This window comes from Arachis hypogaea, chromosome 10, assembly GCF_003086295.3.
Source record: "Arachis hypogaea cultivar Tifrunner chromosome 10, arahy.Tifrunner.gnm2.J5K5, whole genome shotgun sequence".
NCBI lineage: Eukaryota > Viridiplantae > Streptophyta > Magnoliopsida > Fabales > Fabaceae > Arachis > Arachis hypogaea.
Window position 1 is genome coordinate 19,691,255 of NC_092045.1, and position 72,089 is coordinate 19,763,343.

The 72,089-nt window shown below is 38.1% G+C and overlaps 1 protein-coding gene, 2 non-coding genes and 1 pseudogene across 3 annotated transcripts; 1 reads left to right on the forward strand and 3 right to left on the reverse strand.

The window, feature by feature from the left end:
• Nucleotides 1-3,836: 3,836 nt before the first annotated feature.
• LOC112718745 (small nucleolar RNA R71) lies at nt 3,837-3,944 on the reverse strand. The gene has a single exon (XR_003161071.1). It is a non-coding gene; the product is annotated as a small nucleolar RNA R71 (small nucleolar RNA).
• A 23,060-nt stretch (nt 3,945-27,004) lies between these two features.
• Nucleotides 27,005-29,934, forward strand: LOC112715336 (pentatricopeptide repeat-containing protein At3g25210, mitochondrial-like; annotated as a pseudogene).
• A 7,554-nt stretch (nt 29,935-37,488) lies between these two features.
• Nucleotides 37,489-37,596, reverse strand: LOC112718482 (small nucleolar RNA R71). The gene has a single exon (XR_003160821.1). It is a non-coding gene; the product is annotated as a small nucleolar RNA R71 (small nucleolar RNA).
• Nucleotides 37,597-49,545: 11,949 nt separating this feature from the next.
• On the reverse strand, nt 49,546-51,409 carry LOC114924530 (uncharacterized). The gene is made up of 2 exons (XM_029289376.1): nt 51,222-51,409; nt 49,546-50,515 (listed from the first exon to the last, which is right to left on the reverse strand). The coding sequence occupies exons 1-2, from the start codon at nt 51,407-51,409 to the stop codon at nt 49,546-49,548; spliced, it is 1,158 nt and encodes a 385-aa protein (XP_029145209.1).
• Nucleotides 51,410-72,089: the final 20,680 nt, after the last annotated feature.

Below are 72,089 nucleotides of genomic sequence, written 5' to 3' on the forward strand. Positions count from 1 at the left end.
ACAAAGGAAGTCTAAGAAGACATCCACAGTGGCATGTGTGGAAATCACCTGGGAGCTTGGGCCCTAGCCAAGAAGGTAATCCAAGTCGGCTTCTTTTGGCCAACTTTGCAAAAGGAGGCTGATGAGCAGATAATTTATACGCTTTTTGGCATTGTTTTTAGATAATTTTTAGTAGGATCTAGCTACTTTTAGGGATATTTTTATTAGTTTTTATGCAAAATTCACATTTCTGAACTTTACTATGAGTTTGTGCATTTTTCTGTGATTTCAGGTATTTTCTGGCTGAAATTGAGGGACCTGAGCAAAAATCTGATTCAGGCTGACAAAGAACTGCTAATGCTGTTGGATTTTGACCTCCCTGCACTCGAAATAGATTTTTTAGAGATGCAGAACTCCAAATGGCGAGCTCTCAACGGCTTTGTAAAGTCGACACTCAGGGCTTTCCAGCAATATATAATGGTTCATACTTTGTTCGAGCTTAGACGATGCAAACTGGCGTTCAACGCCAGTTCCATGTTGCATTCTAGAGTAAAACGCCAGAAACACGTCACAAACCAGAGTTAAACGCCAAAAATACGTTACAACTTGGCATTTAACTCCAAGAGAAGCCTCTGCACGTGTAAAGCTCAAGCTCAGCCCAAGCACACAGCAAAGTGGGCCCCGGAAGTGGATTTCTGCAGTTAGACTTATTTCTGTAAACCCTAGTAGCTAGTTTAGTATAAATAGTACTTTTTACTATTGTACTAGGTCAGTTTTTGACCAGATCATTTTCCTTATTGATCGAATTCATATCATATTTTGGGGGCTGGCCATTCGGCCATGCCTGGACCACTATCACTTATGTATTTTCAACGGTGGAATTTCTACACACCATAGATTAAGGGTGTGGAGCTCTGCTGTACCTCGAGTTTTAATGCAATTACTACTATTTTCTATTCAATTCAGCTTATTCTTATTCTAAGATATTCGTTGCACTTCAACATGATGAATGTGATGATTCGTGATACTCATCATCATTCTCACCTATGAACGCGTGACTGACAACCACTTCCGTTCTACCTTAGAACGAGCGAGTATCTCTTGGATTCCTTAATCAAAATCTTCGTGGTATAAGGTAGAATTATTGGCGGCCATTCTTGAGAATCCGGAAAGTCTAAACCTTGTCTGTGGTATTCCGAGTAGGATTAAGGGATTGAATGACTGTGACGAGCTTCAAACTCGCGATTGTTGGGCGTAGTGATAGACGCAAAAGAATCAATGGATTCTATTCTGACATGATCGAGAACCGACAGATGATTAGCCGTTCTGTGACAAGAGCATTTGGACTATTTTCACTAAGAGGATGGGAAGTAGCCATTGACAACAGTGATGCCCTACATACAGCTTGCCATGGAAAGGAGTAAGAAGGATTGGATGAAAGTAGCAGGAAAGCAGAGATTCAGAAGAAACACAGCATCTCCATACACTTATCTGAAATTCCTACCAATGATTTACATAAGTATCTCTATCTTATTCTATGTTTTATTTATTATTAATTTCATAACCTTTATAATCATTTGAATCTGCCTAACTGAGATTTACAAGATGACCATAGCTTGCTTCATACCAACAATCTCCGTAGGATCGACCCTTACTCACGTAAGGTTTATTACTTGGACGACCCAGTGCACTTGCTGATTAGTTGTGCGAAGTTGTGACAAAGTGTGATTCACGTTTGAGAGCGCTACCAAGTTTTTGGCGCCATTGTTGATGATCACAATTTCGTGCACCAAGTTTTTGGCGCCGTTGCCGAGGATTGTTCGAGTTTGTACAACTGACGGTTCATCTTGTTGCTTAGATTAAGTAATTTGTCTTTTCAAAAATCTTTCAACATTTTTTTTTCATTTATTTTCGTTTTTCCAAAAAGAAATTGTTGAAAAATCCAAAAAAAATTTTGTAAAATTATAAAAATAAAAAATATTTTTGTGTTTCTTGTTTGAGTATAGTGTAAATTTTTAAGTTTGGTGTTAATTGCATGTTTTAAAAACTTTTGCATTTTTCGAAAATTCATGCATATGTTCTTCATGATCTTCAAGTTATTCTTGACAAATCTTCTTGTTTGATCTTTAAATTTTCTTGATTTGTGTCTTTTGTTGTTTTTCATATGCATTTTTGCATCCATAGTGTTTAAGCATTGAAAATTCCTAAGTTTGGTGTCTTACATGTTTTTCTTTTCTTGAAAATTTTCAAAAATTAATCTTGATGTTCATCTTGATCTTCAAAGTGTTCTTGGTGTTCATCTTGACATTCATAGTGTTCTTGCATGCATCATGTGTTTTGATTCATAATTTTCATGTTATGAGTCATTTTTGTGTTTTTCTCTCTCATCATTAAACATTAAAAAAAATCTTTCCTTATTTTGCTCATAATTTTCGAAAATTTGAGTTGACTTAGTCAAAAAATTTTAAAACTTAGCTATTTCTTATAAGTCAAGTCAAATTTTCAATTTTAAAAATCTTATCTTTACAAAATCTTTTTCAAAAATCAAATCTTTTTCATTTTCTTTTATTTCCGAAAATTTTTAAAAATTTATGTTCAAAATCTTTTTCTTATCTTTATCTCAAAATTTCGAAAACTTTACTAACAATTAATGTGATTGATTAAAAAATTTGAAGTTTGTTACTTTCTTGTTAAGAAAGGTTAAATCTTTAAATTTTAGAGTCATATCTTTTAGTTTCTTATTAGTCAAGTAATCAATTTTAATTTTAAAAAATCAAATCTTTTCCAAAATATCTTTTTCAATCATATATTTTCAAAAGAACTTTTTCAAATCATATCCTTTTCAAAATTGATTTCAAAAATCTTTTCTAACTTCTTATCTTTTCAAAATTGATTTTCAAATCTTTTTCAACTAACTAATTGACTTTTTGTTTGTTTCTTATCTTTTTCAAAACCACCTAACTACTTTCCTCACTCTAATTTTCGAAAATTACCTCCCTCTTTTTCAAAATTCTTTTTTTTAACTAATTGTTTCAAATTTTTATTTTTATTTTATTCCTTTTCTTAATTTTCGAATTTTAACTTTAATATTTTTCTTTTATTTTAGTTAATTTTCGAAAATTCTTATCTCTCATCTCTTTTTATTTATTTATTCATTTACTAACACTCTTCTCTTCATCTTAAAATTCGAACCCTCTCTTCCTCCCTGAGTTCGAATTTTCCTCTTTTCCTTCTTCCATTCTTTTCTTCTTCTACTAATATAAAAGAATCTCTCTACTGTGGTAAAGAGGATCCCTATTATTATTTTTTGTTCCCTTCTTTTTCATATGAGCAGGAGCAAGGACAAAAATATTTTTGTTGAAGCAGATCCTGAACCTGAAAGGACTCTGAAGAGGAAACTAAGAGAAGCTAAATTACAACAATCCAGAGACAACCTTACAGAAATTTTCGAAAAAGAAGAGGAGATGGCAGCCGAAAATAATAATGCAAGGAGGATGCTTGGTGATTATACTACACCTACTTCCAAATTTGATGGAAGAAGCATCTCAATCCTTGCCATTGGAGCAAACAATTTTGAGCTGAAACCTCAACTAATTGCTCTAATGCAATAGAACTGCAAGTTTCATGGACTTCCATCAGAAGATCTCTATCAGTTTTTAACTGAGTTCTTGCAGATCTGTGAGACTGTTAAGACTAATGGAGTAGATCCTGAAGTCTACATGCTCATGCTTTTCTCTTTTGCTGTAAGAGACAGAGCTAGAACATGGTTGGACTCACAACCTAAAGATAGCCTGGACTCTTGGGATAAGCTGGTCATGGCCTTCTTGGCTAAGTTCTTTCCTCCTCAAAAGCTGAGCAAACTTAGAGTGGATGTTTAAACCTTCAAACAAAAAGATGGTGAATTCCTCTATGAAGTTTGGAAAAGATACAAGTAGATGACCAAAAGGTGTCCTTCTGACATGCTTTCAGAGTGGACCATTTTGGATATATTCTATTATGGTCTATCTGAGTTCTCTAAGATGTCACTAGACCATTCTGCAGGTGGATCCATTCACCTAAAGAAAACACATGCAGAAGCTCAAGAACTCATTGACATGGTTGCAAATAACCAATTCATGTACACCTCTAAGAGGAATCTTGTGAGTAATGAGACGCCTCAAAAGAGGGGAGTTCTTGAAATTGATGCTCTGAATGCCATATTGGCTCAGAACAAAATGTTGACTTAGCAAGTCAACATGATTTCTCAGAGTCTGAATGGATGGCAAAATGCATCCAATAGTACTAAAGAGGCATCTTCTGAAGAAGAAGCTTATGATCTTGAGAATCCTGCAATGGCAGAGGTGAATTACATGGGTGAACCCTATGGGAACACCTATAATTCCTCATGGAGAAATCATCCAAATTTCTCATGGAAGGATCAACAAAAGCCTCAACAAAACTTTAATAATGGTGGAAGAAACAGGCTTAGCAATAGCAAGCCTTTTCCATCATCTTCTCAGCAACAGACAGAGAATTCTGAGCAGAGTCCCTCTAGCTTAGCAAATATAGTTTCTTATCTGTCTAATAAGGCCACTTTAAGTTTCATGAGTGAAACAAGGTCCTCCATCAGAAATTTGGAGGCACAAGTGGCCAGCTGAGTAAGAAAATCACTGAAACTCCTCCTAGCACTCTCCCAAGCAATACAGAAGAGAATCCAAAAAGAGAGTGCAAGGCCATTGATATTGTCAATATGGCCGAATGCACAAAGGAGGAAAATGACATGAATCCTAGTGAGGAAGATGGTGGACGAAATTGTGATCACTACAACTTCGCACAACTAACCAGCAAGTGTACTGGGTCGCCCAAGTAATAAACCTTACGCGAGTAAGGGTCGATCCCACAGAGATTGTTGGTATGAAGCAAGCTATGGTCACCTTGTAAATCTTAGTCAGGCAAACTCAAATGGATATGGGTGATATACGAATAAAACATAAAGATAAAGATAGAGATACTTATGTAATTCATTGGTGGGAATTTCAGATAAGCGTATGAAGATGCTTGGTCCCTTCCGTCTCTCTGCTTTCCTACTGTCTTCATCTAATCCTTCTTACTCCTTTCCATGGCAAGCTTATGCAAGGGTTTCACCGTTGTCAGTGGCTACCTCCCATCCTCTCAGTGGAAATGTTCAACGCACCCTGTCACGGCACGGCTATCCATCTGTCGGTTCTCAATTAGGCCGGAATAGAATCCAGTGATTCTTTTGCGTCTGTCACTAACGCCCCGCCCTCAGGAGTTTGAAGCTCGTCACAGTCATTCAATCATTGAATCCTACTCAGAATACCACAGACAAGGTTAGACCTTCCGGATTCTCTTGAATGCCGCCATCAGTTCTAGCCTATACCACGAAGACTCTGATCTCACGGAATGGCTGGCTCGGTTGTCAGGTGAGCGCTCGGTTGTCAGGTGATCAACCATGCATCGTGTATCAGGAATCCAAGAGATATCCACCCAATCTAAGGTAGAACGGAGGTGGTTGTCAGGCACACGTTCATAGGTGAGAATGATGATGAGTGTCACGGATCATCACATTCATCAAGTTGAAGAACAAGTGATATCTTAGAACAAGAACAACCGAAATTGAATAGAAGAACAATAGTAATTGCATTAATACTCGAGGTACAGCAGAGCTCCACACCTTAATCTATGGTGTGTAGAATTCCACCGTTGAAAATACATAAGAACAAGGTCTAGGCATGGCCGAATGGCCAGCCTCCCAATGATCTAAGATAGCATCAGAACAAAGATAACTACCCCGATATATCAATACAATAGTAAAAGGTCCTACTTATAGAGAACTAGTAGCCTAGGGTTTACAGAGATGAGTAAATGACATAAAAATCCACTTCCGGGCCCACTTGGTGTGTGCTTGGGCTGAGCATTGAAGCATTTTCGTGTAGAGACTCTTCTTGGAGTTAAACGCCAGCTTTTATGCCAGTTTGGGCGTTTAACTCCCATCCTTGTGCCAGTTCCGGCGTTTAACACTGGGAATTCTGAGGGTGACTTTGAACACCGGTTTGGGCCATCAAATCTTGGGCAAAGTATGGACTATCATATATTGCTGGAAAGCCCAGGATGTCTACTTTCCAACGCCGTTGAGAGCGCGCCAATTGGGCTTCTGTAGCTCCAGAAAATCCACTTCGAGTGTAGGGAGTTCAGAATCCAACAGCATCTGCAGTCCTTTTTAGTCTCTGAATCAGATTTTTGCTCAGGTCCCTCAATTTCAGCCAGAAAATACCTGAAATCACAGAAAAACACACAAACTCATAGTAAAGTCCAGAAAAGTGAATTTTAACTAAAAACTAATGAAAATATACTAAAAACTAACTAGATCATACTAAAAACATACTAAAAACAATGCCAAAAAGCGTACAAATTATCCGCTCATCACAACACCAAACTTAAATTGTTGCTTGTCCTCAAGCAACTGAAAATCAAATAAGGTAAAAAGAAGAGAATATGCAGTGAATTCCAAAAACATCTATGAAGATCAGTATTAATTAGATGAGCGGGGCTTTTAGCTTTTTGCCTCTGAACAGTTTTGGCATCTCACTCTATCCTTTGAAATTCAGAATGATTGGCTTTTTTAGGAACTCAGAATCCAGATAGTGTCATTGATTCTCCTAGTTAAGTATGATGATTCTTGAACACAGCTGCTTATTGAGTCTTGGCCGTGGCCCAAAGCACTCTGTCTTCCAGTATTACCACCGGATACATACATGCCACAGACACATAATTAGGTGAACCTTTTCAGATTGTGACTCAGCTTTGCTAGAGTCCCCAATTAGAGGTGTCCAGGGTTCTTAAGCACACTCTTTTTGCCTTGGATCACAACTTTATTTCTTTCTTCTTCTTCTTTTTTTTCTTTCTTTTTTTTCGTTTTCTTTTTCTCCCCTTTTTTTCCGTCCTTCTCTTTTTTTCTTCTTTTTTGTTGTATTCACTGCTTTTTCTTGCTTCAAGAATCATTTTTATGATTTTTCAGATCCTCAGTAACATGTCTCCTTTTTCATCATTCTTTCAAGAGCCAACATTCATGAACCACAAATTCAAAAGACATATGCACTGTTTAAGCATACATTCAGAAAACAAAAGCATTGCCACCACATCAAAATAATTAAACTGTTATAAAATTCAAAATTCATGCAATTCTTCTCTTTTTCAATTAAGAACATTTTTCATTCAAGAAAGGTGATGGATTCATAGGACATTCATAACTTTAAGGCATAGACACTAAAACACTAATGATCACAAGATACAAACATAGATAAACATAAGCATAATTTTCGAAAAACAGAAAAATAAGGAACAAGGAAATTAAAGAACGGGTCCACCCTAGTGATGGCGGCTTGTTCTTCCTCTTGAAGATCCTATGGAGTGCTTGAGCTCCTCAATGTCTCTTCCTTGTCTTTGTTGCTCCTCTCTCATGATTCTTTGATCTTCTCTAATTTCATGGAGGAGAATGGAATGTTCTTGGTGCTCCACCCTTAGTTGTCCCATGTTGGAACTCAATTCTCCTAGGGAGGTGTTTAGTTGCTCCCAATAGTTTTGTGGAGGAAAGTGCATCCCTTGAGGCATCTCAGGGATTTGATGATGAGAGGGGTCTCTTGTTTGCTCCATCCTCTTCTTAGTGATGAGCTTGTCCTCATCAATGGGGATGTCTCCCTCAATGTCAACTCCAACCGAATAACAGAGGTGACAAATGAGATGAGGAAAGGCTAACCTTGCCAAGGTAGAGGACTTGTCCGCCACCTTATAGAGTTCTTGGGATATCACCTCATGAACTTCTATTTCTTCTCCAATCATGATGCTATGGATAATGATAGCTCGGTCTATAGTAACTTCGGAACGGTTGCTAGTGGGAATGATTGAGCGTTGGATAAACTCCAACCATCCCCTAGCCACAGGCTTGAGGTCATGCCTTCTCAGTTGAACCGGCTTTCCTCTTGAATCTCTCTTCCATTGGGCGCCCTCTTCACAAATGTCTGTGAGGACTTGGTCCAACCTTTGATCAAAGTTGACCCTTCTAGTGTAAGGGTGTTCATCTCCTTGCATCATGGGCAAGTTGAATGCCAACCTTACATTTTCCGGACTAAAATCCAAGTATTTCCCCCGAACCATAGTAAGCCAATTCTTTGGATCCGGGTTCACACTTTGATCATGGTTCTTGGTGATCCATGCATTGGCATAGAACTCTTGAACCATTAAGATTCCGACTTGTTGAATGGGGTTGGTCAGAACTTCCCAACCTCTTCTTCGGATCTCATGTCGGATCTCCGGATATTCACCCTTTTTGAGTTTGAAAGGGACCTCGGGGATCACCTTCTTCAAGGCCACAACTTCATAGAAGTGGTCTTGATGCACCCTTGAGATGAATCTCTCCATCTCCCATGACTCGGAGGTGGAAGCTTTTGCCTTCCCTTTCCTCTTTCTAGAGGTTTCTCCGGCCTTGGATGCCATAAATGGTTATGGAAAAACAAAAAGCAATGCTTTTACCACACCAAACTTAAAAGGTTTGCTCGTCCTCGAGCAAAAGAAGAAAGAAGAGAGTAGAAGAAGAAGAAATGAAGGAGATGGAGGGGGTTTTGTGGTTCGGCCAAAAGGGGAAGAAGTAGTGTTTATGTTGTGTGAAAATGAAGGAGTGAAGATGGGTTTATATAGGAGTGGGGGAAGGGTGATGGTTCGGTCATGTATGGGAGGGTTTGGGTGGGAAAGTGGTTTGAATTTGAATGGTGAGGTAGGTGGGGTTTTATGAAGGATGGATGTGAGTGGTGAAGAGAAAGATGGGAGTTGATAGGTGAAGGGTTTTTGCGGAAGAGGTGTTGAGGTGATTGGTGAATGGGTGAAGAAGAGAGAGTGTGGTGGGGTAGGTGGGGATCCTGTGGGGTCCACAGATCCTGAGGTGTCAAGAAAAAGTCATCCCTGCACCAAATGGCATACAAAAATGCGTTTTTAGCCAATTCTGGCGTTAAACGCCGGGCTGGTGCCCATTTCTGGCGTTTAACGCCAAGTGCTTGCCCTTTTCTGGCATTTAACGCCAGTCTGGTGCCCCTTTCTGGCGTTAAACGCCCAGAATGGTGCCAGACTGGGCGTTAAACGCCCATCTGCTAGCCTTACTGGCATTTAAACGCCAGTAGGTTCTTCCTCCAGGGTGTGCTATTTTTCTTCCTGTTTTTCATTCTATTTTTGCTTTTTCAATTGATTTTGTGACTTCTCATGATCATCAACCTACAGAAAACATAAAATAACAAAAGAGAATAGATAAAATATAACATTGGGTTGCCTCCCAACAAGCGCTTCTTTAATGTCAGTAGCTTGATAGAGGGCTCTCATGGAGCCTCACAGATGCTCAGGGCAATGTTGGAACCTCCCAACACCAAACTTAGAGTTTGAATGTGGGGGTTCAACACCAAACTTAGAGTTTGGTTGTGGCCTCCCAACACCAAACTTAGAGTTTGACTGTGGGGGCTCTGTTTGGCTCTGTTTTGAGAGAAGTTCTTCATGCTTCCTCTCCATGGTGACAGAGGGATATCCTTGAGCCTCAAACACAAAGGATTCCTCATTCACTTGAATGATCAATTCTCCTCTATCAACATCAATCACAGCCTTTGCTGTGGCTAGGAAGGGTCTGCCAAGGATGATGGATTCATCCATGCACTTCCCAGTCTCTAGGACTATGAAATCAGTAGGGATGTAATGGTCTTCAACTTTTACCAGAACATCCTCTACAAGTCCATAGGCTTGTTTTCTTGAATTGTCTGCCATCTCTAGTGAGATTTTTGTAGCTTGCACCTCAAAGATCCCTAGCTTCTCCATTACAGAGAGAGGCATGAGGTTTACACTTGACCCTAAGTCACACAAGGCCTTCTTGAAGGTCATGGTGCCTATGGTACAAGGTATTGAAAACTTCCCAGGATCTTGTCTCTTTTGAGGTAATTTCTGCCTAGACAAGTCATCCAGTTCTTTGGTGAGCAAAGGGGTTTCATCCTCCCAAGTCTCATTTCCAAATAACTTGTCATTTAGCTTCATGATTGCTCCAAGGTATTTAGCAACTTGCTCTTCAGTGACATATTCATCCTCTTCAGAGGAAGAATACTCATCAGAGCTCATGAATGGCAGAAGTAAGTTCAATGGAATCTCTATGGTCTCATTTTGAGCCTCAGATTCCCATGGTTCCTTATTGGGGAACTCATTGGAGGCCAGTGGACGTCCATTGAGGTCTTCCTCAGTGGCGTTCACTGCCTCTCCTTCCTCTCCAAATTCGGCCATGTTGATGGCTTTGCACTCTCCTTTTGGATTTTCTTCTGTATTGCTTGGAAGAGTACTAGGAGGGAGTTCAGTAATTTTCTTACTCAGCTGACCTACTTGTGCCTCCAAGTTTCTAATGGAGGACCTTGTTTCAGTCATGAAACTTTGAGTGGTTTTGATTAGATCAGAGACCATGGTTGCCAAGTCAGAGGTGTTCTGCTTAGAACTCTCTGTCTGTTGCTGAGAAGATGATGGAAAAGGCTTGCCATTGCTAAACCTGTTTCTTCCACCATTATTATTGTTGAAACCTTGTTGAGGTCTCTGTTGATCCTTCCATGAGAGATTTGGATGATTTCTCCATGAAGGATTATAGGTGTTTCCATAGGGTTCTCCCATGTAATTCACCTCTTCCATTGAAGGATTCTCAGGATCATAAGCTTTTTCTTCAGATGAAGCTTCCTTAGTACTACCTGGTGCATTTTGCATTCCAGACAGACTTTTAGAAATCATATTGACTTGTTGAGTCAATATTTTGTTCTGAGCCAATATGGCATTCAGAGTGTCAATCTCAAGAACTCCTTTCTTCTGACTAGTCCCATTGTTCACAGGATTCCTTTCAGAAGTGTACATGAATTGGTTATTTGCAACCATTTCAATTAGTTCTTGAGCTTCTGTAGGCGTCTTCTTCAGATGAAGAGATCCTCCAGCAGAGCTATCCAAAGACATCTTGGATAGTTCAGAGAGACCATCATAGAAAATTCCTATGATGCTCCATTCAGAAAGCATGTCAGAGTGACACTTCCTGATTAATTGTTTGTATCTTTCCCAAGCTTCATAGAGGGATTCTCCTTCCTTCTGTCTGAAGGTTTGGACTGCCACTCTAAGCTTACTCAATTTTTGAGGTGGAAAGAACTTTTGCCAAGAAGGCATTGACTAGCTTTTCCCAAGAGTTCAGGCTTTCTTTAGGTTGTGAGTCCAACCATGTCCTAGCTCTGTCTCTTACAGCAAAAGGGAATAGCATAAGTCTGTAGACCTCAGGGTCAACCCCATTAGTCTTGACAGTGTCACAGATTTGCAAGAATTCAGCTAAAAACTGATGAGGATCTTCCAATGGAAGTCCATGGAACTTGCAATTCTGTTGCATTAGAGAAACTAATTAAGGCTTAAGCTCAAAGTTGTTTGCTCCAATGGCAGGGATAGAGATGCTTCTCCCATAGAAGTCGGGAGTAGGTGTAGTAAAGTCACCCAGCACCTTCCTTGCATTGTTGGCATTGTTGTTGTTTTTGGCTGCCATGTGTTCTTCTTCTTTGAAGATTTCTGTTAGGTCCTCTACAGAGAGTTGTGCCTTGACTTCTCTTAGCTTTCGCTTCAAGGTCCTTTCAGGTTCAGGATCAGCCTCAAGAATGCTTTTGTCCTTGCTCCTGCTCATAAGAAAGAGAAGAGAACAAGAAAATGTGAAATCCTCTATGTCACAGTATAGAGATTCCTTGAGGTGTCAGAGGAAAAGAAAAATAGAAGGCAGAGATAGAAAATTTGAACTTATCAAGAGAGATGGAGTTCGAATTGTGCATTAAAGAATAGTGTTAGTCCATAAATAGAAGGATGTGAGAAGAGGGGGAAGAAATTTTCGAAAATTAAGTAAAAGATTTTGAAAACATTTTGAAAAACTTTAATTGATTTTCGAAAACCATGAGTGGAAAAGAAATCAAGTGATTTTGAAAAAGATTTACAAATTAAAAAGATATGATTGAAAACTATTTTGAAAAAGATGTGATTAAGAAGATATGATTGTTTTTTTTTTAAAAAAAATGTGATTGAGAAGATATGATTTGAAAAATATTTTAAAAAAGATTTGATTTTAAAAATTAATGACTTGGCTATCAAGAAAAGATATGATTCAAACATTAAACCTTTCTCAACAGAAAAGGTAACATACTTGATATGTTGAATCAAATCATTAATTGATAGCAAGTATTTTTGAAAATAGAAAGAAATTGATTTTGAAAACATATGATTGAAAAGATATGATTTGAAAAAGATTTGAATTTGAAAAATTTTGAAAACTTGAAAAAATTTGCATTGAAAACAAAATCTTCCCTCTTGTGCCATCCTGGCGTTAAACGCCCAGAATGGTGCACATTCTGGCGTTTAACGCCCAAAACTCTACCCTTTTGGGCGTTAAACACCTAGCCAGGCACCCTGGCTGGCGGTTAAACGCCAGTCTGTCTTCTTCACTGGGCATTTTGAACGCCCAGCTTTTTTTCTGTGTAATTCCTCTGCTGAATGTTCTGAATCTTCAATTCTCTGTATTATTGACTTGAGAAGACACAAATTAAAAATATTTTTGGATTTTTAATAGTGAGGAATAATCAAAATGCAACTAAAATCAAATAAACAATGCATGCAAGACACCAAACTTAGAAGTTTGTATACTACTGACACTAACAAAATGAGAATGCATATGGGACACATAAACACTCAAGTCAAGAGAATTTAAAAATCAGAGCAATGAAATCATCAAGAACAACTTGAAGATTAATGAAGACACATGCATGAATGCAAGAAGAACAGAAACATGCAATTGACACCAAACTTAAAATGAGACTCTAGACTCAAACAAGAAATTTTTGGTTTTTTTATGATTTTGTAAATTTTTTGTGTTTTTCGAAAATTAAGTGGAAAAAGAAAATAAAGGTATCAAAATTCTTAATGAGAATTCCAGGAATCATGCAATGTTTAGTCTAAGACTCCGGTCCAGGAATTAGACATGGCTTCACAGCCAGCCAAGCTTTCAAAGAAAGCTTCGGTCCAAAACACTAGACATGGCCAATGGCCAGCCAAGCCTTAGCAGATCACTGCTCCAATAGCAAGATTGATAGAAATCAACAAGCTCTTGTGATGATAAGTTAAAACCTCGGTCCAATGAAATTAGACATGGCTTCACAGCCAGCCAGACTTCAACAAATCATCATGAAACTCTAGAATTCATCTTCAAGAATTCTGAAAAAAAAAATACCTAATCTAAGCAACAAGATGAACCGTCAGTTGTCCATACTCGAACAATCCCCGGCAACGGTGCCAAAAACATGGTGGACGAAATTGTGATCACTACAACTTCGCACAACTAACCAGCAAGTGTACTGGGTCGCCCAAGTAATAAACCTTACGTGAGTAAGGGTCGATCCCACAGAGATTGTTGGTATGAAGCAAGCTATGGTCACCTTGTAAATCTTAGTCAGGCAAACTCAAATGGATATGGGTGATATACGAATAAAACATAAAGATAAAGATAGAAATACTTATGTAATTCATTGGTGGAAATTTCAGATAAGCGTATGAAGATGCTTGGTCCCTTCCGTCTCTCTGCTTTCCTACTGTCTTCATCCAATCCTTCTTACTCCTTTCCATGGCAAGCTTATGCAAGGGTTTCACCGTTGTCAGTGGCTACCTCCCATCCTCTCAGTGGAAATGTTCAACGCACCCTGTCACGGCACGGCTATCCATCTGTCGGTTCTCAATCAGGCCGGAATAGAATCCAGTGATTCTTTTGCGTCTGTCACTAACGCTCCGCCCTCAGGAGTTTGAAGCTCGTCACAGTCATTCAATCATTGAATCCTACTCAGAATACCACAGACAAGGTTAGACCTTCCGGATTCTCTTGAATGCCGCCATCAGTTCTAGCCTATACCACGAAGACTCTGATCTCACGGAATGGCTGGCTCAGTTGTCAGGCGAGCGCTCGGTTGTCAGGCGATCAACCATGCATCGTGTATCAGGAATCCAAGAGATATCCACCCAATCTAAGGTAGAACGGAGGTGGTTGTCAGGCACACGTTCATAGGTGAGAATGATGATGAGTGTCACGGATCATCACATTCATCAAGTTGAAGAACAAGTGATATCTTAGAACAAGAACAACCGGAATTGAATAGAAGAACAATAGTAATTGCATTAATACTCGAGGTACAGCAGAGCTCCACACCTTAATCTATGGTGTGTAGAAACTCCACCGTTGAAAATACATAAGAACAAGGTCTAGGCATGGCCGAATGGCCAGCCTCCCAATGATCTAAGATAGCATCAGAACAAAGATAACTACCCCGATATATCAATACAATAGTAAAAGGTCCTACTTATAGAGAACTAGTAGCCTAGGGTTTACAGAGATGAGTAAATGACATAAAAATCCACTTCCGGGCCCACTTGGTGTGTGCTTGGGCTGAGCATTGAAGCATTTTCGTGTAGAGACTCTTCTTGGAGTTAAACGCCAGCTTTTATGCCAGTTTGGGCGTTTAACTCCCATCCTTGTGCCAGTTCCGGCGTTTAACGCTGGGAATTCTGAGGGTGACTTTGAACGCCGGTTTGGGCCATCAAATCTTGGGCAAAGTATGAACTATCATATATTTCTGGAAAGCCCAGGATGTCTACTTTCCAACGCCGTTGAGAGCGCGCCAATTGGGCTTCTGTAACTCCAGAAAATCCACTTCGAGTGCAGGGAGGTCAGAATCCAACAGCATCTGCAGTCCTTTTTAGTCTCTGAATCAGATTTTTGCTCAGGTCCCTCAATTTCAGCCAGAAAATGCCTGAAATCACAGAAAAACACACAAACTCATAGTAAAGTCCAGAAAAGTGAATTTTAACTAAAAACTAATGAAAATATACTAAAAACTAACTAGATCATACTAAAAACATACTAAAAACAATGCCAAAAAGCGTACAAATTATCCGCTCATCAGAAGACCTCCTGGGAAGTCCTCTGAACAAAAAGGAGTTCCAAACTGAGGAACCTAAGGAATCTGAGGCTCACCTAGAGACTATAGAGATTCCATTGAACCTCCTTTTACCATTCATGAGCTCTGAGAACTATTCTTCCTCTAAAAAGGATGAAGATGTAATTGAAGAGCAAGTTGCTCAATATCTAGGAGCCATCATAAAGCTAAATGCCAAGTTGTTTTGTAATGAGACTTGGGAAGATGCACCTCCCTTGCTCAGTAGTGAACTAGATACATGGGTTCAGCAAACTTTACCTCAAAAGAAACAAGATCCTGGTAAATTCTTAATGCCCTGTACCATAGGCACCATGACCTTTGAGAAGGCTCTGTGTGTCCTGGGGTCAAGCATAAATCTTATACCACTCTTTGTAATGGAGAAACTAGGGATCTTTGAGGTACATGCTGCCATATTCTCATTTGAGATGGCAGACAAGTCAATAAGACAAGCTTATGGAATGGTAGAGGACGTGTTAGTGAAGGTTAAAGGTCTTTACATCCCTGTTGATTTCATAATCTTAGACACTAGGAAGGAGGAGGATAAATGCATCATCCTTGGAAGACCCTTCCTAGCCACAGCAAAAGTTGTGATTGATGTTGACAGAGGAGAGCTAGTCCTTCAATTGAATAGGGACTACCTTGTGTTTAAAGCTCAAGGATCCTCCTCTGCAACTATGGAGAGGAAGCATGAAAATCTTCTCTCAATACAGAGTCAAACAAAGCCCCCACAATCAAACTCTAAGTTTGGTGTTGGGAGGCCACAACCAAACTCTAAGTTTGGTGTTGAACCCCCACATTCAAACTCTAAGTTTGGTGTTGGGAGGCCTTCAACATACTCTGAACATCTGTGAGGCTCTATGAGAACTCACTGTCAAGCTATTGACATTAAAGAAGCACTTATTGGGAGGCAACCCAATTTTTATTTATCTATATTTCTATTGTTCTTTTATGTTTTATTAGGTTCATGATCATGTGGAGTCACAAAACAATTGCTAAAATTAAAAACAGAATAAAAAATAGCAGAAGAAACAGCACACCCTGGAGGAAGAGCCTATTGGCGTTTAAACGCCAGTAAGGAGCATCTGGCTGGTGTTTAACGCCAGAACAGAGCATGAATCTGGCGTTGAACGCCAGAAACAAGCAGCAATCTTGCATTTAAAAGCCAGGATTGCACCTTGAGGAAAGTTGGCGTTTAACGCTGGCAACAAGCATCAGGCTGGCGTTAAACGCCAGAAACATGCTATATTTGGGCGTTTAACGCCAGAAACAAGCTTCAACATGGTGTTAAACGCCAGGATTGCATGCAGAGGGCGTTTTACACGCCTAATTGGTGCAGGGATGATAAATCCTTGACACCTCAGGATCTGTGGACCCCACAGGATCCCCACCTACCTTCAAATTCAAAATCTCTTTCCCACCCAAACCTACCTTATTCTTTCTTCAATCACCTTAATCTCTCTCCCTCTCCTCCATATATTCTTCTTCTTCTTCCATTCTTTCATCTTTTGCTCGAGGGCGAGAAACATTCTAAGTTTGGTGTGGTAAAAGCATAACTTTTTGTTTTTCCATAACCTTTTATGGCACCTAAGGCCGGAGAAACCTCTAGAAAGAGGAAAGGGAAGACAAAAGCTTCCACCTCCGAGTCATGGGAGATGGAGAGATTCATCTCAAGGGTCCATAGCTCAGTAGTAGAGCATTTGACTGCACATCAAGAGAGCCCACTCATGGACCTCAACAAGAACATGAGGAATTCCCTCATCAAGAAATTTCTGAGATACCTCAAGGGATACATTTTCCTCCACACAATTATTGGGAGCAACTAAGGATAGAAGCACCAAAATGCCTAGGGATTAAGCAACAAAGGCAAGGAAGAGACATAGATGAGCTCAAGGACACCATTGGTCCTTCAAGAAAAAGGCGCCACCCTCACTAAGGTGGACTCATTCCTTAACTTCCTTGTTCTTATCTCTCTATTTTTTGGTTTTTGAGCTTCATGTTTGTCTATGTTTGTGCCTTTACTACATGATCATTAGTATTTAGTAACTATGTCTCAAGGCTATGAATAATTCCATGAATCATTCACCTTTCTTAAATGAAAAAATGTTTTTAATACAAAATAACAAGAAGTACAAGAATTTCGAATTCATCCTTGAAATTAGTTTAATTATATTGATGTGGTGACAATACTTTTTGTTTTCTGAATGAATGCTTGAACAGTGCATATTTTTTATCTTGTTGTTTATGAATGTTAAAATTGTTGGCTCTTGAAAGAATGATGAAAAAGAGAAATGTTATTGATGATCTGAAAAATCATAAAATTGATTCTTGAAGCAAGAAAAAGCAGAAGAACAAAGCTTGCGAAAAAAAAGAGAGAGAAAGAAAAAGAAAAAAAGCAAGCAGAAAAAGCCAATAGCTCTTTAAACCAACAGGCAAGAGCAAAAAGCCAATAGCCCTTAAAACCAAAAGGCAAGGGTAAAAAGGATCCAAGGCTTTGAGCATCAATGGATAGGAGGGCCCAAGGAAATAAAATCCAGGCCTAAGCGGCTAAATCAAGTTGTCCCTAACCATGTGCTTGTGGCATGCAGGTCCAAGTGAAAATGCTTGAGACTGAGTGGTTAAAGTCGTGATCCAAAGCAAAAGAGTGTGCTTAAGAGCTCTGGACACCTCTAACTAGGGACTTTAGCAAAGCTGAGTCACAATCTGAAAAGGTTCACCCAGTCATGTGTCTGTGGCATTTATGTATCCGGTGGTAATACTGGAAAACAAAGTGCTTAGGGCCACGACCAAGACTCATAAAAGTAGCTGTGTTCAAGAATAAACATATTTAACTAGGAGAATTAATAACACTATCTAAATTCTGAGTTCCTGTAGATGCCAATCATTCTAAACTTCAAAGGATAAAGTGAGATGCCAAAACTGTTCAGAAGCAAAAAGCTACAAGTCCTGCTCATCTAGTTAGAACTAATATTCATTGATGTTTTGAGATTTATAGTATATTCTCTTCTTTTTATCCTATTTGATTTTCAGTTGCTTGAGGACAAGCAACAATTTAAGTTTGGTGTTGTGATGAGCGGATAATTTATACGCTTTTTGGCATTGTTTTTAGATAGTTTTTAGTAGGATCTAGCTACTTTTAGGGATGTTTTTATTAGTTTTTATGCAAAATTCATATTTCTGGACTTTACTATGAGTTTGTGTGTTTTTCTGTGATTTCAGGTATTTTCTGGCTGAAATTGAGGGACCTGAGCAAAAATCTGATTCAGGCTGACAAAGGACTGCTAATGCTGTTGGATTCTGACCTCCCTGTACTCGAAATGGATTTTCTGAAGCTACAAAACTTTAAATGGCGCGCTCTCAATGGATTTGGAAAGTACACATCCAGGGCTTTCCAGAAATATATAATGCTCCATACTTTGTTCGAGCTTAGATGACGCAAACTGGTGTTCAATGCCTGTTCCATGTTGCATTCTAGAGTAAAACGCTAGAAACACGTCACAAACCAGAGTTAAACGCCAAAAACACGTTACAACTTGGCGTTTAACTCCAAGAGAAGCCTCTGCATGTGTAAAGCTCAAACTCAGCCCAAGCATACCCAAAAGTGGGCCCCAAAAGTGGATTTCTACAGTTAGACTTATTTCTGTAAACCCTAGTAGCTAGTTTAGTATAAATAGAACTTTTTACTATTGTACTAGGTTAGTTTTTGACCGGGTCCTTTTCCTTATTGTTGAAATTCATATCATATTTTGGGGGCTGGCCATTCGGCCATGCCTGGACCACCATCACTTATGTATTTTCAATGGTGGAGTTTCTACACACCATATATTTAGGGTGTGGAGCTCTGCTGTACCTCGAGTTTTAATGCAATTACTACTATTTTCTATTCAATTTAGCTTATTCTTATTCTAAGATATTTGTTGCACTTCAACATGATGAATGTGATGATCCGTGACACTCATCATCATTCTCACCTATGAACGCGTGACTGACAACCACTTCTGTTCTACCTTAGAACGAGCGAGTATCTCTTGGATTCCTTAATCAGAATCTTCGTGGTATAAGCTAGAATTATTGGCTGCCATTCTTGAGAATCTGGAAAGTCTAAACCTTGTCTGTGGTATTCCGAGTAGGATTCAGAGATTGAATGACTGTGACGAGCTTCAAACTCGCGATTGTTGGGCGTAGTGACAGATGCAAAAGAATCAATGGATTCTATTCTGACATGATCGAGAACCGACAGATGATTAGCCGTGCTGTGACAAGAGCATTTGGACCATTTTCACTAAGAGGATGGGAAGTAGCCATTGACAACGGTGATGCCCTACATACAGCTTGCCATGGAAAGGAGTAAGAAGGATTGGATGAAAGCAGTAGGAAAGCAGAGATTCAGAAAGAACACAACATCCCCATACACTTATCTGAAATTCCTACCAATGATTTACATAAGTATCTCTATCTTATTCTATGTTTAATTTATTATTAATTTCGAAACCTTTATAATCATTTGAATCTGCCTAATTGAGATTTACAAGATGACCATAGCTTGCTTCATATCAACAATCTCCATGGGATCGACCCTTACTCACGTAAGGTTTATTACTTGGACGACCCAGTGCACTTGTTGGTTAGTTGTGCGAAGTTGTGACAAAGTGTGATTCACGTTTGAGAGCGCTACCAAGTTTTTGGCGCCATTGTTGATGATCACAATTTCGTGCACCAAGTTTTTGGCGCCGTTGCCGGGGATTGTCTGAGTTTGGACAATTGACGGTTCATCTTGTTGCTCAGATTAGGTAATTTTCTTTTCAAAAATCTTTAAATTTTTTTCATTTATTTTCGTTTTTCCTAAAAGAAATTGTTGAAAAATCCAAAAAAAATTTCATAAAATCATAAAAATCAAAAATATTTTTGTGTTTCTTGTTTGAGTATAGTGTCAATTTTTAAGTTTGGTGTCAATTGCATGTTTTAAAAACTTTTGCATTTTCCGAAAATTCATGCATATGTTCTTCATGATCTTCATGTTGTTCTTGACAAATCTTCTTGTTTGATCTTTAAATTTTCTTGTTTTGTGTCTTTTGTTGTTTTTCATATGCATTTTTGCATTCATAGTGTCTAAGCATTTAAAATTCCTAAGTTTGGTGTCTTGCATGTTTTTCTTTTCTTGAAAATTTTCAAAAATAAATCTTAATGTTCATCTTGATCTTCAAAGTGTTTTTGGTGTTCATCTTGACATTCATAGTGTTCTTGCATGCATCATGTGTTTTGATTCATAATTTTCATGTTATGAGTCATTTTTGTGTTTTTCTCTCTCATCATTAAAAATTCAAATAAAGATATCTTTTCCTTATTTTGCTCATAATTTTCGAAAATTTGAGTTGACTTGGTCAAAAATTTTTAAAACTTAGCTATTTCTTATAAGTCAAGTCAAATTTTCACTTTTAAAAATCTTATCTTTTCAAAATCTTTTTCAAAAATCAAATCTTTTTCATTTTCTATTATTTTCGAAAATTTTTAAAAATTTATTTTCAAAATCTTTTTCTTATCTTTATTTCAAAATTTTGAAAACTTTACTAACAATTAATGTATTCAAAAATTTGAAGTTTGTTACTTTCTTGTTAAGAAAGGTTAAATCTTTGAATTCTAGAGTCATATCTTTTAGTTTCTTGTTAGTCAAGTAATCAATTTTAATTTTAAAAAATCAAATATTTTCCAAAATATCTTTTTCAATAATATCTTTTCAAAAGATCTTTTTTAAATCATATCTTTTTCAAAATTGATTTCAAAAATCTTTTCTAACTTCTTATCTTTTCAAAATTGATTTTTAAATCTTTTTCAACTAACTAATTGACTTTTTGTTTGTTTCTTATCTTTTTCAAAACCACTTAACTACTTTTCTCACTCTAATTTTCGAAAATTACCTCCCTCTTTTTCAAAATTCTTTTTTTAACTAATTGTTTCAAATTTTAATTTTAATTTTATTCCTTTTCTTAATTTTCGAATTTTAACTTTAATATTTTTCTTTTATTTTAGTTAATTTTCGAAAATTCTTATCTTTCATCTCTTTCTATTTATTTATTCATTTACTAACACTCTTCTCTTCATCTTAAAATTCGAACCCTCTCTTCCTCTCTGAGTTCGAATTTTCCTCTTTTCCTTCTTCCATTTTTTTCTTCTTCTACTAACATAAAGGAATCTCTCTACTATGGTAAAGAGGATTCCTATTATTATTTTCTGTTCCCTTCTTTTTCATATGAGCAGGAGCAAGGACAAGAATATTCTTGTTGAAGCAGATCCTGAACCTGAAAGGACTCTGAAGAAGAAACTAAGAGAAGCTAAATTACAGCAATCCAGAGTCAACCTTACAGAAATTTTCGAAAAGGAAGAGGAGATGGCGGCCAAAAATAATAATGCAAGGAGGATGCTTGGTGATTATACTACACCTACTTCCAAATTTGATGGAAGAAGCATCTCAATCCCTGCCATTGGAGCAAATAATTTTGAGCTGAAACCTCAACTAGTTGCTCTAATGCAACAGAACTGCAAGTTTCATGAACTTTCATCAGAAGATTCCTATCAGTTTTTAACTGAGTTCTTGCAGATCTATGAGACTGTTAAGACTAATGGAGTAGATCCTGAAGTCTACAGGCTCATGCTTTTCCCTTTTGCTGTAAGAGACAGAGCTAGAACATGGTTGGACTCACAACCTAAAGATAGCCTGGACTCTTGGGATAAGCTGGTCACGACCTTCTTGGCTAAGTTCTTTCCTCCTCAAAAGCTGAGCAAGCTTAAAGTGGATGTTCAAACCTTCAAACAAAAAGATGGTGAATTCCTCTATGAAACTTGGAAAAGATACAAGCAGATGACCAAAAGGTGTCCTTCTGACATGCTTTCAGAGTGGACCATTTTAAATATATTCTATTATGGTCTATCTGAGTTCTCTAAGATGTCACTGGACCATTCTGCAGGTGGATCTATTCACCTAAAGATGACATCGGGACATAGAAGTCAGGAGAAGGAAAGTTAGCTGCAAACTGAAAAGGACCATACAGGGTAACCGAAGTCCTAGGAAAAGGTTATTATAAGGTGTCTGACCTCCAAGGGCGGGAGCTCTCGAGGTCCTGGCATGCCTGTAACCTGAGAAGGTATTATAGTTAGAAAGCCTTGAACCAATGTGCACTCTTTTTTCCCAATAATGAAAGTTTTTTAATGAGGTACCAGGACAAGGCTCGGGGGCACTCAAGCCTTTAGTAACCGTCTCTGTAAAGGAACGGTACACTTTAATAAAACTTATTTATATTTATTTCTCTCTACAAGTTTCCTATCTCAAACGCATTAATTTATGCTCGACAAGCCGCAAAAATTCATTTCCCGACCTAAGAGTGGTTGGCAAGACGAAGCGATGAGGTCCAAATTAATGTAAGAAGTTACACAAACGACTCGTAGAAAGCGACCTCCACCAGGTCGGACAAAAAACAGTTGTAAAAGTAAATTGATGAAGGTCCGATTCCACAAAGTTGGACCCAAGGATAAAAGGAAACTAAGACGTGTACACAACCCTCCTCCAAGCAAAAACCACACCCGAGAAATTACCGACTACGTAAAGTCGGACCCAAGGAAGGGACTCCAGCAAATCTTGAAAAACATCACAAGCGCACTACCTCGAAAGTCGTTAGAATGACTAAAGGTAAAAAATGTTAAAAAAGATTTGCAAAATAAGTACCAAGCACCACGTAGAAGCTGTCAGAAAAAGCACTCGAAAAACAGTTGCAAACTAGTCCCAAACATTACTCAGAAAGTTATTAAAAAACAACCAAAATAAGGTCAAGTATTCAAGAAAGACTACAAGGCTATTACAAAGTAAAGTGTCAATAAAAGACCCACAGGTCGGGTCATCACAAGAACAAATTTAACCAACAATCATAGGGGGTCAAGGTTCTCTCCAGAAACAAGATAGGCACGAACGCTCCTCTCCAAGGAAGAAGGCACCAGGGAAACCAAGAAAGAGAAATCCTTGAAAACAAAGCACAGTCGAACGGAAGCAAAAAGAAAATGGAAGAAAGATGCGTCGCAGAAAGGGAAAGAAGAAAAGAAAGAGGAAGAGGTGCCAAGACTTTTTATAAACACCGAAAAGAATGAAACGGCGAAGGAGTAAAGGCCTAATTAATAATCCTTAAAAGCGCTCGCAAGAATCAAGGAAACTATTAGGCCAAACTAAGATTCGAATTTAAAGTAGAGCAACGTTTCAAATTTCAAAGAACCAATGAAAAGTCACCTGCCCGAGCTACCTCAAGAAAAACATCCGACCAAAATGAAGTCGCTAATGCTTGAGCACGACCTATAAAAGGATTGAAGCTTAAGCAGGGGCACTGTTCATACCTTGGCCCAAGTTTTAAGCCAGGACCCAGGGTGGTAAAAGGACTGACTTTAGGAAAGACCCTCCAGTCGGTAGCCGACCTCTTCTAAGAGGTTGAACGCCAAATAAAGAGTATACAGGCTCAAAGCATCCAACGTGGCAAGGTCACAGCTTCTAAGCCGCGACCAAAAGGATAAAATGCCGAAAGATATAAGATAAGATAAGATTATCGCCCTCAGGATAATCGCCACACTCTACTATAAATACACTGGAGCCCTCAGGTATAAGTCACCTTCTACTTTACTAAAAATCTACTTAAATCTCTTGCTAACTTAACCATCGGAGTCTCTTGCAGGTACCACCCCAACCTCCTCATGAGGAACTCGGAATAGGCGGCACCTCGGCACTAACAAGTCGGACGCTACCACTTGAAGGGATCCATACCTCACGTTCAGATCTGACCCAACGTTTCAGGTAACCCTAAAATTAAAAACCAAAATGAATATATACATATATAGTTCTCTTATAAATTCCATAAATATTTATCATAACACCTGATGTTAATTAATGGCTAAGAAAATGAGGGGTTGAATCTTGGCCTCCCTTTTTTGTTGCTTTGTGACTTTGCTTTCTTAAGATAGATATAGGAGAGATTTTGAGTTTTGTCTCCTGATTTGAGATGAGCCAGAGCACAATAACTTGTTGGAATGAATATAGTGAGATGCGGTTAAGTTAAGCAATTAGGAGACATTTTGATTTTGTCTCCTAATACATAGAACCAGAAACAGAGAAGATGGTAGAGAGTGACACATAGATATATCCTGATTTGGTTTTTTAGTGCAATGTAACTTACATCCAGTCTCCATCATAACAATGATGGAATTTCACTATCTTTTTAACAGTTTACATACACCTGTTCTCCCTAGGATCTTCCCCAATCGTATCTGGGAAAAGTCCAGATTCTAACCCAAATTGAACTTTACTAGGACTCACCCTAGCTTCCAATAGTAAAGTGCTAACCCAACTTATAAGGGAATCCTCTCAAGATCATGACACAAAACATAAAAACTTACAAAGAATTTTTGAGATAACTATGGCTTTTTCTCCAAGTCTAGCTCACTGTCTTTTTTCACTCATTGGCTCTTTTTTTTTACAAACCTCACCATGTTTGCCTTTTTTTTTCAATAAAACTCAGATAGACTACACTGAGAAAAAGAAATACAAAATAGAAACCATGAAGGAGAAGAACAAGAACAGCTCAGGGAGCTATGGAAACTGAAATAGGTGTTCTTTCTCTCTTGCTCAATCCTTGGCTGTTCAACCTTATTATAGAGGAGTGAAGCTTCCAAGATTTGAACCAAATTCAACACTTGGGTTGTCTTCTTTTCGAACATCAGAATTGGCAGCGGTGTGGTCAGAGGTGAGAGAGAGCAGAAGCAGTGATATGCAACCTTATCTTTCTCTCTCAACCTTTTTCTTCAAGAATCTTGAATTTGAGGCGTTGAGTTTTGCTTTGACCCCAAGTTTGTTTCTTGACCGTGGATTCCCAACAGAGCACCATTGACTTCACATTTTTCATAATTTCCAAAATGGTTCTTGTACAGAGTTGATTTCTTCATGGTTTCTTGGTGATTCACAAATGGAGAAATTATCTTTTGGGATACTCTTATTCGGATAGGATTTACCCCTTTGTTGTATCCCTTCTTCCTTTTCTTCTTGCTTGAAATCGGAAACAACTTTTTTGTTCTTCTTCTTGTTCTAGTTTCTGATCTTTCCACTTTCTTCTTTCTTAGTTCAGGATTTGATGTGAGAAGAGTGGAAGAGAGAGAAGAGAGAGTTTGTATTCGGTGGAAGTAAAAGAAGATTTAATTGGAATTCAATTTGCTTGCTCGCTTTGTGATTAGGATGAAGAGAGATAGGTTTCAGTGTGGTCACTGAATTGGGCTTGGATTGGGCCAACTTCTCTTTGTTTCTTTCACTTTGTTCAGCCGTCCAACCTTCTTGGATCAAGGTTGGAGTGAGTGTAGTGGTACAGCTCAATTGGTATAGGGTCAGAGTGTGTGTATGTATGTGGGCTTTGATCATTTATTTTTTGGGCCTGTTTTATTTTCTACACACTAAATCAAACCAATCACACAAACAATTGATAGTTAACCCAATAATGTTTAGTCATCATCTTTATCACAGTTTAGTTTACTAAATTCAACAACACTAAATAAAATAATAAAACATAAACTAAAATCAAAATAATTATTCAAATTAACAATTGCACAAAAATACAGCAACTCACAATTAATTATAACAATTTCAAAAAATAATTTTAATTTTTTCGATTTCACTAAAAATCTTATAAAAAGTTCGACAGAGTCTCTTATAAAATTTGGATTTCTCCACTCTTCAAGGGTTCCATCCAAACCAAATATCCATCAACCCTTCTCAACCAGTTAGTTTTTCAATCATTATTAAGGTTACATACAAATAGCTCAATTAATATTAATACAGTCAAGCATTTTTCAAACAATTTCAGCAGCAATAATCAGCAAACAACTCAATAATCCAATATTTTTCATCAATCTCAGAGTCTAATATAACCTATTCTAACCACCTAAGTCCACTAAAATAGAAAATTAAACTAACTAAACTCTACTAACTAATTAATTAACTTGATATAACAGAACTTGGAATAAATAGAGTTCAAACAAAAAACTTCGAATGCAGAACGAGAAAAAACGGAAAAGAGAGGTGGAGGTGCAGTGGCGGTAGAAGTAGAAGCAGGGGCGTTGCAGCAGCGGCGACAGCGTTAGAGGCAACGACAGCAGTGGAAGAGGTTGACGGAGAAGAGAGATGAGAAGGTTAGATAGCGGAGAGAGAGTGACATGGTGAGAGATTAGAGAGAGAGAGAGAGAGACGAAGGTGAGAAGTTAGAAAGAGAGTGAATTCGAAATGAGGGAGTTTGCAGCTCCAATTTAGGACACGGTTACTATCACTATCAGATTTAGTGGTGGATATTTTCGACAGTAACACAGCCGGATCACTGAAATACAGCGTTACATTAAAGCATGCCTAATGTCGGATTCTTCCGATAGTAATTCCGACACTCTAGTTGGCGTCTATTTGTTGTGATTTTTCGCCAAAAATTACCGGCAATTCTACTGTCAGAAGCGACTATCTGCCCGTAATTATTTAACATGACGAATAATCGAATTCGTCGCTAAATCCGACTATAATCATCATTGCTAAATCTGATAGTTCTCAATGTTTTTCTTGTAAGAAATATAAGTAATACTAAGTGAAATTTTTTTATTAGTTATTTTTAAAAATTAATAATTAATTATTGTTACTACGAAGATGTATATTTTTTATTAGTCACCAATAAAAATATATTTTTTATTAATATAAATTTAATACTTTTTAATGGATTATTTTATATTTTTATTTATGTAAGATTGGATTAACCAATGTTACCTGTGATTTATGGGTTGAATCAAGTGACTCAGTAATTTTAATTTAACCTTTCGGTTCTAATATCTGTGCATCTTCGTCGTCTTCTTCCATTATCACCGTGAAACACCACTGCCGAACCACCCCCTCCTTTTTCTTTTTCTTCTTTTTCTTTTTCTTTTTCTTTTTCTTTTTCTTTTTCTTTCTCTTCTTCCATCGCACCACCCTTCCCTGAACACACCCCAGCCTCCAACCACCATCACGCCACCGTGAATCACCACCGAAACTAGACCACCACCTTCCTCCTCTCATCGGCTATCATCATCATCACGAAAGCGCCGTCCAGACCCGACACCGGCGACCTCACCACAGCCACCCTTCTTCTTTTTCTTCCCCTAACCGAACCACCACTCCCGGTGCCATCAAAGCTGCCGGCACTACCTCTAGCAACGGCTGTCTCCACCACCGCCGCGGCCTCCACTAGCAGCGGCTGTCACTGCCACTGCAACTCCACCTCACCCCTGCTTCCCCTGTTTCTGCATTTTCCTTTCCCTGTTCTTAAAACAGGTTTCAGTTCAACCTCCCTTTTACATCTCTTCTCTGTTTTAGTTAATTTAAGATTAGTTATATGTTCATTGCTAGCTGGTAATTGAATTGGTTATGATTATTTGCTGCTGTTAGTTGAATTTAGATTAGAACTAGGATTTTCTGATTAGAACTAGTGTTAGTTTATACATAGTTAAACATGCTGTTATGCTTCTTGAGTTTGAATTTTAATTGGGTTGGATTGTTTGATTGATATGCTGCTGAACCACTTTAATATATTGCTGATTTTGTGTCACTGATGCTGAATTTTTTTGAATTGATGTTGAAAGAATGCTTGTGGTGTTATTTTGTGTTGTTTGCGCCTTTGCATGCCAAGTGTTCGATAAAAGGCCTCTATGACTATTTTGGATTTTAAATTGCATGTTATAGCTACCATGTGATTTAGAATGTTTGATTCTTTGGCATGATTCATTGTTGAGATGAATATTTGTGATAAAAGGAGTGTATAAAGTGCTAAAAATTTTTCATTGCTTGAGTTTTGAGTATATATATTGTGTGAATGCCATGATTGGTTTATCTTTGAATTGAATTTCAATCACTACATATCACTTTAAACCTCTTCTTTTGCACAATCCATCGCAATTAAATTAATTCTTGGTATGCCTAAGTGTTCATTGAGCTTCTTATTGCTTGTTGCCTCTTTGTAACTTGCAAATTATTTTGAAGTATCTTAGGCACACTAATTAAGATGAATGTTGCCTTTCACAATGTTACATGTTACTTATTTCATCCTCTCTTAGTGTCTTGTATTTTTTGCGAGATCTATCTTCTGATTCACTTCTTGCCTGCTGAAGTTTATATTATTTGAAGCGTCCCTGTCGTTGCCATCATCTCCAATTGTGCCCGAGGGTTCTTCTCATTGTCATGCTCCTCCTCGGCTTCCGGTGGCACCGTCTCCTTATTCTGGGTTGCTGCAAGCTCCACGTCGGACCTTTCCTGCTGCATCCTCAGCAGCGGCGCTGCTGAAACCGTTGCACTCTCCATTTGCGCCGCTGCGAGCTATGGAGTCCTCGTGGTCTTGGCCACTGTCTTCCCCATTTGCCATCAGCCTTCTCCCCTCCCTGTGCAATTTGTGATGCGCCTTCGTTCCACCAAAACACTAACTGCTCTCCCTTTTGGATGCTTCTCTGCCAGCAATTACGCGAAGATCCATAGGTAAATTCCAGCTCCATGATTTTTCCAAGTTGTTTAGAAATGCTTGTTTGGCTATTTGATGAGTATCCAAGTGAAACCGCAATTGGGTATCCATCCTGCTAGTTCTTCAACACTATTCCACGTTTGCAACCAAAAGCAAACGATGCTGAGTATCATCAAATCACGCCCCCTTAACCCCATGTCTCGCTTCATCTCTCTCCTCACAACCGCCACCACTACACCACCGTCGTTCTCCACCTCACCATCCAAAACCCCACTCCAGAACCAATTCGAGACATGGATAAACCATCTCAAACCGGGCTTCACCCCTTTCGACGTCCACTGGGCCCTTCAGGCCCAATTAGACCCAGACCTCTCCCTCGACGTCTTCCGCTGGACCGCCCAACAGCGCAACTACACCCACACTCACCTCACCTACCTCACCGTCATCAAACAACTCATCGCCAGCCGCCGCTACCGCCAAGCTGAAACTCTAATCCACGAGGTCATCGCCGGTGCCTGCGAGCCCTCCGTCGAGCTCTACAATGCTGTCATCCGGTTCTGCTGCGGCCGCAAGTTCCTCTTCAGCCTCGCCTTTGACGTCTATAAGAAGATGCTCAAGTCAGAGGATTCCAAACCCACTCTCGAAACATATTCCCTTTTGTTCAATTCACTTCTTAGAAGGTTCAATAAGCTCAATGTTTGTTACGTTTACTTGCATTCTGTGAGGTCCATGACTAAGCAAATGAAGGCCAATAGTGTTATTCCTGATACTTTTGTCCTCAACATGATAATTAAAGCTTATTCCAAGTGTTTGGAGCTGGATGAAGCCATTAAGGTTTTTCGCGAAATGGGCTTGTATGGCTGTGAGCCGAATGCTTATAGTTATGGATATATTGCAAAAGGTTTGTGTGAGAAGGGTAGGGTGAATCAGGGATTTAAGTTCTTGCAGGAGATGAGGGGTAAGAGTTTTGTGCCAAGTGCGAGTACTTATGTTGTAAACTTGTAATCATTTGCAGTCTTTCCATGAATCGGAGGTTTGAGGATGCCATCGAGGTTCTGTTTGATATGTTGGAGAACTCTAAGTCTCCTGATCACTTGACTTATAAGACTGTCCTGGAGGGATTGTGTCGCGAGGGGAGAGCCGACGAGGCTTTTGATCTGCTTGATGAGTGCAGGAAGAGGGATGTTAACATGAATGAAAAGATGTATAAGGCTTTGTTGAGAGAATTGCACTATATTTGCAGGGAGGGGGAGTAGATTCTGTGCTTGCTGTTCCTTTAGTCTCGATAAGCATAAGTTGTCGAATTCAGTTGTTATAGGGAGTGGTAGAACTTGGCGTGGTATCAAGAAAGAATGAATTTATTTTTGAGTGAATATTATTCCTGTAGATTTTATGATATTGTTTACTGATGTTAAAATAGTATTAGTTAAAAGAGTATACACACAACAAAATTATATCGTAAATATATTCTAAGAAGCAGAATAATCAAAATTTTCATAAACAGCAACAAAAATTAACTATCACTATATTTTTACATTTTTATTCGTATTTAATTTAGATTATACATGTGAATCTAGAATCATTTCGTACTCCTATATAAGTGGCTTGGTTGATTTTAGCTAGTGTCCATCTGTAGCGCGTCGTTGTCATAAAATTATGTATCAATAAAATCAAAATTAGCTTAATATATTTTGTTACAAATTTTTTTTTGTAATAATGCTTAATTATCACTTATCTTTTAATTTATCTAGTTATTATATATAGACATCGGTATGTCATCACCTTTCAAAATTCGTTATATCATATAATTAAAACCCAAATCTTTTTTATTTATCTTTTATTTAATTTATTGAGAGATTATGCTTGTAGTGTTTAATTAAATCTACTGAAAATTAGTTTTATCTAATCTATTTATATTTGTTGGAGATATAATCATTTTTGTTGTTTCTTTCTACCAGCTTAAATTTTTAGAAAAAATGATATCATCATATGATATCAGAGGTTTATATTCGAAAGATCTAGAATTTGATTTTTGGCGAATCCCAAAAGCAGAAAAAAATAACATAAAACATATAAATAAATAAAGGCAAAGAATTCGATTTTTGGTAAATAAAAAAAATAAAATAAATAAAAAAGAGAAAAATGTCTATGCAACAAATCAAACAAACTCAAAAGAGATTCTTGTTTGAGGAGGAGTGTTAGAGATATAAGCATTCACATTATCTCTTTCTATCAGTTTAAGCTTTTAGAAATTGTATCATGACAATATTATTTTGAAATAGCATTATCTAATCTACACTAATAACTTTATCCTAAAATATCTGTTGAGTTTGAAGAACTAACAACATATTATTGATGATGACTAAACATTATAATTAAGTTAAAAATTTAATTATGTGTGTGATTTGTTAATTATGCAAGAAATTAAACTAATCAAACTGGCCCAATAACAAGCAAACAAAGCCCAACATTAGTTCAGATCCATAAGCTCTAAGAAAATTAGTGGTTGAATACAAACCACACTCTCAGGCCCACATACACCTGTAAGTGGTTGAATTTAATTCATACTACTTTCATAAGCCCAATTGGTGATCCAAACCCATTCACTTGAATTGGTGGCTAACTAAGCAATGGAACTCAAATTGTATCAGAATCAAACCACACACCACCGAACCAAATTCTCTTTTCTCTCCCTTATATTTTTTACATCACCCACGTGAAATAACAGAAGTAAAGCAAGAAAAAAAGAGAAGTTCTGATTAGGACTAAATCAAAGTACAAAAAGTGGATTACCAATTTCAATCAAAGAAGAAGGAAGTAAAAAAAGTTAGGGCTAAAGGCAAAGATCACATTCGAAGAACAATACGGTAGCATACACTCTGACAGAAGGACAATCCAACAACAGACCTCCATTTTTCAATGGAAAAAATCAGAACTACGGGAAAGAAAGAATGATGATCTTTGTGCAGCATGTGAATTACAACCTGTGAAAGATAATCATGAATGGTCCTCAAATTCTAACCAAAACAAGCACTGAAGGAGTTGTGACCCCTAAAGAAGAAGCGGAATAGAATGATGACGACAAAAAAGGTGAAACTCAATGTCAAGGCTGTCAACATGCTAAACTACGCCATTAGCTTCGAGAAATACTGGAGGTATCTAGATGTAAAACAGCAAAGAAAATCTGGGATAAGCTCCAAGTTACACATGAGGTCACCAAGCAAGTAAAAGAAACAAGGATTGACATGCCAAGTAAGGAATATGAAATGTTTACTATGAAGGGGAGATTCTCTATCATCATAGCTTAGATGCTATGGGGATTACTCGTTTCGAATAAGTGCTGGTGAAAAAAGTATTGAAAAGCCTAATCAAAAAATGGAAAACCAAGGCTACTATTATCTCTGAAGGCAGTAATCTGAGCCAAATGACCTATAATGATCTGAGAGGAAAGTTACTAGCTTACGAAACCACTCACATGAAAAATAACAAAAAAAAGGAGTGGCTCTAAAGTCTTGTGTTGAATCAGTGGAAGATGATTCCAGTGACTATTTATCAGATGATGAGATTGTATTTTTTGTTAAAAAACTTAGAAGGTTGATGAGACAAAAAGAGAAGCAGAGGAGGCAGCTCAAAGGAACCAAAGAAAGACATCAGCAGAGTCATTTGTCATAACTGCAAAAAAGTTGAATATTTCAAATATGATTGTTGATGAGCGGATATTTTATACGCTTTTGGCATCATGTTCATATTGTTTTAGTTATGTTTTATTTAAGTTTTATTATATTTTCATAGCTTTTAGTGCTAAATTTATATTTTTGGATTCTACTTTGAGTTGTTGTGTTTTATGAGGATTTCAGGTAATTTCTGGCTGAAATTGAGGAGCTTTGGCAAAGTCTAGTTCAGAGGCAAGGAAAGCGTAGCAGATGCTGTCAGATTCTGACCTCTATGCACTCAAACAAGCATTTTTGGAGTTACAGAGGTCCAAATGATGCGTTCTCAATGGCGTTGGAAAGTTAAATTTCAGAGATTTTCAGCAATAGAATAGTCTATACTTGTTTTTGAAGAAGCCCGCCCATATTGGGCGTTGAACGCCAATGAGCTATCCCCTTGCTGGCGTTCAACGCCCCAAGGAGACAAGCCAGTGTTGAACGTCCAAGAACCACCCCCTTTGGGGCGTTCAATGCCCACCAAGAACCAAGGCAGCATGGATCAACTCTCTAATGGGAGTTCAACGCCCATTCCTCAAGTTGGATGTCAGACTCAGCCCAAGTACTCAACCAAAGTGGGCCCAAGGATAGATTTTCGCACCTCTAGTCTAGTCTATCAAACTTTTTGTACTTCTTAGCTATTAGGTTATTATATGTAGAACAAAGATTACCACTGTGAGGGATCTTTGCTCATTCGTACATTTCACCATTGTTTTCTATAAAGCATGAGTTACTAAACCTCCCAAGTTAGGGTTAGGAGCTCTGCTGATTCTCATGGATTAATAATATTACTGTTTCTATTTCAATACACGTGTGATTCCATTCTTTTGTGTATTTTCGTTCTTCATCTCATGAATTGAGGATTACTCGTGACAATCATCCTTGTTCTACATGGGTTCCGTATGAGTCCTGGCCCAGATAGCATTGAATCACAGCTAGAGAGTGCATTGCAGATTCCAAGAGTGTGCCTGAGCAACTTTGGATATGTGAAATCTCGTTGACCGTGGGTTACTGAGATCTCTGTGGCGTTAAGGCTAGAGCCTGAGAAGCAATGTTCCCTAATCCGAAAGATCTGACCTTGTTTGTGGTGTTTTGAGTAGGATCACGAAGGGGAGTGAACTGCTTAGTGCTTCACTTTTAGCTATAGTGGAAAGCCAGGAGTTAACTTGATGAGGATGCTACATGAGTTGCTCGGATATGGTGGACTGCTATGGTTTAGAAGAGACTAACTTGATGAGGATGCTACATGAGTTAGTCAATTACAGCTGCCATTGAATGAATCATTCGTTATTGAAGTAGACCGTTGATGAGCAGATAATTTGTACGCTTTTTGGCATTGTTTTTAGTATGTTTTTAGTATGATCTAGTTAGTTTTTAGTATATTTTTTATTAGTTTTTAGTTAAAATTCACTTTTCTGGACTTTACTATGAGTTTGTGTGTTTTTCTGTGATTTCAGGTATTTTCTGGCTGAAATTGAGGGACCTGAGCAAAAATCTGATTCAGAGACCAAAAAGGACTGCAGATGCTGTTGGATTCTGACCTCCCTGCACTCGAAGTGGATTTTCTGGAGCTACAGAAGCCCAATTGGCGCGCTCTCAATGGCGTTGGAAAGTAGACATCCTGGGCTTTCCAGCAATATATGATAGTCCATACTTTTCCCAAGATTTGATGGCCCAAACCGGCGTTCAAAGTCACCCTCAGAATTTCCAGCGTTAAACGCCGGAACTGGCACCAAAATGGGAGTTAAACGCCCAAACTGGCACAAAAGCTGGCGTTTAACTCCAAGAAGAGTCTCTACACGAAAATGCTTCAATGCTCAGCCCAAGCACACACCAAGTGGGCCCGGAAGTGGATTTTTATGTCATTTACTCATCTCTGTACACCCTAGGCTACTAGTTTTCTATAAGTAGGACCTTTTACTATTGTATTAGGGAGATCTTTCAATCTTTGGATCATTTTGGGAGCTTTTGATCATGTTTTTATGATTGAACCCTCTTTGGGAGGCTGGCCATTTGGCCATGCCTAGACCTTGTTCTTATGTATTTTCAACGGTGGAGTTTCTACACGCCATAGATTTAGGTGTGGAGCTCTGCTGTACCTCGAGTATTAATGCAATTACTATTGTTCTTCTATTCAATTCCGCTTGTTCTTGTTCTAAGATATCACTTGCTCTTCAACTTGATGAATGTGATGATCCGTGACACTCATCATCATTCTCACCTATGAACGTGTGACTGACAACCACCTCCGTTCTACCTTAGATTGGGTGAATATCTCTTGGATTCCTGATACACGATGCATGGTTGATCGCCTGACAACCGAGTGCTCGCCTGACAACCGAGCCAGCCATTTCATGAGATCAGAGTCTTCATGGTATAGGCTAGAACTGATGGCGGCATTCAAGAGAATCCGGAAGGTCTAACCTTGTCTGTGGTATTCTGAGTAGGATTCAATGATTGAATGACTGTGACGTGCTTCAAACTCCTGAGGGCGGGGCGTTAGTGACAGACGCAAAAGAATCACTGGATTCTATTCCGGCCTGATTGAGAACCGACAGATGGATAGCCGTGCTGTGACAGGGTGCGTTGAACATTTCCACTGAGAGGATGGGAGGTAGCCACTGACAACGGTGAAACCCTTGCATAAGCTTGCCATGGAAAGGAGTAAGAAGGATTGGATGAAGACAGTAGGAAAGCAGAGAGACGGAAGGGACAAGCATCTTCATGCGCTTATCTGAAATTCCTACCAATGAATTACATAAGTATCTCTATCTTTATCTTTATGTTTTATTCGTATATCACCCATATCCATTTGAGTTTGCCTGACTGAGATTTACAAGGTGATCATAGCTTGCTTCATACCAACAATCTCTGTGGGATCGACCCTTACTCACGTAAGGTTTATTACTTGGACGACCCAGTACACTTGCTGGTTAGTTGTGCGAAGTTGTGTTTATGCCATGGTATTGAACACTAAGTTTTTGGATTCATTACCGGGGATTATTTGAGTTGTGAAAAGTATTGATCACAATTTCGCGCACCAAGTTTTTGGCGCCGTTGCCGGGGATTGTTGAGTTTGGACAACTGAAGGTTCATCTTGTTGCTTAGATTAGGTATTTTTCTTCAGAATTCTTGAAGATGAATTCTAGTGTTTCATGATGATTTGTTGAAGTCTGGCTGGCTGTGAAGCCATGTCTAATTTCATTGGACCGAGGTTTCAACTTATCATCACAAGAGCTTGTTGATTTCTATCAATCTTGCTATTGGAGCAGTGATCTGCTAAGGCTTGGCTGGCCATTGGCCATGTCTAGTGTTTTGGACCGAAGCTTTCTTTGAAGGCTTGGCTGGCTGTGAAGCCATGTCTAATTCCTGGACCGGAGTCTTAGACTAAACATTGCATAATTCCTGGAATTCTCATTAAGAATTTTGATACCTTTATTTTCTTTTTCCACTTAATTTTCGAAAAAAAGCACAAAAAAAAATTACAAAATCATAAAAACCAAAAATATTGTATGTTTCTTGTTTGAGTCTAGTGTCTCATTTTAAGTTTGGTGTCAATTGCATGCATTCATTCATGTGTCTTAAGGATCTTCAAGTAATTCTTGATGATTTCATACTCTGATCTTTGAATTCTCTTGACTTGAGTGTTTATATGTCTCATATGCATTCTCATTTTGTTAGTAGTATACACACTGCTAAGTTTGGTGTCTTGCATGCATTGTTATTTAGTTGCATTTTGATTATAAAAAATCCAAAAATATTTTTAATTTGTGTCTTTTCAAGTCAATAATACAGAGAATTGAAGATTCAGAACATACTGCAGAGGAATTGCACAGAAAAAGCTGGGCGTTCAAAACGCCCAGTGAAGAAGGACAGACTGGCGTTTAAACGCCAGCCAGGGTGCCTGGTTGGGCGTTTAACGCCCAAAAGGGTAGAGTTTTGGGCGTTAAACGCCAGAATGTGCACCATTCTGGGCGTTTAACGCCAGGATGGCACAAGAGGGAAGATTTGTTTTCAATGCAAATTTTTTTTCAAGTTTTCAAAATTTTTCAAAATCAAATCTTTTTCAAATCAAATCTTTTCAATCAAATCTTTTTCAAATTCAATTTCTTTCCATTTTCAAAAATACTTGCTATCAATTGATGATTTGATTCAACATTTCAAGTATGTTGCCTTTTCTGTTGAGAAAGGTTTAATGTTTGAATCATATCTTTTCTTGATAGCCAAGTCATTAATTTTCAAAATCAAATCTTTTTAAAATGTTTTTTTTTTCAAATCATATCTTCTCAATCACATCTTTTTAAAACTAATCATATCTTCTTAACCACATCTTTTTCAAAATAGCTTTCAATCAAATCTTTTTTGATTTCTAATTTCAAAATCTTTTTCAAAAATCACTTCACTTCTTTCTCAATCATGGTTTTCGAAAATCAATTAGTGTTTTTCAAAATGTTTTCAAAACCTTTTACTTAATTTTCGAAAATTGCTTCCCCTCTTCTCACATCTTTCTATTTATGGACTAACACTATTCCTTAATGCAAAATTCGAACTCCATCTTCTTTGATAAGTTCAAATTTTCTACTTCTGCCTTCTATTTTTCTTTTCCTCTGACACCTCAAGGAATCTCTATACTGTGACATAGAGGATTCCACATTTCCTTGTTTTCTTCTCTTTCATATGAGCAGGAGCAAGGACAAAAGCATTCTTGTTGAGGCTGATCCCGAACCTGAAAGGACCTTGAAGCGAAAGCTAAGAGAAGCTAAGGCACAATTCTCTGTAGAGGACCTAACAGAAATCTTCAAAGAAGAAGAACACATGGCAGCCGAAAACAACAACAATGCCAACAATGCAAGGAAGGTGCTGGGTGACTTTACTGCACCTACTCCCGATTTCTATGGGAGAAGCATCTCTATCCCTGCCATTGGAGCAAACAACTTTGAGCTTAAGCCTCAATTAGTTTCTCTAATGCAACAGAATTGCAAGTTCCATGGACTTCCATTGGAAGATCCTCATCAGTTTTTAGCTGAATTCTTGCAAATCTGTGACACTATCAAGACTAATGGGGTTGACCCTGAGGTCTACAGACTTATGCTATTCCCTTTTGCTGTAAGAGACAGAGCTAGGACATGGTTGGACTCACAACCTAAAGAAAGCCTGAACTCTTGGGAAAAGCTAGTCAATGCCTTCTTGGCAAAGTTCTTTCCACCTCAAAAATTGAGTAAGCTTAGAGTGGAAGTCCAAACCTTCAGACAGAAGGAAGGAGAATCCCTCTATGAAGCTTGGGAAAGATACAAACAATTAATCAGAAAGTGCCCCACTGATATGCTTTCTGAATGGAGAATCATAGGAATTTTCTATGATGGTCTCTCTGAACTATCCAAGATGTCTTTGGATAGCTCTGCTGGAGGATCTCTTCATCTGAAGAAGACGCCTACAGAAGCTCAAGAACTAATTGAAATGGTTGCAAATAACCAATTCATGTACACTTCTGAAAGGAATCCTGTGAACAATGGGACTAGTCAGAAGAAAGGAGTTCTTGAGATTGACACTCTGAATGCCATATTGGCTCAGAACAAAATATTGACTCAACAAGTCAATATGATTTCTCAAAGTTTGTCTGGAATGCAAAATGCACCAGGTAGTACTAAGGAAGCTTCATCTGAAGAAGAAGCTTATGATCCTGAGAACCCTTCAATGGAAGAGGTGAATTACATAGGAGAACCCTCTGGAAACACCTATAATCCTTCATGGAGAAATCATCCAAATCTCTCATGAAAGGATCAACAGAGACCTCAACAAGGTTTCAACAATAGTAATGGTGGAAGAAACAGGTTTAGCAATGGCAAGCCTTTTCCATCATCTTCTCAGCAACAGACAGAGAGTTCTAAGCAGAACACCTCTGACTTAGCAACCATGGTCTCTGATCTACTCAAAACCACTCAAAATTTCATGACTGAAACAAGGTCCTCCATTAGAAATTTGGAGGCACAAGTGGGTCAGCTGAGCAAGAAAATTACTGAACTCCCTCCTAGTACTCTCCCAAGCAATACAGAAGAAAATCCAAAAGGAGAGTGCAAAGCCATCATCATGGCCGAATTTGGAGAGGAAGGAGGGGCAGTGAACGCCACTGAGGAAGACCTCAATGGACGTCCACTGGCCTCCAATGAGTTCTCCAATGAGGAACCATGGGAATCTGAGGCTCAAAATGAGACCATAGAGATTCCATTGGACTTACTTCTGCCATTCATGAGCTCTGATGAGTATTCTTCCTCTGAAGAGGATGAGTATGTCACTGAAGAGCAAGTTGCTAAATACCTTGGAGTAATCATGAAGCTAAATGACAAGTTATTTGGAAATGAGACTTGGGAAGATGAACCCCCTTTGCTCACCAAAGAACTGGATGACTTGTCTAGGCAGAAACTGCCTCAAAAGAGACAAGATCCTGGGAAGTTTTCAATACCTTGTACCATTGGCACCATGACCTTCAAAAAGGCCTTGTGTGACCTAGGATCAAGTGTAAACCTCATGCCTCTCTCTGTAATGGAGAAGTTAGGGATCTCTGAGGTGCAAGCTGCAAAAATCTCACTAGAGATGGCAGACAACTCACGAAAACAAGCTTATGGACTTGTAGAGGATGTTCTGGTAAAAGTTGAAGACCATTACATCCCTGCTGACTTCATAGTCCTAGAGACTGGGAAGTGCATGGATGAAACCATCATCCTTGGCAGACCCTTCCTAGCCACAGCAAAGGCTGTGATTGATGTTGATAGAGGAGAATTGATCATTCAAGTGAATGAAGAATCCTTTGTGTTTAAGGCTCAAGGATATCCATCTGTCACCATGGAGAGGAAGCATGAAGAGCTTCTCTCAAAACAGAGTCAAACAGAGCCCCCACAGTCAAACTCTAAGTTTGGTGTTGGGAGGCCACAACCAACTTCTAAGTTTGGTGTTGAACCCCCACATTCAAACTCTAAGTTTGGTGTTGGGAGGTTCCAACATTGCTCTGAGTATTTGTGAGGCTTCATGAGAGCCCTCTGTCAAGCTACTAACATTAAAGAAGCGCTTGTTGGGAGGCAACCCAATGTTATTTTTTATCTATTTTCCTTTGTTATTTTATGTTTTCTGTAGGTTGATGATCATGAGAAGTCACAAAAACAATTGAAAAAGCAAAAACAGAATGAAAAACAGAAAGAAAAACAGCACACCCTGGAGGAGAACATACTGGCGTTTAAACGCCAGTAAGGCTAGCTGTTGGGCGTTTAACGCCCAGTCTGGCACCATTCTGGGCGTTTAACGCCAGAAAGGGGCACCAGACTGGCGTTAAACGCCAGAAAAGGGCAAGCTCTTGGCGTTAAACGCCAGAAATGGGCACCAGCCCGGCGTTTAACGCCAGAATTGGCTCAAAACGCATTTTTGCTTGCCACTTGGTGCAGGGATGACTTTTCCTTGACACCTCAGGATCTGTGGACCCCACAGGATCCCCACCTACCCTACCACTCTCTCTCTCTCTTCTTCACCCATTCACCAATCACCTCAACACCTCTTCCCCAAAAACCCTTCACCTATCAAATCCCATCTTTCTCTTCACCACTCACATCCATCCTTCATAAAACCCCACCTACCTCACCATTCAAATTCAAACCACTTTCCCACCCAAACCCACCCTCACTTGACTGAACCCTACCCTTCCCCCACTCCTATATAAACCCTCCTTCACTCCTTCATTTTCACACAACCTAAACACCACTTCTCCCCCTTTTTGGCCGAACACAAAGCCATTCCTTTCTTCCTCATTTCTTCTTCTTCTACTCTCTTCTTTCTTCTTTTGCTCGAGGACGAGCAAATCTTTTAAGTTTGGTGTGGTAAAAGCATTGCTTTTTGTTTTTCCATAACCACTTATGGCATCCAAGACCGGAGAAACCTCTAGAAAGAGGAAAGGGAAGGTAAAAGCTTCCACCTCCGAGTCATGGGAGATGGAGAGATTCATCTCAAGGGTGCATCAAGACCACTTCTATGAAGTTGTGGCCTTGAAGAAGGTGATCCCCGAGGTCCCTTTTTCACTCAAAAAGAGTGAATATCCGGAGATCCGACATGAGATCCGAAGAAGAGGTTGGGAAGTTCTTACCAACCCCATTCAACAAGTCGGAATCTTAATGGTTCAAGAGTTCTATGCCAATGCATGGATCACCAAGAACCATGATCAAAGTATGAACCCGGATCCTAAGAATTGGCTTACTATGGTTCGGGGGAAATACTTGGTTTTTAGTCCGGACAATGTAAGGTTGGCATTCAACTTGCCCATGATGCAAGGAGATGAACATCCTTACACTAGAAGGGTCAACTTTGATCAAAGGTTGGACCAAGTCCTCACAGACATTTGTGAAGAGGGCGCCCAATGGAAGAGAGATTCAAGAGGGAAGCCGGTTCAATTGAGAAGGCATGACCTCAAGCCCGTGGCTAGAGGATGGTTGGAGTTTATTCAACGCTCAATCATTCCCACTAGCAACCGGTTCGAAGTTACCATAGACCGGGCTATCATGATTCATAGCATCATGATTGGAGAAGAAATAGAAGTTCATGAGGTTATAGCTCAAGAACTCTATAAGGTGGCGGACAAGTCCTCTACCTTGGCAAGGTTAGCCTTTCCTCATCTCATTTGTCACCTCTGTTATTCAGTTGGAGTTGACATAGAGGGAGACATCCCTATTGATGAGGACAAGCCCATCACTAAGAAGAGGATGGAGCACACAAGAGACCCCACTCATCATGAGATCCCTGAGATTCCTCAAGGGATGCACTTTCCTCCACAAAACTATTGGGAGCAACTAAACACCTCCCTAGGAGAATTGAGTTCCAACATGGGACAACTAAGGGTGGAGCACCAAGAACACTCCATCATCCTCCATGAAATTAGAGAAGATCAAAGAATCATGAGAGAGGAGCAACAAAGACAAGGAAGAAACATTGAGGAGCTCAAGCACTCTATAGGATCTTCAAGAGGAAGAAAGAGCCGCCATCACTAAGGTGGACCCGTTCTTTAATTTCCTTGTTCTTTATTTTCTGTTTTTCGAAAATTATGCTTATGTTTATCTATGTTTGTGTCTTGTGATCATTAGTGTCTTAGTGTCCATGCCTTAAAGTTATGAATATCCTATGAATCCATCACCTTTCTTGAATGAAAAATGTTCTTAATTGAAAAAGAGAAGAATTGCATGAATTTTAAATTTTATAACAGTTTAATTATTTTGATGTGGTGGCAATACTTTTGTTTTCTGAATGTATGCTTAAACAGTGCATATGTCTTTTGAATTTGTGGTTCATGAATGTTGGCTCTTGAAAGAATGATGAAAAAGGATACATGTTACTGAGGATCTGAAAAATCATTAAAATGATTCTTGAAGCAAGAAAAAAGCAGTGAATACAAAAAAAAAGAGAGAAAATTTCGAAAAAAAGGGAGAAAAGAAAACGAAAAAAAAAAGAGAAAAGAGAAAAAGAGAAATAAAGTTGTGATCCAAGGCAATAAGAGTGTGCTTAAGAACCCTGGACACCTCTAATTGGGGACTCTAGCAAAGCTGAGTCACAATCTGAAAAGGTTCACCCAATTATGTGTCTGTGGCATGTATGTATCCGGTGGTAATACTGGAAGACAGAGTGCTTTGGGCCACGGCCAAGACTCAATAAGTAGCTATGTTCAAGAATCATCATACTTAACTAGGAGAATCAATAACACTATCTGGATTCTAAGTTCCTAAAGAAGCCAACCATTCTGAATTTCAAAGGATAGAGTGAGATGCCAAAACTGTTCAGAGGCAAAAAGCTTAAAGCCCCGCTCATCTAATTGATACTGATCTTCATAGATGTTTTTGAAATTCATTGCATATTCTCTTCTTTTTATCTTATTTGATTTTCAGTTGCTTGAGGGCAAGCAACAATTTAAGTTTGATGTTGTGATGAGCGGATAATTTGTACGCTTTTTGGCATTGTTTTTAGTATGTTTTTAGTATGATCTAGTTAGTTTTTAGTATATTTTTTATTAGTTTTTAGTTAAAATTCACTTTTCTGGACTTTACTATGAGTTTGTGTGTTTTTCTGTGATTTCAGGTATTTTCTGGCTGAAATTGAGGGACCTGAGCAAAAATCTGATTTAGAGACCAAAAAGGACTGCAGATGCTGTTGGATTCTGACCTCCCTGCACTCGAAGTGGATTTTCTGGAGCTATAGAAGCCCAATTGGCGCGCTCTCAACGGTGTTGGAAACTAGACATCCTGGGTTTTCCAGCAATATATAATAGTCCATACTTTACCCAAGATTTGATGGCCCAAACTGGCGTTCAAAATTACCCTCAGAATTTCCAGCGTTAAACGCCGGAACTGGCACCAAAATGGGAGTTAAACGCCCAAACTGGCACAAAAGCTGGCGTTTAACTCCAAGAAGAGTCTCTACACGAAAATGCTTCAATGCTCAGCCCAAGCACACACCAAGTGGGCCCGGAAGTGGATTTTTATGTCATTTATTCATCTCTGTACACCCTAGGCTACTAGTTTTCTATAAGTAGGACCTTTTACTATTGTATTAGGGAGATCTTTCAATCTTTGGATCATTTTGGGAGCTTTTGATCATGTTTTTATGATTGAACCCTCTTTGGGAGGCTGGCCATTCGGCCATGCCTAGACCTTGTTCTTATGTATTTTCAACGGTGGAGTTTCTACACGCCATAGATTTAGGTGTGGAGCTCTGCTGTACCTCGAGTATTAATGCAATTACTATTGTTCTTCTATTCAATTCCACTTGTTCTTGTTCTAAGATATCACTTGCTCTTCAACTTGATGAATGTGATGATCCGTGACACTCATCATCATTCTCACCTATGAACGTGTGACTGACAACCACCTCCGTTCTACCTTAGATTGGGTGAATATCTCTTGGATTCCTGATACACGATGCATGGTTGATCGCCTGACAACCGAGTGCTCGCCTGACAACCGAGCCAGCCATTCCGTGAGATCAGAGTCTTCGTGGTATAGGCTAGAACTGATGGCGGCATTCAAGAGAATCCGGAAGGTCTAACCTTGTCTGTGGTATTCTGAGTAGGATTCAATGATTGAATGACTGTGACGTGCTTCAAACTCCTGAGGGCGGGGCGTTAGTGACAGACGCAAAAGAATCACTGGATTCTATTCCGGCCTGATTGAGAACCGACAGATGTATAGCCGTGCCGTGACAGGATGCGTTGAACATTTCCACTGAGAGGATGGGAGGTAGCCACTGACAACGGTGAAACCCTTGCATAAGCTTGCCATGGAAAGGAGTAAGAAGGATTGGATGAAGACAGTAGGAAAGCAGAGAGACGGAAGGGACAAGCATCTTCATGCGCTTATCTGAAATTCCTACCAATGAATTACATAAGTATCTCTATCTTTATCTTTATGTTTTATTCGTATATCACCCATATCCATTTGAGTTTGCCTGACTGAGATTTACAAGGTGACCATAGCTTGCTTCATACCAACAATCTCTGTGGGATCGACCCTTACTCGCGTAAGGTTTATTACTTGGACGACCCAGTACACTTGCTGGTTAGTTGTGCGAAGTTGTGTTTATGCCATGGTATTGAACACCAAGTTTTTGGATTCATTACCGGGGATTATTTGAGTTGTGAAAAGTATTGATCACAATTTCGCGCACCAACCGTAAGAAAAGTTAATCCAGAAAGAATACGCATCTCCAAAGCCTTAACTGAATATCTATCATTGCTTTTACAATAATATGGTATTTCGTTCTTTACTATTTTGTTTATGCTTTCAAACAAACAACTATCTTTTCTAATCGCCTGACTAAGATTTACAAGATAGCCATTGCTTGCTCAATCCGACAATCTTCGTGGGATTCGACCCTCACTCACCTGAGGTATTACTTGGACAACCCGGTGCATTTGCCAGTTTAGTTGTGCGGAGTTCAATTTTCTCACCAGTTGTCCCAAGCTCAAAAGAAAAGACAAGACTCGGAAGGACAAGAAGGTAGTACTCATGCCTTCATGGGAAGATCTGAAAAACGACTTTGAAGAGGATGAAGAATCAGACCATAACTCTCAAGCATGCTTAATGGCCGATTACAATCAAGATGATGCGGTAACATATTTTGAACCCACTAATGATGAATTCCATAAAATGATTGATGATCTCACTGAGAAAATTAGAAAATTTTTGAATCAATGCCATGAACTTGAATATGAAAATGATATTTTGAAGGCTGAAAATGCTTACTTCAATAAATAAATAAATAAATAAAAGAAGCTGAAAACACAGTTGATCTTGTTGAAAAAACTAAACGGCTTAAATATGAAAATGTCTTAATGAAAGCATTCTATCACTGCCTTTTTGAACTGTATTGAGGGTTTAAATTAAGACATAGCTAAATTTGTCCAAAATTCTAAAAACTTAGACAAATTATTAGCTAGTCAAAGACCTCTTTTTGAAAGGACAGGCTTGGGATATCATGATAATTCTAAATTTTTTTTGGAAAACCATGTTTTGAAAATAAAGCCTCAACATCTACAAACAAAAGCTTTCAAACCCCAAATCACTTTGAAAAATCAGCAAGCAAAAATTTTTGTCATACATGCAACCGATTTAGTCATTTACTTATTCAATACTTCATCTTTGAAAGAAATATTGGTAATAAAGTCTACAAAGTGATTAACAAATATAATTCTCTTGGTCAATAAAGAAGGTTTAACATTAAAGGATCCAAAATGATTTGGATATCTAAGGTCACTCAAGAGTATTATGCAAATTTGCCTAGCATCCAAGAAGAAGAAAGACATATGATACTTGGATAGTGGATGCTCTAGGCACATGACCGAAAAGTTCACTTTCTTCATCAAGCTCAACAAATACGATGGAGGCTTTGTGACTTTTGTGATAATGGAAAAAGGAAGATAGTGGTTGTAAGTAAGGTTGCTAATATATTATATCATCTTGCGAGGCTGAACGAGATATATAATAAAAATTTTAGCTTAAATTAAATAACATAATTGACATGAGATTAAATAAATATGTTAGATAAAATTAATTATACAATATCAGTTTTAATTTGTGCATAAGAAGCTAGAACAAAATATATTTTTTTCATAATTATTTATTTGAAAATAGAAAAAAAACACGAGTACTTATAAAGAGATAAGATATTACAACATGATATAAATAAGAGCGAATATATTAAAAATAAGGTAAATTCTGCTCAATCTTTTTTATTATACTATCTTGCGAGACTGAACGAGAGATGGTTCAGACTGGATGAGCCCCTAGTCAGTGCGTTCGTTGAGCGCTGGCGTTCGGAGACGCACACATTTCATATGCCGTTCGGCGAGTACATTATTACACTGCAGGATGTGGCGTACCAGTTAGGACTGCCGATCGATGGACGTTATGTTAGTGGTTGCCTGATGTAAGAATCGCAAATTAATTAACTGATTAATTAACGTAGAATAATAATAATAATTTAATTACCCGGAATAGGTCCAAAATTTTAGAATATTAATTACAAAATATAAATATGATATTTGGACTCAGTAAATTTTTCTGAGTTGGAAAATGTAATTTTCGTCGGAAAATTGTGTAAAAATGCGTACCAGTAAATTAACCGGCAGTACGGGCTTAAATCTGTCTGGTATTATGTAAAAGCAGTAAAAATAGTAGAAAAACTTAGAAAAATAATTAAAGTTGAAAATCGGGCACTAATTTTAAAGATTTGGCTCGAAATTAGGCCAAATGGGTCAAAAACGCTAACGGGTTGGACCAGTCCCTATTCTCATTCTTCATTAAACAACACACACCAGCAGCTGAAGTGAGGAGAAGAAGAGAGAAAAGTCACTATTCACATCCACATTCAATCGATCGTATCTTGAGCTACGGTGATCCGATTCGCGTGCCGTCAACGGCTACGCAAAGCTCTCGCCGAGTCCGTTACTTTCATTTAACTTTTGTAGGTAAGATTTCAAAGATTCCTCTTTGTTCAGTAGCCCTAAGAATTTCGAGTTTTTGGGGTTTTGTATTAAGTGAAATTTTGTGATTTTGAGTGTTTAGGTCCACTCTAGCCCTTGATTGACATTGGTTTTGGCTTCCAAAACTGTTGGGTAAGGTGAGTTGTTCTTGAACCTTTGTAAATTGGTTTATGGTGAGTATTAGGTTTTGATTTATATGAAATGTGTGATATTAGCATGAATATTAGAGCTTGTTGGTGATTATTGATGCTTGTGGAGTTGATTAGTGGCTTGGATTGTGGTTGAAAGCTTGACTTGTGCTCAATTGGGATTTTGGTACATATTGAGAATCGGCCAAGGTATGGTTTTGGTTTTTTCTATGTGGTATATAATATTCATGAACACTTAGGCTAGTGACCTATAGGATAGGTTTGATTTGATATTGGTTGGTTGAATAAGGTTTGATGAATTAATATTGGTAATGTTGTTGATTAATGATGTTGAGATATGATGTTTTATGATTTTGGATGAATGAATATTATTGAGTATTAATCTAGAGCATGAATGAGTTTGATGATGGAGATTGATAGTGATCTAATGAAGATGGGTGCATGTGTTGGTGGGAAACTGTTTGTGATGTATATGTTTGATATTGAGATTGAAAATGATGAAGTGTGGTGGAAAATTTGATATGAATGGTAAATTGTGGCCCAAGAAGGTAGATTGTGTTATAAATGGGAGTTTGGTATTGTTTTGGTTGGATGTGGTTTGAGGATTTGAAAAATTTGGTAATTTGTGATTTTTGGTAAAAGTTGGTTTTTAGTGAACTTTGTCTGATCATAACTTTTGCCTCGATTTTTAAAATTTGTTGAAATTGGGTTCGAATTAAATTTTATTGAAAACCCTTCAAATTGATATAAATTTTGTAAAATTTGGATTTTTTTAGAGAAATTTATGATCATTCAAAGATTGGTGTAAAAATCTAAAATTCTGCAAAGTTGCAGCATTTTGTGATTTCTGGTATGTGCGCACGCACACCTCTGCAAAAATTTTAACCTGTGCGTACGCACACGCAGAGGTAGACAATCTGTTTATAGTGCTAGCACAGCTTGTGCGCGTACATACCCAATGAGAATTTGCAACCTGTGCGTACGCACAGCCCTGTGCGCACGCACACGTTGGGAAGGCTAGTCTATTGAGGGCGCTAGCACAGGTTGTGCGAGCGAACAGACATTGTGAATTTTGGTACCTGTGCATACGCACACCTCTATGCGTATGCACACTTTTAAAAACTTTTCCTGTGCGTTCGCACGCACACCCCTTTGCGTACGCACACCCCTGTGCGTACGCACACACCCTGTTTCTCAAATTTTAACTTTGTTTTCAATTATTTCACCTTCCCAACAAGATTGTAAGCTTCTATAACACCATTTTAAGACTCTTGGGCCTTGTTTTGGACATTTAAAACATGAGAAAGGACTTAAGGGTTTTAAATGATATTTTTGGAAAGGTTAGAAAATGGAGGCCTAGGTTTCTGGTGCACTGAGGGTGGTTTGATGGTGTGTAAAGAAAGATTGGTATATGAGATGAGAACTGATGAACTGTTGAGTTCGGAACTGAAAAGTGAATTGACAGTAGTTGAGCTAAGTCAAGAACTCAGAATGGAAATGTTGATTAGACAGTGGTTGAGATGAGTCGAGGACTCAAATGTGCAATGATGATTCATTGATTGTGTTGAAAAATATTTTCTAAAAAACCATTGAACTACTATTTTATTCTGAGATTGATGAGACGCTATGCGCCTGGCAGGGACGACGGTTGGATCCCGCCTGTCGAGGTAGCAGCGGCGGCGTAAGGGCAGTGGTTCGTGCTGCTTGCGTTGAGATGTGAGGTCTGAGGTAAGAGTATCCTGCTCGCATCCCTTCGGATCAATAGAACGTGCAGGTGAAAAACCCTGGACTGTGATCTGAGCATTATATCTCGGGGGTTCCCAATGATGATTCCGAAGGGCGACCTCTCCATGGAGATGTGTCGGGTTGGCAGTTGAACCGACAATGTGATATCACAGCCAATAGGACAGGCATTCATCATGTGTATTTTCTATCTGTTTGTTTTCTTTGCCGACTTGTAATTGTATGCCTAATTGTATAACATGTCTAATTGCTACTTGAGTTACTTGCTTTATATGCTCCTACTCGTGCTTTACTTGCATTGTAATTAATTATGATTTCTACTGGGATTGAGGAGGATTGGAAGGCGGTGGCAATGGGATCGCATGGAGGGTAGGTTGGTGAAGGCTGCGGGACAGCGGTGTTTGGTTAGAATAGAAATTCCTTAAGATAGAGTACCCTGTTTAGTTAAGATTCTTATACATATATATATATATATATCCTTTACTGTTTTAGTTATGCCTTAAGATTGAATCTTGTGATGGATATGAAGTCTAGGATTGCCTTTGGCATCCCGAGGTCTTATATCTTACATCACTGGGCACTGTTACCATACTGAGAACCTCTGGTTCTCAAACCATATCCTGTTGTTGTTTTTCAGATGCAGGTCACAACCTACCTTGGTGAGTTGCTTTGGATGGTGGCAGAAGCGGATGATCATGCTACCTTTTTGAAGTCTTTTTGATTTAATCTGTTTATGTATCTCTCACTTTTATTTTTTGTTTTTGCCTAGAGGCTTGTATTGAGAGAGAAAAACTTGTATAAGCTGTTTTAAAACTGTCTGTTTTCTGTACGTCTGTATATAGCTAGCCGGCTTAAACTTCGCGAGCCGTGGCTAGATTCTCATGATATTATACTATTATCTTTTATTATGTTATATCTATATCTTGTGCTTTAAGTTAGTAGTTTCGTTAGTACGTTTTGCGCTTTTCTAATCCTGATTTTGAGTTATATCCTTCATCGGGCTTCTAGACTATATTAATTCTTCTATATATTATATGTATGGGCCTAGAACTGTCGTAACCTTTGATTAACCTTTGCTTTTGTGATGTGAGGTAAAGTTTAGGCTAATTAGAGTGTTACACCTGATAGATTTCCAAACGTACATCCAGGGTGGTCGGCCAGCTTGGGTGTGGTTCCAGGAGTTGCTTGGTGTGTTACCTCCTGCGAACCAAATCCAGAAGTTTCTAGTGAACTGCAGCTGGTTCCTGGAGACCTTTGGAGAGCTCCCTGAGGGAAAAAAACACATCCAATATCACAGTACATAAACTAACTACAGCAGATTGAACTAGGAAATAGCAAACATACTCAAGTGCAAATACGAAAGTAAAACAACTAAACCAATATCTACGCATCGACGCGGTCCATGTGGACACACCGCCCTGTGGACATTGGTTGCCTGCACAGACCACATCTCTTGGGCCTGTTCGGATCGGCCTCGTCCATAGTAGTCTGGATTCTGGTGGACCTAGGACGTCCCTCACTCGCATGCCTCTTGGTGGGATCTGGTATGACTGTGGGCCCATCGTACGATGGCCAAAAACCCTCGGGGATGGGCGGGATGAATCCCATCCGGTACACACTGAACACCGAGCTAAGATGATACACCTGGTGGACATACGGCTGCCAAGTGAGCCATGAATAGGCACAACATGCCAAGGCGTGAGAACAAGGATAATGAAGGGTCTGAAAATATCTGCAGTCACATGTCTGAGCCCTGAGTAACACTCTATAACTACAAAGTGAGAATGACCCAGTAGGAGTGGTCTCCGAGACGGTGAACTCCGAATTATTTCTGTCATACAAAGTCACCGTGAAGCACCTCGCCGTCTTCAGATTGGCCTCTATAGACTTCACCAGATGTTGACTGAATTGCTGTCCAGTTCCTAGCTGGGCCTCTGCCTCTCTCCCCTTGCGAACAAATAGCTCTGCCAACCTCCCATAAGTGGCCTTCACTAGTGAGCACACCGGAAGGTTCCTGACTCCCTTCAGGATAGAATTAACACACTCGGAGATGTTTGTCATCATGTGTCCGAATATCCTACCCTCATCCCAACGCTGAGTCCACAATGAATAGTCAATCCTGTTTGCACAGTCACACATGGCAGGGTCTTTAGACCGCAGAATATCAAACCAGTAATCAAATTTCACCTCAGTCTTGGCATAAGCTGCATTCACAAGAAGCCTCCTTGCATCCTTACCCTTGAATTTGAGGGCAAAATTTGTGGCCACATGTCGAATACAGAATGCACGGTATGCAGCAGGTGGTAGCCATCCTTCATCGGGAGCCTCAAGTGCAGCCTTGATTCCGTTGTGCCTATTTGATATCACCAGGAGACTCGGTTGCGGGGTCACGTGCTGGTGGAGATTGGATAGAAAAATGACTAGGACTCCGCATTCTCACCCTCCACAAGTGCAAATGCAACAGGCAGGATGTTGGAGTTTCCGTCCTGTGCAATCGCAACGAGCAACGTACCCCCATATTTACCGTACAAGTGGGTCCCGTTGATACTCACCAACGGCTTGCAATGCCAGAATGCCGCAATACATGGAGGAAACATCCAGAAAAGCCGGTAAAAATAGGCTTATGAGCCGTCCACCTGCCCCCCACTCGAATAGGACTCGTCCTCAGCACTGTAACACTACTAGGCATCGTCAGCTGAACTCCTAAGACCCACCGTGGTAGCTCGTTGTATGACTCATCCCAATCACCGTAAATTTGGGCGACGGCCTTCTACTTCGCCAACTAGACCCTCCTATAAGTCGTTCTGAACCCAAAGTGTGCCTCCGTCGAATTCAGTAGTACCTTGATGCAGACGGATGCATCAGCTCTAACCATTGGCATAATGAAGGCCAAGATCACATGATAATCAAGACTATTGTGGTCGCTCAAGATCGATGTCGCAAGATAGGTATGAGGTCCGTTGTATCGTTTTACCTTTCAAATACCCTTGCGCTGCCAGAGACTTAACCTAATCAACCATGTGCACCCGTTTCCAAACTCGGTACACTTTCCAACGTACCTGCGATAATCGGACTCCACCACTTTGTACCGTACCCCGCGTCGAATGCCATATGTCTTGACGCTTAACACAACCTCCACTTTATCCTGAAACTGCTGACCAACCTGAAATCCTGTAAGATCTCCAATACCCTGGGTATATCTAGCACCAAATCCAGTGGGTTCCCTAGGAACCCCCTCCTGTCTCATGGCATCCAAGTCCAAAGATGAAAAGTGCGGAGGGTACTGCTATGTCCCAGAGCTAGAACCACCGCTAGCCCCAGCTGGATTACTCGCTGTAATGTCATCGCCACTGTTATCAGCAATGAGGTCCGGCTCCACAACATCATCGAAATCATCATCCAGCAATGCATCACCCATACCAGCTGGTGTCCCACACTGTAAAGAAGTCGGCAACCTATCCACAATACCAACCTCTCCGCCACCACTGCAATTAAGATCAACAGCGAACGACAGGGAGGTGACAGATTCGTCCAAAGGTGCATTCACAGGCACAGACGAAGATGCACCAACAGGTCTCAAGCTAGAACCGACAACCGTGCATATAGTGTGGGTATTCTGGTTCGAACCCCCCGAGCTAGATACCACATCAACCAACTTTGCCAACAGCTCTGGTGTCCTGACGTCGGGAAACTACCGACGACAATGAAAGAGGACCTGCAAATCCTCATCACTCCCTATGATGAAACAATCGTACTTCACGTCAACTCGCAACACTGAGATCGAAATGCGATAGAATAATTTATGAACCCGTTTTACGCCTTATAGCCTAAGTTTATGTATTATAGAATTAACGAAATCATCGAATCTTGTCGTAGGTCTCATAAAAATACTTAGAGGATCCTTATCAGTGAACTTCACACCAGATCGTGTTTTCTCTTAATTGACCCTCTGTAATGCACCAACACTACAAAATTCTCCTCACTAGCCATTTTGTCACTCTAATGAGAGGAATTCACGTTCACACTATACTTATACATGTCTGGCCCTTCATAATTCGAATCATTTACTTTCGAACTACCTAATGATTTGCTCACTATATAATTTGAGCCAGGGTCATTCAAACTACTCTATGCATAATTCGAATCAGCTTTCTTCAAACTACCTACGAATTCATGCATTCATAGTTCAAATTGGTCAGCTTCGAATTACCCTTCACATAATTCGAATAGCTCTGATTCGAATTACTCCCGTTTGTAGTTCGAGTTGGTTTGATTTGAATTACATATAGGCATGCTTTGGTTGATTCATGTCTCGTTTTTTTTTTGGCTGAATTGTAAAAATTGTGTATCTAATTGGCTTATATGCGCGTTTTGCCCTCATTTTTATGTTCGAATAAAGAGAAACAATAAACAAGAAGTTAGATTTGTGGAAAAAAGTTTTGGAGGTATATGTATAATTTCTATCCAAGTCATAATCAAATGCAATATATGAAATGTAAAGTTTGCATAAAAGAAAAAATTAAAATACTAACATAAAAGTAAAAATTAAGAAAAACATCCCACACAAAATATTATTTAAGTAACAAAATAGGGAATATGGATATATGAAAAAAAGTTCGAGTTAGTACTTATTATTAAAAATATGGTAGAATCTTTTATTAGATAATTTGAATATCTAAAAATAAGATCGATGGAATATCCAATTAAAAGGGTGGATCAGAGGCATAAAATAGATAGATAAAGAGCAAAAAAACTAAAAGAAATTTCAAGAAGACTATACACAAGATAAAATCAAAAGAGATCTATGTATAAATAATTTTATTATAATTGATATGTAAAATATGACTCAATGATATTATTTAATCTATATAATTAACTCTATCCTATTCTAATAAAATTTTATTGTTGTTATTTATTTTTGACAAATATAATCATAATTATATCATAATCGAATCGGTTACACGATTGAGTTATCGGATTACTTATTACCAATTAACCTAGTCACAAGAAAACTACAAAGTCCTATCCAATTTTGTGTCTCTCCATTTCAATTTCCATGACCAAAAGAATTTTGTGTCTAAATTATCACGAACGAGAGTACTTATTAGCAGTCTTGCAATAATTACATCTCAAATAATTAACGGTCTTTATTGTGATTTAGGAATTACCGTAGTAAACATTCAACTAATTATCTTTGCATAACATTCAACTTATAGGCAGATCATTGCATGAATCTTTGTAATAGCATTCAACTTATTGCAAATTTAATTTGGACAACTTAATATTCACCATTAGCACGCATTTTGGTAAAGCTTCTCATGCAATAATTCTGAAATTGGTTATACATGTTGAGAGTGAGAAATAATGGTGTGTTCAGTGTGTCTAATTATGTATGTTCTTCTATATTGGTAGTAAAGGAAAGAATGACTGTTACATGTCATTTGCTTCATAGCAAGCAAAGAAGATTATGTTATGAAAACCAAAAGGCATCAGGCAAAAGCATCTCATAATTATGAAAATATTTTTTGTTTATGTCGCTTTATAAAAAGCTAGTTTTAACCACTGATTTGCTTATTTCTTATGAGTTTGAAAACTCCAAATTAAAATTAGTGATGATCAAACATGATTAACTGCAAATTATTAATTTAATTTTAATTCATATGTGCTAATTAATAATTTTTGCTACTTGCAGTTTTTGTTTTGGGCCAGAAAGATTTCTAAACAAGCTCAATGAAAAGTTAATGTTCAGCTTGATTACAAAAATACTTTAAACATTGTGGCTGAATTATTATTATACTAATTGGGCCAGATTTAAACCATTATTAGCCTAAATCAATTTTGATGAAAGATCAACAAGGAATGGTCCGAATTGAAAAGAAAGGGGAAAGGAGCTTTGCTTGCCTAGTTCGGTTACCACTCACTTGGGTTGTAGAATTTAAATTTTGATTTACTTGAATTTAATGCAAGCATTGGAAACATGAAAGAGAAAGTGAAATTGATTTGATTGACATCATTACTATCACCACTACCAAGCCAAAGGGAAGTAAAATTAATTCATTTTAATCTCTTTATTTAAATCACATTGAAAGTTTTTTCTCTTTTCTCTCCTCTCTCTCAACAGCTTCGGTCACTTCACAGGTAAGATGGAAGCAAATGCAAGCTATCAGAAAGAAGAAGAAGCTAGTAGTAAGGCCATTGTGACGATGGCGGTAAGAAAAAGAAAATTTGAGGTATGGAGTGGCTAAAATCTTTACCACAAAAGGTAAGATGTGGTGAAGTAAGCTTAAGCCTTCCATAACCAAAAATGGAATAGATCCATTCGGTCAGAGGAAGAAGATCTTTGGAGGGATGACTCGTCTCAGCTTTTGATCAACCACCACAGGAGATAGCTACTGTAGCTACGTGGAGGAAGAGGCGGAAGTTAGAGCAGATGGAGCTGTCATAATCAAGAACTCATCAAGGGCTAGGAATCTTTCTTGGAGTGCAAGTCAAGATGGAAGGCCCGGATTGGTGAAGATTGGTGACAAGGGAAGACACAGAGGTAATTGCATGTTGGATTTTACATTCGGTTTCCTCTCCTCTCTCTCTGGCCGAACCGACTTTGCATGGAAAAGAAGAAGTTTAGCTCGGTTCAAGAGTTTCAACTTTGGAGGCTTCCCCTTCTATAAATAAGGGAGAACAGCCAGGACTTGAAGCAAGGAAAAGATGGAAAGCACAGTGTTCCTATAGCTACCCCAGCTAACAGAAATTTTTCTCCTTCAATGTTTTTCATTTTATATTTTTCTATTTAATTTTGTCTGTCTTGAGTCTCATGGAAAAAGGCAAATAGTAAGGTTTGTAAGAAAAAACCATAGAGCAAAAAAAAAGGCAGAGTGCACAAAATTAAAAGAAAAAGCCATAGATGTCCTTAGAAGTCCTTTGTACATCTGTGTTGTGTTTCATGATTCTGTGGAAATCCCCTTGCAAGTTGGGTTAGCACTTAGCAGTTAAAAGCTTGGTAGGTTACCAAGTCAAGTTCGGGATTGGGGCTAGATTCTGGACTTGTCCCAGATAGGAAGGGTAGTTCCTAGGGAGAATTGGTGTATGTAATCATGATTATAGTGAAATTCCATCATTGTTGTGATAGAGACTGGATGTAGGCTGCATTGCACTTAGCAGCTGAACTAGGATACATCTTAGTGTGATTTTTTCTCTCTTCTGTTCCATTTCTGTTTCTGCTGCATAGGAGACAAAATTGAAAAACATCTCTTGGCTGGTGACGAGACAAAAAGAAAAAATCTCTTAACTGGGCACGAGACAAAAACAAGAAATATATCCTTAAGTTTTCTAAAAGGACAGCAATTGTTATTAAGCAAAAAAAAGGGGGCTAAGATTCAACCCCCCTTCTCTAAGCCACTGATAAACCATCAATTGGTATCAAAGCTTGTTCTCAAACAGATCAAGCTTTGCAGCTTGGAAAAAAGATCTAGATAGTAGAGAACAGTGGCTCAAATATGGTGTCCTACAATCTGACAGAAGGACAGTCAAACAATAGACCTCCTCTTTTCAATGGGAAGAACTACACCTATTGGAAGGAGAGAATGAAGATTTTTGTGCAAGCAGTAGATTACAGACTCTGGAAGATCATCCTGGAGGGTCCTCAATTTCCAACTACCACAAGTGCTGAAGGAGTAGTCTCTCTTAAAGCCGAAGCCAGTTGGACCGAAGAAGACAGAAAGAAGGTGGAGCTAAACGCCAAGGCTATCAACTTGCTCAACTGTGCAATCAGCTTCGAGGAGTACTGACAGGTATCACAATGCACAATGGCAAAGAAAATCTGGAAAAAACTTCAAGTCACTCATGAAGGAACCACCATAGTAAAGAAGACCCGGATAGACATGCTGAACAAAGGATATGAAATATTCTCAATGAAGGAAGGAGAATCAATAGATAAAATGTTTGAAAGATTCAACATCATCATAGTTGGCTTGGATGCTATGGGAATCAAGTATCCTGAATTTGTGCTTGCGAGGAGAGTGTTGAGAAATCTCACAAAAGAGCGGAAAACTAAGGCATTAATCATATCTGAGAGTAGTGGTCTTGATTCCATGACATATGATGACTTGAGAGGAAATTTACTTGCTTTTGAAAACACCTATTTGGAAAAAGATTAAAAAAGAAAAGGAATAGCTCTTACATCTGTTTCTAACCCCATGGATGATGAATCCAGTGATAATTCCTCTGAAAATGAATTTGTGTTGTTTGCTAAAAAATTCAGAAAAATGGCGAAGCTCAAGGAAAAAAACAAGGGAAGCAGCTCAATAAAACAAAAGAAAGATTTCAGCAAGGTAACATGTTACAACTGCAAGGAGACTGGGCATTTCAAATCTGATTGCCCTAAGTTAAAGATGGAAGAGAAGCCAAAGAAGGGAAACAAAAAGGGACTGATGGCTTTTTTGGAGGACTTGGAAAACGACTCAGAAGATGATGAAGAATAAGAAACTAAGTCTCAACCATGTCTCATGGCAGATCACGTTGAACAGGTAGTCTTTCATAACTCTGACACTGAAGATCTTCATCTTATGATAGACCATCTTTTTAAAAAAATTAGATGTTTCTTGCTTGATAACCAAGATCTTGAATCACAAATCACCATTCTTAAAGCTGAAAATGGTTTTCTCAAAGATAAGTTAAGGGAGGCTGAAACTGCTATTGAACTTGTTGAAGAAAACAAGCAGTTAAAGGCTCAACTTAGAAGCTGTGAAAGCAATCATTCTGTAGTGGCATATCTAAACTCTTTTAAAGAAAATGAAGAGTTGCTTAAAAAGGTCAAAAGCCTTGAAGATGACTTAGCCAAGTTCACTCAAAGTTTTGAAAATTTAAATCAAATCTTGGCTAGTAAAAAATCTCTTAATGATAAAGCTGGTTTAGGTTTTTATAAAACTTTGAAATCTATTGAGAAACCTTCTTGGGTAAACATAGCCTCATCTTCTAATGACACAAGGTTTCAAAATCCAACAAGCTTTAACAAAACAGCAACTCCAAGGTTTTGTAGATTATGCAACCGGAATGGTTACTTTCCCATTCAATGTTTGTTTGTTAAAAGAATGATTGGAAACAAAGTTTGTACAGTTGTTTGTGATTACAATGGCTTAGGACAAAGGAGATGGTTTAAAGTTAAAGGATCCAAAAAGATTTGGATACCTAAGGTCACTTGAGCTCATTTTGTAAGTATGCCTAGCATCCAAGCGGAAGGAAAATATGTGGTACATGGACAGCGGATGCTCTAGGCATATGACCAGAAAGGCAACCTTCTTCATTAAGCTCGATGAGTATGATGGAGGGTTTGTTACTTTCGGTGATGATGGTAAAGAAAAAATAGTGGCCATTGGAAAAGTTGGTAAAAGCTTCTCATCTTTTATAAATGATGTTCTTCTTGTTGATGGTTTGAAACACAATTTACTAAGTGTTAGCCAATTATGTGATCTTGGATATGAAGTCATTTTTAGAAAATTGGTGTGCTTAGTTATTTGTGAAAAATCTGGGGATATTTTGTCTGAAGCCAAAAGGTGCAATAATGTGTATGGTTTGACTCTTGAGGATTTAAAGGATAAACAAGTAACATGTTTTACCTCGCTTGTATCTAAAAAATGGCTTTGGCATAAGAAATTGGGTCATGCTAGCATGTACCAAATTTCTAAGCTAGTTAAGAAAAACTTGGTTAGAGGAATTCCAAATATCAAATTTGATAAGGATATTACTTGTGATGCTTGTCAATTAGGCAAACAAGTAAAATCCTCTTTTAAACCTAAAGATGGAATTTTTACCAAAAGGCCATTAGAAATGTTGCACATTGATCTTTTTGGTCCCATGAGAACTCAAAGTTTAGGGGGTAAACACTATGGCTTGGTAGTGGTGGATGATTACTCTAGATTTGATTGGGTACTTTTTCCTTGCTCATAAGAATGATGCTTTTCATGCTTTCTCAACCCTTTGCAAAAGAATTCAAAATGAAAAAGATTTAAAAATTGCCCACTTAAGAAGTGATCATAGAAAAGAATTTAAAAATCAAGATTTTGAAAAATTCTGTGATAATTTTGGAATTGCTCACAATTTTTCATGCCCTAGAACCCCTCAACAAAACGGGGTAGTTGAGAGAAGGAATAGAAGCTTTCAAGAGATGACTAGGGCTATGCTATGTGAAAATAAGGTTCCAAAATTTCTATGGGCTGAAGCTGTAAATACGGCTTGTTACATTTTGAATAGGACTATCATTAGAAAAGGGTTAAAGAAAATTCCTTATGAGCTATGGAAAGGAACCCCTCCTAATCTTAAGTATTTTCATGTTTTTGGATGCAAATTCTTTGTACTTAACAATAAAGAAAATCTTGGTAAATTTGATCCAAAATCCTATGAGGGGATGTTTGTTGGATACTCCATCACTAGCAAGACTTATAGAATTTACCTCAAAGAACATAGAACTATAGAGAAATCCATACACGTTTTTTTTTTGTGATACTAACTCAATTCCCAGTGTTGTGATAGAAGATGATACAGATTGTGAAGATGCTGTCAACAAGGAAGCCAGTGAAGAAAATCCCAAGTCTGTCCAAAATAAAGAATCTGTCCGTCCAATTTTGTGTCATCAGGATGGAGGAGACATTTCTGTTTTGTCTCCTGAGCCAGCCAGAGAATCTAGAATAAAACTACCCACTGAAACTCATCGAAGCTCAACATCACTTTGGAAACCAAGAGAATGGAAGTCCATGAGGGGTTATCCTCATGACTTTATCATTGGTGATCCTTCACAAAGTGTAACAACAAGATCCTCAACCAAAAAGCAAACCAAACAAGGCAATTTTGCTTTCTTGTCTCAATTGGAGCCTCACAATGTAAAGCAAGCTCTTAAAGACCTCTCTTGGGTCAAGGCCATGCAAGAAGAACTAGCCCAATTTGACAAGAATGAGGTTTGGACATTAGTACCTCATCCGGATGGTAAGAAGGTAACGGGTACTAAGTGGGTATTCAAAAATAAATTAGGAGATGATGGAAAGGTTGTTCGTAATAAGGCTAGATCAGTGGCCCATGTAAAACCCGGTTAATTAACGGCTAATTAACCCATAAATGAGAATTTATTCTGGAAAGCCTAAAATGTGATTTTTATGGCTAAATGTGATAGAGGGGATTGAGACGAGAATTTTGGTACCAATTTTATAGAATTCGGACCAAGATTGGACCGAACGGGCCAAACCGAGCCAATTGGACCCAAAGTGGGCCCTTGGCCCAACATAACTTAACCAAAACCCTAGTTTTCAGCACTCTCTCTCCTCATTTGTTACACACACAAGCTGAAATTAGAGAGAAAGGGAGGAAGAACACTCTCTCAAGTTCTCTCCCTTGGTTGATCTTCAAACAACCATAACTTTTGATCTAGAGCTCCGATTGCCGCTCCGTTTGCGGCCACGCGTTCACCGCGGAGAGCTCTACAAAACCCATACAACCAATCTTGAGGTAAGCCACGTGTTGCTGTTCGAAATCTCAGCCCTTATTTTCGAGTTTCATGGGTAAAATGTTGAGATTTTGGATTCTTTGATGTTATAGGACCCAACTCTCTTGAAGGAGAAGGTTAATCTTGTCTCCTTGTACCTTGGGTGTGGTAAGGTTCTTAACCCTAGTGTAATTTTGTTGTTTTATGATGTTTGGGTTTTGAGATGTTGTGTATGGGTATGATGGTTGTGGCTTAGGTTGTGTATGTGTGGATATTGGAGCTTGATTGGTGATTTTGAAAAGCTTGGAAAGGGCTTGGTGGTGAAAAATCTGTTCTTGGAGGTATTGAGGCCTTGAGAGCTTGTGGATAAGTGGTTTGGAAGTGCTCCGGGTGAGCTTGGGAAAATCGGCTAAGGTATGGTTTCAGTTTCCCGTATCTAATATGTAATGTGGTAGGAAATACTTAGGCTAGAGGCCCTAAGATAGGCATTGAATGGTTGATGTTGTTGAATGATTGGGATATATGATGTGGTCATATATGTGATGATGATTATTGATGCCTTGGTGGTGTGATGTATGAGAAATATGCATGTTGTGATATATGCTTGATGATTGGTTATGGTTGAATTGTGGGTTGAACCATGTTGATGGTGAGTATGATGTTGATTGTGTACAATAATGATTTATTGGAATTGGTGTTGTTGAGAGTTGGCATGTGGGATAGTATATGATATGTCAATATGTTTGAGTTTGAGCCACTTAGGTGAAGTGGGTTAAAATGATGAGATAGTGATTTTGTAAATTGTGGTAATGTGTCAATGTGTGAGTTGAGGAGGCTTGATGTGGAATTTGATATATTTAGATTGATTTCAAAGAAAAGGGATGAAAATGGCATGTTTTGATTGATTTTGAAAAGAGTTGGAAATGGCTTGTTTTAAAAATGGCACTTTGTGGTTTTTATGAAAAATATGGTTTTTGGGCATACTTTGGTGGGACATAACTTGGACTACGGATCTCTGTTGTGTGCCAAATCTATTTAGAAATGAAATTGGATCCGGGATGTCCATGCTGTTCGAAGAACGGGTGAAAAATGATTTAAAATGAGGAAGTTATGTTCGTCGGAAGATTGGGGTCTAAATCTGTGAATTCTGCAGATTTTAACTTAGAAAATTTTTAGCAGAATGACCCCTTGCGCGTAGGCGCACCTGGCGCGTACGCGCCGATCTTCCAGAAAGCGTCATCCACGCGTGCGCGTGATGTGCGCGGGCGCGCCGATGGTGCTGCACCTAATGCCCAGCCATTTTCCAGAGAGTCATGCCAGAACTGTGCCAGTGTTGTGCCTGGGGCACGAGAACACCCACGCGTACGCGTGGTTGATGCGTACGCGTCGATTGGCAAATTTTTAATCCACGCGTTAGCGTGCTTGACGCTTGCGCGCCGATGAAGTTTTTGAGGCCATCCGCGCGTGCGCATGGAGTGCGCGTACGCGTGGCCCTGTTTTCATTCCAAAGTTGATTTTTGAGTTTTAAAAGCCAAATCTCATACTTCTAAGCCTCCGATCTCACCACTTATATCTTAAATTATTATGATATGCCTAGCTATTAGAAAAGGGCTAGTGAATGAGGTAACTTGCGAGTGAAGCAAGGGGAAGATGAATAATCAATGAGGATCATTGATGATTATGTGAGATGTGGAGGATGGTGGTGGAAGTGCTTGTTATGCCATTGGCCGAAGGGCCGTAATTGTTTATGAATTGGCTGGTTCTGGATTGAACCATGAGCCGAAATAGCTGTGTATGCTATGGATATTGGCTGGTTATGGATTTAACCGTGAGCCAGATGGCTGATATGGATGTTGATCCATGGATGAGAATTCATGCATGTTTATGCTGAATTTTTGATAATTGTGAGTTGCACTTCCACTATCTGAGATACGAGTTTCCCTGGGTAGTAGCAGTGGCTAGCCACCACGTGCTCCAGGTTGAGACTTGATACTCTGCTGACCCTATGTCGTAAGTGTGGCCGGGCACTGTGAAAGACCCGGATGAGCTCGCCCCCGTATATATTCACCAGTGAGGGTGATGGATATAGATCATGATTATGATCAAGTTTATGACGAGTATAACTCGAGTTGGGGATGCATGACAGAGGGACAGTCCAATGGTTAGCGACCAGGACTTGTCGGGTTGGCTCTATAACCGACAAGATGATATCATCAGCCACTAGGGACAGGCATTCATCATATGCATACTATATGAATTGTTTGAGATTGCCTATTTGACTGCATAATACTTGCTAATTGTCTAAATGCCTTAACTGTTCCTATTTGCATAATCTTCGTTTGATATAACTGTGTTTGCTACTTTATACTCCTGCTGGTGGTTGGGAGGTCTGAAGGAATTGAAAAGGGAAGTATTAGTTAGACTGAAGAATCTTTAGTCAGATGCCCTTTATGGTTTAGCTTGTTTATAAGCTTTGATATTATCTGGAGGAAGTTCTAGGATTGCCTTTGGCTTTCCTCCATTATTATGTATTATATATGTGGAAGCTGTTACCATGCTGAGGACCTCTGGTTCTCACCCATGCGGATTTTGTGGTTTTCAGATGCAGGACGTGAGGTTTCTCGCTGAGGCATGCTGGAGACTTCTAGATTTGCGAAGATCCTTCGTTCTCGGGGCTATGTTTTGGTTTATATGTTTCGCTTAGATACTTTTGTCTCCATTAAATAATACAAACTGTGATGACTCCTCTTATGGGAGAATTTTGGAGAATAGGTTTTATGTATTGGTGTCCCTTTGGGTTTCCTTGGGGTTTTTCCTTATTTTTATCATATGTATATATTGTTATGCTCGGACCGGTTATCTTCGCAGCCGGATCTTGAGTCTTGATATTCCTGTTTTTGACACTCCTTTGTATATATATAATCACGCGTTGGTTATCCTTGTTCGTTACGCTATCGATCGGAGTGTTGCGCTTTCGAGTTGCGGTTTTTGTTTACCCCTTTTTCTACAAAGGCTCCTAGTTATAATCAATCATTCATACTACTATATGTACTAAACTTTTATTTTAGAGGTCGTAATACCTTGCCATCTTTGAATTATGACTTAAGCATAAGACTCTGTATGGTAGGGTGTTACAGCCCAAGGTTACGATCAAGAAGAGGGTATAGATTTTGATGAGTCTTTTGCTCTGGTAGCAAGAATGGAAGCAATTCGGTTGCTTCTTGCCTATGCTGCCCATAAGGGTTTTAAAATGTTCCAAATGGATGTCAAATGTGCTTTCCTTAATGGCTTTATTGATAGAGAAGTGTTTGTGGCTCAACCCCCCGATTTTGAAAATAAAGAATTTCCAAATCATGTTTTCAAACTTTGAAAGGCCCTTTATAGTCTTAGGCAAGCTCCAAGAGCTTGGTATGAAAGGCTTAGTGCTTTCTTATTGGAAAATCAATTTCAAAGGGGCACCACTGATACTACTGTATTTATTAAAGCATCTAATAATAATATTCTCCTAGTTCAAGTTTATGTGGATGATATAGTGTTTGGATCGGCCAATGAATCCTTGTGTGAAGAGTTTGGAAAACTCATGACTAGTGAGTTTGAAATGAGTTTAATGGGAGAGCTAACATTCTTTCTTGGCCTCAAAATTAAACAAACTCCTAGTGACACCTTTATTCGCCAAGGAAAGTATACTAAAGAATTAATTAAGAAATTTGGCCTAGAAAATTCCAAATTAATAGGAACACCATGCATCCAAACACTAAACTTGAAAAGGATGATGATGGCAAAGATGTGGATGAAACAAAGTATAGAGGAATGATAGGTTTACTCATGTCTCTTACCTCTTCTAGACTGGATATTGTTCAAAGTGTGGGTGTATATTCAAGATTTCAATCTCACCCAAAAAAATCTCATCTTTCGGCCGTTAAACGCATCTTTAGATATATTAAAAGAACTAGTGATTATGGCTTATGGTATCCAAAATCTGATGATTTTTGTGCATTAGGATTTTGTGATGAAGATTATACGAAAGATAGGGTGGATAGAAGGAGCACATCGGGCATGTGTTGCTTCCTTGGAAGCTCACTTAACATGTGGTCAAGAAAAAAATAAGCCACAATGGCTCTATCCACAGCCAAAGCTGAATACATTTCTGCATCTGCATGTTGTTCACAATTAATTTGGTTGAAAACTCAATTGAAGGATTACAAATTAAAAATCAATAGTATACCCCTGTTTTGTGACAATATGAGTGCTATAAACATCTCAAAAAATCCTGTTTTGCATTCAAGAACCAAGCACATTGAGATCAAATATCATTTTATTAGAGAACATGTGCAAAAGGGTACTATTGATATTCAATTTGTAAAATTCGAAGAACAACTTGCGGATATATTCACTAAGCTCTTGTGTGAAGACAGATTCTGCTCCTTAAGAAACAGTTTAGGAATGATAGAATTAACTTCTTTTGATAATATATGAAATTTTTGATTCTGTTTGGTTTTGTCTCGTAGGAAAGCAGGAGACAAATTTCAGGACGTGATAAACAGGCATTGATACAGGGGGAGACTGAACTGATGTTAATTATCTTGAGCCCCACCAAATCTCTTTGACCTTACTCTGACCCGTTTTTGAGTTCCTCAATATTTTAATCATACTTTTTGGGAAGTTGTCATATCAAATCCTGTAGGAAGGAGTTGTTGTCAAATCAAATCTTTACCCTTCCCTCATCCCTTGATTCTAGGAGCTAACCTTTCAGTTTTAATTTTAAAATCCTTCCTTGGTTAATAATCGCGCCTTTTAATGGGTAATAACTCCCTCAATTCTCTCTCTCCAATCAGCATTAAATGCTTCCATAACCTCCCTCCTCTCACCACTCTCTTTGGCCTCTCTTCATCTTCCCTCTCCCTTCTCCATTTTTCATAACATGAAAAAGAAAGTTGCACCAAAGAGAAGTAGCCGAATCCCTTTCACCAAAAATCTTCTATTTTCTTCTACCCCGCAAACTCATACTCATATTCATATACATTCCACATCTTCTTTGTCTCCTTCACCCTCCTCCAAACAAACCAAAACCATGAGAAAAAAGTTTATTGCGCAGAAAACTTCATCTCGAAGAAAGATTGGAAAAGACAAAGAGCCAGTTGTAGAAGAAGAAGAGGAGTCTCACACATCTCTACCTCATTCAACTCTTTTCTAAATAAGGCAACTCCTCATGCCTCAGGTTGAAGCTCTCAGCGAGAAAAAGGATACACTTTGCGAAACACTAAGGAACCACCAAACTTGGAGTCACTGGATTTCAAGAATAAATACAACAAAGGTCATTCACATTTTGACCCAGGAAGGTTTAACTCTTGTGCGTCCTATGAGTTCCACAATGAAGTTCTGAAGAAGCTTCACCTCTATGCTTCGCACATAGTGAACCTGGAATCCCTGGCTGCAAAAGGCGCCAACTTTGTCACTCTCTTTGACAACATGAAGTAGACTTCTTTGTTTAAAATTCAGAAACCTGTGTATCCCGACTTTGTTCGTGAGTTTTATGCGAACATGAGACTTATTGATGGTGCAATCCATTCCTATGTCAAGCGGCTTCACATGTCTCTGAATAAAGAAACAATAAGCGCTGCCTTGGGATATGTTGATGAGGGAGCCGTCGCTTATATGACAGAAAAATGGAATTGATAAGTTAGGGTCACATATCAAATAGCTCTGCAACAAACCTGCAAAAATCTCTCTGGCCTGGATGGCATTGTTCCAACCCACAAGGCACTTGGTTCTGAAAGAACTCTTCTGCACATAATTATTACTCACATTCTGATGCCTCAGAGTGGTTCATACCACAGAGTAACCGTTTCTGATACTCTAGTCCTTTTTGCTATTATTACTTCATCTCCTATTTTCTTTGCATATCTCATGGTAAGACACATATGGGAGTGTGTTAGAAGTAACAAAAAGGCTAATCTTTCCTATGGAATCTTTCTTACATGCATCTTTGAATATTTTAATGTTGATCTACTTAATGAGGCTGTAGAAAATAAGGTTTCTACAATTAAGGGAGGAGGAGTTTCGGGCTCTATGAAAGGCAAAGGAAAACACTCTGTGCCAATTGCAGGTTCTAATAGTGATCTTGAAAGTCACCCAGCCGAGCTAGCAAAGATGGCAGAGTCCATCAAGGAAGTCCTCATGGAGTTCTTCAATATGTCAAAATTAATGGTGCAATCCTACAAGGCTGCTCGAAAATAGGCGTATAAGAAAGAAAGAGCATGGAACAAATACATAGAAAGAGTGAATTTGATGATTCAGAATTTTGAACAAGAAACAAGGGCTGCAAATGAGGATAATGCATTTGGCTCTGAGTACAATCTGTCTGATGATTGATCTTATTGAATTCTGATTATGTTATGTTTTGATATACTGTATGCTGTTAGATACTCTGGATCACTGTCATTTTGTTAAACTCTTAAATATTCTAGTTCTGGTTATATTTGTTTGCATACCATTTGATTTTTTGCAGGTTCCCTTTGATGACAAAAGGGGGAGGAAAGGTTGGAAAAATTGAAAAATTAAAAAAACAGGGGCTGAAATCCTTTTTGATTCATGAGCACCCCTGTGCATAAACTCTAGGTTCCAATGATTTGTTGAAATTTTTGCTGTATTTGGAACTTAGTTGTGTCGTTGTGTCTTGTGCTCTGATGTGTGGATAATTGTTGTGTTGTGACATCTTGGATAAATTTTTTTTGTGCTTTGATATGATTATGTTTGATTAAAAATATTTTTCTTGCTTTAAACTTATAATTTCTGCTCTGATATGATGGCTGAAAAATGTTGTTTATTTAATCAAATAATTAGGTAGCAAAATTTTTTATTTTCGGTTGTTATGTACTATGTACTCAAGCATTTTGTTTGTTATTGAGCAGAAAATCATTTATATGATAACAAATTAGTTTTGTTTATCGTCCTACTTCTGCTCATAAATCAAGCCATTCAACATTTCAAAAATACCATATGTTGAATACATGGTAACTTTAGGCTTGATAAGAATGTTACAGGTGAAAGCTTCCCTTGATAAAATGGTATGTATTAAGGGGGAGCTGTGTAACATTTGAAAAGGGGGAGGAATCCTAATTCTCAAAGGGAGTATTTCTAATCCTTACTCGTTTCATTTCAATTTTTAATAATGTTTGTCATCAAGGGGGAGATTGATGAGTTTGGAAAACTCCAAATTAAAATTAGTGATGATCAAACATTATTACCTGCAAAATTATTAATTTGATTTTAATTCATATGTGCTAATTAATAATTTTTGCTACTTGCAGTTTTTGTTTTGGGCCAGAAAGATTTCTAAGCAAGCCCGATGGAAATTTAATGTTCATCTTGGTTACAAAAATGCTTTAAACATTGTGGCTGAATTATTATTATACTAATTGGGCCAGATTTAAACCATTATTAGCCCAAATCAATTTTGATGAAAGACCAACAAGGAATGGTCTAAATTGAAAAGAAAGGGGGAATGAGCTTTGCTTGCCTAGTTCGATTACCCATTCACTTGGGTTGTAGAATTCAAATTTTGATTTACTTGGATTTAATACAAGCATTGGAAACATGAAAGAAAGTGAAATTGATTTGATTGGCATCATTACTATCACCACTACCAAGCCAAAGGGAAGTAAAATTAATTCATTTTAATCTCTTTATTCAAATCACATTGGAAGTTTTCTCTCTTCTCTCTCCTCTCTCTTAACAGCTTTGATCACTTCACAGGAAAGATGGAAGCAAATGCAAGCCATCAGAAAGAAGAAGAAGCTAGTAGCAAGGATGATGACGGTAAGAAAAAAAATCTGAGATATGGAGTGGCTAAGATCTTTACCACAAAAGGTAATATGTGGTGAAGTAAGCTTAAGCCTTCCATAACCAAAAATGGAAGAGATCCATTCGGTCAGAGGAAGAAGATCCTTGGAGGGATGACTTGTCTCAACTTTTGATCAACCACCATAGGAGATAGCTACTGTAGCTACGTGGAGGAAGAGGCACAAGTTAGAGCAGATGGAGATGTCATCATCAAGAACTCATCAAGGGCTAAGAATCCTTCTTGGAGGGCAAGTCAATATGGAAGGCCCGGATTGATGAAGATTGGTGACACAGAGGTGATTGCATATTGGGTTTTACATTCGGTTTTCTCTCCTCTCCCTCTGGCCGAACCGGTTTTGCATGAAGAAGAAGAAGTTTAGCTCGGTTCAAGAGTTTCAACCTTGGAGTCTTCACCTTCTATAAATAAGGGAGAACAGTCAGGGCTTGAAGAAAGAAAAAGAGGGAAAGCGCAGTGTTCCTATAGCTACCCCAACTAACAGAAATTCTTCTCCTTCAATGTTCTTTATTTTGTAGTTTTTGTTTAATTTTGTCTGTCTTGAGTCTCATGGAAAAAGGCAAATAGTGAGGTTTGTAAGAAAAAGGCATAGAGCGAAAAAAGGCAGAGTGCCCAAAATTAAAAGAAAAAACCATAGATGTCCTTAGAGGTCCTTTGTACATCTGTGTTGTGTTTCATGATTCTTTGGGAATCCCCTTACAAGTTGGGTTAGTACTTAGCGGTTGAAAACTTGGTAGGTTACCAAGTCAAGTTCAGGATTGGGGCTAGATTCTAGACTTGTCCTGGATAGGAACGGTTGTTCCTAGGGAGAATTAGTATATATAATCATGATTATAGTAAAATTCCATCATTGTTGTGATGGAGACTGGATGTAGGCTGCATTGCACTTAGCAGCTGAACCAGGATAGATCTTGGTGTGATTTTCTCTCTCTTCTACTCCATTTCTGTTTCTACTGCATAGGAGACAAAACTGAAAATATCTCTTGGCTTGTGACGAGACAAAAAGAAAAAATCTCTTGACTAAGCACAAGACAAAAACAAGAAATATCTCCTTAAGTTTTTTAAAAGGACAGTAAGTGTTATTAAGCAAAAAAAGGGGACTAAGATTCAACTCCCTTTCTCTTAGCCACTGATAAACCATCATCATCTTCAAAATTTATCGTTGACACTTGACAAAATGTCTATCTTCTATAATCGAGTTTCTTCTCCAGCCTTCATTGTTTTAGCAAGAAAAACACACACGAGTTTCTTTTTCCCTTGAACTGTAAACATTTCACCGTCACTGAACTTATTAACTCCATATTAATATAATCAAATTCTTAAATACCAATGCATCCTCGTAATAGTAGATCTTACTTTTCACTAATATATATGAAAGATTAAAAAAATATTGCTAAGAGAGTAGATTTCACAGCACAATCATTGTTCCGATAATAAATAAATATTAGACATGAAAAATATAGAGCTAAGTAAGAATGAGATGTGAAATTTAACTCACAATAAGTTGTTGCAGCCTCAAAGTATGATGATCCCTTTATAATAATTTCAAGCTACCACCAGGAAGTGAAAGATAGTGTGGCTGAAATTGCTTAGTGCTTAGACCAAAATAATGCATATTGGGTGGAAGCTAGCTAGGCACAAGAAAGAAAAGTAAAAAAGTAAGATCAAAAGCAACAGGCCCTTCCAATTATTGAAGAGGAAGCATCCTATGTAATATTCAATAAGAATAGTTTGACTTCATGTGTTGACCCAAGTCAATAAAGATTAAAGTATGTAGAGTCAATGTAATTAGTATATAATGTATACAATAGGAATATTTTTTAAATTAACATTAAATGATAATTAAATTAATTAATTACAAAATTATTTTCAATTTTAAATACAAAACAAATAAGGATTTCAAAGAGTCACGAACACCTCGGTCTCTCTCTCCCCCCTCTCTCTCTCCCTCTCTCTCCTCTCTCATCGCCGATCAAAACTGCAGCGCCCAACCTCTTTTGCGTGCGCCGCTGGTAGCAGCTGCTTCGGTCGTCCCCAATCCTACACCGCTCACCCATTGCACGCGCTCGTTTTTTGGCACTGGCCTGTCTCTGCGCCAGTATCCTAAATGGTGTGCACGCCCTGCATCCGCCTGGCTCCTGCCTCCGTCATAAGCCAGTTGAAGGCCTGACTGTTGGACGGGTCATGGTCACATTGGCATTACGGCCCCCTCACACCTACCGTCGTGGTCTTCTCCTCATCTGTTCAACCTTTTCTTTTTTTTTTTTTTTCCATTCTTTTATTTTATAGTTACATCAAATCATAAGACTCATGTGTCAAATCATACATTTTTTTAATGAAAATTAAATTTTTGGATGATCATAGTTGCTTCTTCTATTTATTCATCTCCTTTCTCTTCTATTTTAATGGTCAATTTAGGATGGTCATTTTAGTAGGTATGTGAATAATTATTTTAAATTTTATGTAGATGATTATTTTGACTGGATTGGATTTAGTTATATATAATTAAAATACGTTGGATGTTCAATTTATTAGGTAAGCAGATCATTATTTTTATTCTTAAGTAGATAGTTATTTTTACTAAGGGTGAGTGGTATGTGACAAGCCAAGCAGTGAAGGTAAAGTGGGATGATTATTGATGAAGGTGGGGTGGCCGGTTGAAAAAGAAGAAAGTATTAAAGTGAAATATTTTGGTAAATTAAAATTTTTTATGATTATTTTTTTAAAATAATTAATTAAATTTTTTAAAAATTTAAAATTTAAAATTAGAGAATTTTAAATTTAAAATTTGACATGAAATAACTGTCTATTATACACATTATCAAGATTTCTCATTGGCTTCTTAACAAAATTTTAAAAATTTTTGTTAGAATGAATATAATATAGCAAAAACTTATCTCATGCAACATAACAACACTACAATACATCTTGTTATAGTTTGAGATAAGGATTATCTTGGACTTATAACAACTATTAATTAGAATTTCTATTTTAGAAAATGAGAGTTGATACTTTTATCTTATATTCAAATTAATACTTACAAATTTTTTTACTAAAAAATAATAAGTATTAATTTAAATTTTTATCTTAAAGGGAGAGAGGGTTCTTTTTTTTATGAGTTGCAATAAGTGTTCTATGTATTATTGTAATCTGAATATGAGAACCCACCTTTTTTATTGTCTATTTGGCTAAAGGATAAAATCTAATTATAATGATCAGCAGTGTTAGGAGTAGCACATTTTACAATTTGTAACTATCAATTAATTATTATTCGTCTACTGTGAGATTAATTTTCTCTGAATAATATACACAAATTTGTGGTTCTAATTATTGCACACAACTCACCAAATCGGTTAAACTTGCATTCGATCTTTGAATAAAATGTTGACAATAGACCTGTTTGTGACTTTTCATAGTTACCAGCCTAAAATTCCTGTGATGAAGAGGACCAATTGAAACAACCGTTGGAGTATATGCATCTTCGTTTAATTGCCCGATTTTATGGGGCACCTTGTAGATGCAGTAGCTTTTGGTTGTAAATAAAGGTTGAGCGTTCTTCAACATTGCTTCAAGGTCTATAGCTACATCATTCTCCATAATCTATGCCGCATGATATGAGATGAGAACCACCATAAATAAGGAAAGAAAGAAAGGTTAGAAATGATAAAAATTGATGAAAGCCATACATGAATCTTTTAACTACTTGTTCAAGTTCAATTTCTATGTACAAAAAGAAAAAAGAAGGTATAATATGTATATTATAGTGAAAATAATAAAATAGTACAATTTTCTCATATATATATATATATATAACTGTCCGAATAATGACTTGGATTTCATCACCATAGATATTGTCTTTCTAAGTTTCAAATGATAACTCTATGAAAAGAATAGGGGTGGCAAAGCGGGTTGGTCCGCCCCAACCTACCCCGCCTAGACCCGTCCCATAAACGGGACGGATCGGCTAGTCTCGCCCCACCCCGACAACTACAATAGGTTCAAAATACTAGCCCGCCCCGCTTTATGGCAGATTGGCGGGTTGGCGGACTAGCCCGCTTGACTCTTTTATTTTTTTAAAAAAAATAAAATTTATTAAAATTAACCAAAAAATAATAATTAAAAAATCAAATATAAATAAAAAATAATCAAATTATAAGGTGTTAGCAGTTTTCAAATAAGTCGAATCACAAATTTAAAATAAGAAAAACTAAATAAGGTGTTAATTGAGTAGGGTGAATTCCATAGTTATTAATCGAATTGATATATATGAATTGTATGATTTTGTAGGTACAAAATTTAAGTGGTTTTACTATAATTAATTAGTTTGTTTGTTAAAACTCAAATTAAATTAAGAGTTAATATTAATCATTATCTTATGAGATAATTTATTTTATTTCATAACTATTAAATTTATCATAGATAATAATTTATCTTTTATTTAAAAAAAGATTGAGCAGAATTTACTTTATTTTAATATATTAGCTCTTATTTATATCATGTTGTAATATCTTATCTCTTTATAAGTATTCGATTTTTTCTATTTTCAAATAAATAATTATGAGAAAAATATATTTTGTTCTAGCTTCTTATGCACAAATTAAA

Bases quoted from the DNA above. Each gene is read 5' to 3' on its own strand.
- LOC114924530 (XM_029289376.1), bottom strand. From the start codon at position 51,409: ATGAGACAGGAGGGGGTTCCTAGGGAACCCACTGGATTTGGTGCTAGA. The intron at 50,516-51,221 runs GTACGTTGGAAA...GATATCAAATAG, and splicing joins GTGGAGTCCGATTATCGCAG to GCACAACGGAATCAAGGCTG.